The sequence below is a fragment of the Capra hircus genome, chromosome 15, assembly GCF_001704415.2.
Source record: "Capra hircus breed San Clemente chromosome 15, ASM170441v1, whole genome shotgun sequence".
In the NCBI taxonomy this organism is placed as follows: domain Eukaryota; kingdom Metazoa; phylum Chordata; class Mammalia; order Artiodactyla; family Bovidae; genus Capra; species Capra hircus.
In genome coordinates this window covers 81,750,797-81,822,885 of record NC_030822.1, presented here as the reverse complement: position 1 = coordinate 81,822,885, position 72,089 = coordinate 81,750,797, and the positions used below count along the sequence as shown (strand labels likewise).

The 72,089-nt window shown below is 37.2% G+C and overlaps 1 protein-coding gene and 2 pseudogenes across 1 annotated transcript; all 3 read left to right on the top strand.

Annotated features, from left to right (window-relative positions):
- The window catches only part of LOC102186783, a 15,328-nt pseudogene extending 13,955 nt beyond the window's left edge, over positions 1 to 1,373 (top strand).
- On the top strand, positions 24,908 to 36,574 carry LOC102187063 (annotated as a pseudogene).
- Positions 53,358 to 54,278, top strand: LOC102187333 (olfactory receptor 4A15-like). The gene has a single exon (XM_005689342.2). It carries the CDS (start codon positions 53,361 to 53,363, stop codon positions 54,276 to 54,278), a length of 918 nt encoding a protein of 305 aa, XP_005689399.1. The 5' UTR covers positions 53,358 to 53,360.

The following is a 72,089-nucleotide window of genomic DNA, read 5'->3' as shown; positions in this document are numbered from 1 at the left end:
AGTTTCACGTGTACAGCAATGTGATATATTTAGTCATGCATTTATTCTTTTTCAAATTATTTTCCCATTTAGGTTGTTACATAATATCAAGCAGAGTTCCCTGTGCTATACAGTGGGTCCATAAACAATTTTGACTGAATGTACAAAGACAATATCAAGCTTTGTACTTGTTGCTTAGTTGCTAAGTCATGTCCAACTCTTTTGTGATCCCATGGACTGCAGCTCTCAGGGGTTCTCTGCATGGGATTTCCCAGGCAACAATACTGGAGTGGATTGCCATTTCCTTCTCCAGGGCATCTTCCTGGGCAAGGGATTTAACCTGCATCTCTGCTTTGGCTGGCAAATTCATTACCACTGAACCACATGGAAAGCCATATTTAGCTTATAATACTTTAAAATATTTTCCTTATTTTATAGCTAAACTATTCTAATTTGTGAAATCCATAACTAAAAAAGAATAGATGTGACTAACTTTGTCCTTTTGAGCCTCACACTGAAGCCAAAAGAGAAGAAAGTACTTTATATTATGTTCTTGCTCTTCTACATTTTGACCATGTTGGGCAACCTACTCATTATTGTGACCATCACTGTCAGTGAGACTCTAAACTCACCCATATACTTTTTCTTGCTAGCTTACCATTCATGGATGCCATTTATTCTTCAGCCATTACCCAAAAATTGATTTCTGATATGTTCTTTGGGGAAAATATCATATCTTTCCAATTTTGTATGGCTCAGCTCTTTACAGAGCACCTTTTCAGTGGATCCAAAGTCTTCATCTGCTGATGATGGCCTATGACCACTATGTGGCCATCTGTAAGCTCTTGCATTATTTGGTGATCATGAGGCAGAAAGTGTGTGTTGAGCTGCTGGTGGTGTCCTGGGTTGAAGGTTTTCTGCACTCAATTATTCAACTTAGCACTATTTATTGGCTCCCATTCTGTGGCCCCAATGTCATTGATCATTTTATGTGTGACATGTTCCCTTTACTGAAACTCGTCTGTACTGACACCTATGTCATTGGCATCTTAGTTATGGCCAATGAAGGACTGGTCTGCACTATAGTGCTTCTGCTCTTACTCGTCTCGTATGGAGTTATCCTGCACTTTCTGAAGAATCTGAGTCAGGAAGGAAGGCGGAAAGCCCTCCAGACCTGTGGTTCCCAAATCACTGTGGTTGTCTCTTTCTTCGTCCCCTGTATTTTCATGTATGTGAGACCTATTAAGAGCTTTCCCATTGATAAAACATTGAGCATGTTTTACACAGTCATAACCCCCATGCTGAACTCATTAATCTACACTCTCAGAAACTCAGAGATGACAAATGCTATGAGGGAACTCTGGAGAAGAAACATCATATCTTGCAGCAAATAATTTTGACATTCACCATGAAGAGGTTCATACAACTTTAGGGCCCATCTCCTTAGAAACCAAAAGTCTCTTAAAATGGATTCACGTATCCCATTCAATTAAGGCATTTTTATAATTATAATAATTAACTGTATAATTGGGTTACTAATATGCTTCTCTGGTAAAATGTCAGCTCTGTATATAGCATTTGCTTATCACTTTGCCTAGTAAGGTGTAATATGTATAAGGAGGAAGTTGATAAAACTATATAATAAATTAAATATTTACAATTTCAATTATTTTAATCAATTTATTCAGTTATATTTAAAATTATTTTCTGAGACTTAGTTTTATTTTTTATGTTATTCTTCATTTTTGTCCATTCATTTTATTTTATTAGTGAAAATATTTAATTATATACATTGTCCTCTGTATTCAATTTCAGTTGCATTACATGTGAAATTCTCTGTGACATTTTTTAATGTAAAAGGAAAGCATAATAATAGATAAAATTTGAAACCATATGACATAGTAAAAGTGGAAAATACCTTCTTTCAAAATAGTTCAAAACAAGGTAAGAAGGAGAGAATGATAAATTTGAATGTATTGAGATTCTGTTCAATAAAAACACCTGCAAGAAAGCAAAAAGGCAAGTTACAAACTGAATTGATATTCACAGGAAGTATTCATACAGAATTGGAATGATTTGTTCCTTGAAAGCTTAGTAAAATGACCTGTAAAACCAAATCAAACCTCCTATCCATCCCTTTCAGTGTTTCGTAGTGTTCTTCCCCAGAGTAGTCACAAGTCTATTTCTTAAGATTATTCAAGTATTAATTTGTTCAAATACAAGCATATTTATCTATGTTTTTGTGTATAAAATGTCTGAATATTTACATTTTATTATTAAACACAGTGAGGATCTTTCCATAACAGTCTGTATAGATCTAACTCATTCTCAGTTATTCTTATAATATGTGATTTTCCTCATAATATTCCTAAATTAGTGTATCCAGTACTTTTCATGTCATTTCAAATCTTTTCCTATGATGTGTAATTCTGCAATAAATATGTAAATTCTTGATTGTGTATTCTTAGAAATGTTAGTTTCCAGAAGTAGAGATTTTGGATCACAGGGAATATGGGTTTAAAATCTTGATATTCATAGTTATTTTCAAAATGAATCATGAGGTCATACCTAAACTTCTGCCCACAGTCTATCTCCTGTTTAACTTCTTAATAACCAGTGATCAGTTTTGGGGATATGACAATATGGTTCATTAAAGAATTTTTGTTTGTTTGTTTGTTTTTATTTTTTTATTTTATTTTTTTTTTAGTTTTTTATTTTTTAAATTTTAAAATCTTTAATTCTTCCATGCGTTCCCAAACATGAATCCCCCTCCCACCTCCCTCCCCACAACATCTCTCTGGGTCATCCCCATGCACCAGCCCCAAGCATGCTGCACCCTGCATCAGACATAGACTGGCAATTCAATTCTTACATGATAGTATACATGTTAGAATGCCATTCTCCCAAATCATCCCACCCTCTCCCTCTCCCTCTGAGTCCAAAAGTCCGTTATATACATCTGTGTCTTTTTTCCTGTCTTGCATACAGGGTCGTCATTGCCATCTTCCTAAATTCCATATATATGTGTTAGTATACTGTATTGGTGTTTTTCTTTCTGGCTTACTTCACTCTGTATAATTGGCTCCAGTTTCATCCATCTCATCAGAACTGATTCAAATGAATTCTTTTTAACGGCTGAGTAATACTCCATTGTGTATATGTACCACTGCTTTCTTATCCATTCATCTGCTGATGGACATCTAGGTTGTTTCCATGTCCTGGCTATTATAAACAGTGCTGCGATGAACATTGGGGTACATGTGTCTCTTTCAATTCTAGTTTCCTCGGTGTGTATGCCCAGCAGTGGGATTGCTGGGTCATAAGGTAGTTCTATTTGCAATTTTTTAAGGAATCTCCACACTGTTCTCCATAGTGGCTGTACTAGTTTGCATTCCCACCAACAGTGTAGGAGGGTTCCCTTTTCTCCACACCCTCTCCAGCATTTATTGCTTGCAGATTTTTGGATCGCAGCCATTCTGACTGGTGTGAAGTGGTACCTCATTGTGGTTTTGATTTGCATTTCTCTAATAATGAGTGATGTTGAGCATCTTTTCATGTATTTGTTAGCCATCTGTATGTCTTCCTTGGAGAAATGTCTATTTAGTTCTTTGGCCCATTTTTTGATTGGGTCTTTTATTTTTCTGGAATTGAGCTGCATAAGCAGCTTGTATATTTTTGAGATTAGTTGTTTGTCAGTTGCTTCATTTGCTATTATTTTCTCCCATTCAGAAGGCTGTCTTTTCACCTTGCTTATATTTTCCTTTGTTTTGCAGAAGCTTTTAATTTTAATTAGTTCCCATTGGTTTATTTTGCTTTTATTTCCAGAATTCTGGGAGGTGGATCATAGAGGATCCTGCTGTGATTTATGTCGGAGAGTGTTTTGCCTATGTTCTCCTCTAGGAGTTTTATAGTTTCTGATCTTACATTTAGATCTTTAATCCATTTTGAGTTTATTTTTGTGTGCGGTGTTAGAAAGTGATCTAGTTTCATTCTTTTACAAGTGGTTGACCAGTTTTCCCAGCACCACTTGTTAAAGAGATTGTCTTTACTCCATTGTATATTCTTGCCTCCTTTGTCAAAGATAAGGTGTCCATATGTGTGTGGATTTATATCTGGGCTTTCTATTTTGTTCCATTGATCTATATCTCTGTCTTTGTGCCAGTACCATACTGTCTTGATGACTGTGGTTTTGTAGTAGAGCCTGAAGTCAGGCAAGTTGATTCCTCCAGTTCCATTCTTCTTTCTCAAGATTGCTTTGGCTATTCAAGGTTTTTTGTATTTCCATACAAATCTTGAAATTATTTGTTCTAGTTCTGTGAAAAATGTGTCTGGTAGCTTGATAGGGATTGCATTGAATTTGTAAATTGCTTTGGGTAGTATCCTCATTTTCACTATATTGATTATTCCAATCCATGAACATGGTATATTTCTCCATCTATTAGTGTCCTCTTTGATTTCTTTCATCAGTGTTTTATAGTTTTCTATATATAGGTCTTTAGTTTCTTTAGGTAGATATATTCCTAAGTATTTTATTCTTTTCGTTGCAATGGTGAATGGAATTGTTTCCTTAATTTCTTTTTCTACTTTCTCATTATTCGTGTATAGGAATGCAAGGGATTTCTGTGTGTTGATTTTATATCCTGCAACTTTACTATATTCATTGATGAGCTCTAGTAATTTTCTGGTGGAGTCTTTAGGGTTTTCCATGTAGAGGATCATGTCATCTGCAAACAGTGAGAGTTTTACTTCTTCTTTTCCAATTTGGATTCCTTTTATTTCTTTTTCTGCTCTGATTGCTGTGGCTAAAACTTCCAGAACTATGTTGAAATGATAAAAACTCTCCGGAAAGCAGGAATAGAAGGAACATACCTCAACATAATAAAAGCTATATATGACAAACCCACAGCAAACATTATCCTCAATGGTGAAAAATTGAAAGCATTTCCCCTAAAGTCAGGAACAAGACAAGGGTGTCCACTTTCACCGCTACTATTCAACATTAAAGAATTTTTAATTCATTTTTGTACTTTAATTGAAATTCTTTAAATAGGATTAATTTGGGCATCTTTATAAGTTGTATGTATTTATCTTTGAATTATCTATTAATATTTTTGATTGTTTTCTTTTTCATACTTACGTGTATGAGCAATTATATACTAAGGAAATAATCTTTTAAAAAAAACCATTATCTATGTACTTAATTTTCTGGACTGTTATTTGATTTTGGATTTCTTTTGCTATACAGAATTCTTTCTTGGCTATGTAGATTTTTTTGAGGGGGGTATTTACTTGGTCAGGTTTATGAATATTTTATATGCTTTTTGTTTCATCAATGAAAGTTTTGCACATTTCTCCCTAAACATAATAATACTCCATATTTTTTAGACATTCATACTTTAGCACTTTTGTGGTTTTATATTTTATATGAAATGTTTTATCCATCAGGCATTTATTTTGATAAATAAGGAGTTAAATAAGAATTGTATTTTATTGTTTTCTAAATGAATTTTTTTGGTAGCTGCATGATTATCTTTCACCACTGATTTGAAATCCTAACTTTACTGTATTCCAAAATCCCACATCTATGTGGATGCAACTCTTGATTTTATTTTGTTCCACTGATTTCTTCAGTCATGAAGTACTTAATGCATGGTATAATTGTAATTCACCTATAGAGTATTTTGAAATCCAATAAGCCCAGAACTTCTTCATTACTCTTCTTTTTCATAATTATGTCTCTTTTGCACATGTATGTTGTCAAATTAATTTCATAATAAAGGCCCAGTCACAAAAATTCCATTTCGACATTTGACTTACAAATAATAGTTTAGGAAAATTTTATATTTTTAGAGATTTGAGAACTCCTGTCCATGAAGAGGATAGGTGTTTTCATTGTCTTTTTCTTATCCATTTTATAAGTGCTTTTCAAATTCTATGTTTTTAAATCCTTTATAGATAGCTACTGTTCTTACTCCCTGATCTTTTATGTGTTAGCTGACATTATTGCTGTAAGAAAAAATATCTCTTTTAGGAAGTCCATGACTTAAAACTTTGTTGACCTTCAGTTGATGTGGCTGAGAGCATTATACTGATGAGTCTAGCCTATGAATACTTTCCGTCCATCTGCCCTACCTCACCATCATGTTTATATAGGTGTGGCCATATCTGGGAGTTACCCGGGTTAGAAGATGTATTCATGTAACACTGTGGATCCTTTTTACAATCTGGCTGCTTTTTTTGGTCCCAGTGACATAGAATTCATGTGTAACATGACCCTGTTGAAAGTTGTTTACATGAATGCTTATACATTTCATTGCTGCCAACTACCTTTTAGAACAAACGCTTAAAAAAGATGTCCTTTTCATTATAGGGGACTGGAATGCAAAAGTAGGAAGTCAAGAAACACCTGGAGTAACAGGCAAACTTGGCCTTAAAATGTGGAATGAAGCAGGGCAAAGAATAATAGAGTATTGTCAAGAAAATGCACTGGTCATAGAAACACCTTCTTCCAACAACACAAGAGAAGACTCTACACATGGACATCACCAGATGGTGAAGGGTTAATAGGGTAGCAGAGATGTGCGTGCAAATGGGTCTCTCTGCTCTGGCTGAGCATCCTTGCATACGAGGTGTTCTGCCAAAGAGTCTGGACACAACCTTGAGTTTAATGGTCCCTTGCAAATGAGGGAGCATTCCCTTCTTGAGATAAGAAGGACATGAGGGCTTTGGGCAGACTCTTCAGGAGACAGAGATTTCACTCCCTTTTGCTATACGATAACATGTATGCATCTGCACTGCACTGAAAAGGCTTATTCTTACAGTCTGGAATTCTGCCTAGGAGGCCTTTATAATAATAAACGGCAATTAGTTTGCCCAGTTGTTCCTCTGGCCAGAGTGGTGTCCTGTCTGTCTTTTGTATGTCTTGTATATTTTATGTCATTTCACTTGTAATCTCCGGAAATCTCCTACAGATGGTCAACAACGAAATCAGATTGATTATATTCTTTTTTTTTAATCAGAATTTATTTATTTATGTCTTTCTTTTTTTTTTCTTATTTTTTAAATTTTAAAACCTTTAATTCTTACATGCATTCCCAGACATGAACCCCACTCCCACCTACCTCCCCACAACATCTCTCTGGGTCATCCCCCTGCACCAGCCCCAAGCATGCTGCACCCTGCATCAGACATAGACTGGCGATTCAATTCTTACATGATAGTATACATGTTAGAATGCCATTCTCCCAAATCATCCCACCCTCTCCCTCTCCCTCTGAGTCCAAAAGTCCGTTATACACATCTGTGTCCTTTATCCTGTTTTGCATACAGGGTCGTCATTGCCATCTTCCTAAATTCCATATATATGTGTTAGTATACTGTATTGGTGTTTTTCTTTCTGGCTTACTTCACTCTGTATAATTGGCTCCAGTTTCATCCATCTCATCAGAACTGATTCAAATGAATTCTTTTTAACGGCTGAGTAATACTCCATTGTGTATATGTACCACTGCTTTCTTATCCATTCATCTGCTGATGGACATCTAGGTTGTTTCCATGTCCTGGCAATTATAAACAGTGCTGCGATGAACATTGGGGTACATGTGTCTCTTTCAATTATGGTTTCCTCGGTGTGTATGCCCAGCAGTGGGATTGCTGGGTCATAAGGTAGTTCTATTTGCAATTTTTTAAGGAATCTCCACACTGTTCTCCATAATGGCTGTACTAGTTTGCATTCCCACCAACATTGTAGGAGGGTTCCTATTTCTCCACACCCTCTCCAGCATTTATTGCTTGCAGATTTTTGGATCACAGCCATTCTGACTGGTGTGTAGTGGTACCTCATTGTGGTTTTGGTTTGCATTTCTCTAATAATGAGTGATGTTGAGCATCTTTTCATGTGTTTGTTAGCCATCCGTATGTCTTCTTTGGAGAAATGTCTATTTAGTTCTTTGGCCCATTTTTTGATTGGGTCTTTTATTTTTCTGGAATTGAGCTGCATAAGTTGCTTGTATATTTTTGAGATTAGTTGTTTGTCAGTTGCTTCATTTGCTATTATTTTCTCCCATTCAGAAGGCTGTCTTTTCACCTTGCTTATATTTTCCTTTGTTTTGCAGAAGCTTTTAATTTTAATTAGTTCCCATTGGTTTATTTTTGCTTTTATTTCCAGAATTCTGGGAGGTGGATCATAGAGGATCCTGCTGTGATGTATGTTGGAGAGTGTTTTGCCTATGTTCTCCTCTAGGAGTTTTATAGTTTCTGATCTTACATTAAGATCTTTAATCCATTTTGAGTTTAATTTTGTGTACGGTGTTAGAAAGTGATCTAGTTTCATTCTTTTACAAGTGGTTGACCAGTTTTCCCAGCACCACTTGTTAAAGAGATTGTCTTTACTCCATTGTATATTCTTGCCTCCTTTGTCAAAGATAAGGTGTTCATATGTGTGTGGATTTATCTCTGGGCTTTCTATTTTGTTCCATTGATCTATATGTTTGTCTTTGTGCCAGTACCATACTGTCTTGATGACTGTGGCTTTGTAGTAGAGTCTGAAGTCAGGCAAGTTGATTCCTCCAGTTCCATTCTTCTTTCTCAAGATTGCTTTGGCTATTCGAGGTTTTTTGTATTTCCATACAAATCTTGAAATTATTTGTTCTAGTTCTGTGAAAAATGTGTCTGGTAGCTTGATAGGGATTGCATTGAATTTGTAAATTGCTTTGGGTAGTATCCTCATTTTCACTATATTGATTCTTCCAATCCATGAACATGGTATATTTCTCCATCTATTAGTGTCCTCCTTGATTTCCTTCATCAGTATTTTATAGTTTTCTATATATAGGTCTTTAGTTTCTTTAGGTAGATATATTCCTAAGTATTTTATTCTTTTCGTTGCAATGGTGAATGGAATTGTTTCCTTAATTTCTTTTTCTACTTTCTCATTATTCGTGTATAGGAATGCAAGGGATTTCTGTGTGTTGATTTTATATCCTGCAACTTTACTATATTCATTGATGAGCTCTAGTAATTTTCTGGTGGAGTCTTTAGGGTTTTCCATGTAGAGGATCATGTCATCTGCAAACAGTGAGAGTTTTACTTCTTCTTTTCCAATTTGGATTCCTTTTATTTCTTTTTCTGCTCTGATTGCTGTGGCCAAAACTTCCAGAACTATGTTGAATAGTAGTGGTGAAAGTGGACACGCTTGTCTTGTTCCTGACTTTAGGGGAAATGCTTTCAGTTTTTCACCATTGAGGATAATGTTTGCTGTGGGTTTGTCATATATAGCTTTTATTATGTTGAGGTATGTTCCTTCTATTCCTGCTTTCTGGAGAGTTTTTATCATAAATGGATGTTGAATTTTGTCAAAGGCCTTCTCCGCATCTATTGAGATAATCATATGGTTTTTATTTTTCAATTTGTTAATGTGGTGAATTACATTGATTGATTTGCGGATATTGAAGAATCCTTGCATCCCTGGAATAAAGCCCAGTTGGTCATGGTGTATGATCTTTTTAATGTGTTGTTGGATTCTGATTGCTAGAATTTTGTTGAGGATTTTTGCATCTATGTTCGTCAGTGATATTGGCCTCTAGTTTTCTTTTTTGTGACATCTTTATCAGGTTTTGGTATTAGGGTGATGGTGGCCTCATAGAAGGAGTTTGGAAGTTTACCTTCCTCTGCAATTTTCTGGAAGAGTTTGAGTAGGATAGGTGTTAGCTGTTGTCTAAATTTTTGGTAGAATTCAGCTGTGAAGCCCTCTGGACCTGGGCTTTTGTTTGCTGGAAGATTTCTTATTACAGTTTCAATTTCCGTGCTTGTGATGGGTCTGTTAAGATTTTCTATTTCTTCCTGGTTCAGTTTTGGAAAGTTGGACTTTTCTAAGAATTTGTCCATTTCTTCCACGTTGTCCATTTTATTGGCATACAACTACTGATAGTAGTCTCTTATGACCCTTTGTATTTCTGTGTTGTCTGTTGTGATCTCCCCATTTTCATTTCTAATTTTATTGATTTGATTTTTCTCTCTTTGCTTCTTGATGAGTCTGGCTAATGGTTTGTCAATTTTATTTATCCTTTCAAAGAACCAGCTTTTGGCTTTGTTGATTTTTGCTATGGTCTCTTTTGTTTCTTTGGCATTTATTTCTGCCCTAATGTTTAAGATTTCTTTCCTTCTACTAACTCTGGGGTTCTCCAATTCTTCCTTTTCTAGTTGCTTTAGTTGTAGAGTTAGGTTATTTATTTGACTTTTTTCTTGTTTCTTGAGGTATGCCTGTATTGCTATGAACTTTCCTCTTAGCACTGCTTTTATAGTGTCCCACAGGTTTTGGGTTGTTGTGTTTTCATTTTCATTAGTTTCTATGCATATTTTGATTTCTTTTTGTTTTTTTTCTGTGATTTGCTGGTTATTCAGAAGTGTGTTGTTCAACCTCCATATGTTCGAATTTTTAATAGTTTTTCTCCTGTAATTGAGGTCTAATCTTAGTGCATTATGGTCAGAAAAGATGCTTGGAATGATTTTGATTTTTTTGAATTTATCAAGTTTAGATTTATGGCCCAGGATGTGATCTATCCTGGAGAAGGTTCCATGAGCACTTGAAAAAAAGGTGAAATTCATTGTTTTGGGGTGAAATGTCCTATAGATATCAATTAGGTCTAACTGATCTAATGTGTCATTTAAAGTTTGCGTTTCTGTGTTAATTTTCTGTTTAGTTGATCTGTCCATAGGTGTGAGTGGGGTATTAAAGTCTCCCACTATTATTGTGTTATTGTTGATTTCCCCTCTCATACTTGTTAGCATTTGTCTTACATATTGCGGTGCTCCTATATTGGGTGCATATATATTTATAATTGTTATATCTTCTTCTTGGATTGTTCCTTTGATCATTATGTAGTGGCCTTCTTTGTCTCTTTCCACAGCCTTTGTTTTAAAGTCTATTTTATCGGATATGAGTATTGCCACTCCTGCTTTCTTTTGGTCTCTATTTGCGTGGTAAATCTTTTTTCAGCCCTTCACTTTCAGTCAGTATGTGTCCCTTGTTTTGAGGTGGGTCTCTTGTAAGCAGCATATAGAGGGGTCTTGTTTTTGTATCCGTTCGGCCAGTCTTTGTCTTTTGGTTGGGGCGTTCAACCCATTTATATTTAAGGTAATTATTGATAAGTATGATCTCGTTACCATTTACTTTATTGTTTTGGGTTCGGGTTTATACACCCTTTTCGTGTTTCCTGTCTAGTGAATATCCTTTAGAATTTGTTGGAGAGCTGGTTTGGTGGTGCTGAATTCTCTCAGCTTTTGCTTGTCTGTAAAGCTTTTGATTTCTCCTTCGTATTTGAATGAGATCCTTGCTGGGTACAGTAATCTGGGCTGTAGGTTATTTTCTTTCTGCACTTTAAGTATGTCTTGCCATTCCCTCCTGGCCTGAAGAGTTTCTATTGAAAGATCAGCTGTCATCCTAATGGGAATCCCCTTGTGTGTTATTTGTTGTTTTTCCCTTGCTGCTTTTAATATTTGTTCTTTGTGTTTGATCTTTGTTAATTTGATTAATATGTGTCTTGGGGTGTTTCACCTTGGGTTTATCCTCTTTGGAACTCTCTGTGTTTCTTGGACTTGGGTGATTATTTCCTTCCCCATTTTAGGGAAGTTTTCAACTATTATCTCCTCAAGGATTTTCTCATGATCTTTCTTTCTGTCTTCTTCTTCTGGGACTCCTATAATTCGAATGTTGGAGCGTTTCATATTGTCCTGGAGGTCTCTGAGATTGTCCTCATTTCTTTTAATTCGTTTTTTTTGTTTCCTCTCTGATTCATTTATTTCTACCATTCTATCTTCTATTTCACTAATCCTATCTTCTGCCTCCGTTATTCTACTATTTGTTGCCTCCAGAGTGTTTCTGATCTCATTTATTGCATTATTCATTATATTTTGACTCTTTTTTATTTCTTCTAGGTCCTTGTTAAACCTTTCTTGCATCTTCTCAATCCTTGTCTCTAGGCTATTTATCTGTGATTCCATTTTGATTTCAAGATTTTGGATCATTTTCACTATCAATATTCGGAATTCCTTCGCTGGTAGATTCCCTACTTCTTCCTTTTTTGTTTTGTTTGGTGGGCAACTCTCCTGTTCCTTTACCTGCTGAGTATTCCTCTGTCTCTTCATCTTGGTTATATTGCTGCATTTTGGGGTGGCCTTTTTATATTCTGGAAATTTGTGGAGTTCTCTTTATTATGGAGCTTCCTCACTTTGGGTGGGGTTCTATCAGTGGCTTGTCAAGGTTTCCTGGTTAGGGAGGCTTGTGTTGGAGTTTTGGTGGGTGGAGCTGTGTTTCTTCTCTGTGGAGTGCAGTGGAGTGACCCGTAATGGGTTATGAGACATCAAAGGTTTGGGGATAATTTTGAGCTGCCTGTATATTGAAGCTCAGGGGAGTGTTCCTGTGTTGCTGGAGAATTTGTGTGGTATGTCTTGTTTTGGAACTTGTTGGCCCTTGGGTGGAGCTTGGTTTCGGTGTAGGTATGAAGGCATTTGATGAGCTCCTATTGTTTAATGTTCCCTGTATTCAAGAGTTCTCTAATGTTTTCAGGCTTTGGATTTAAGCCTCCTGCTTCTGGTTTTCAGTTTTATTTTTACAGTAGCCTCTAGACTTCTCCAACTATACAGCACCAATAATAAAACATCTAGGTTAAAGATGAAAAGTTTCTCCACCTTGAGAGACACTCAGAGAGGTTCACTGAGTTACAAGGAGAAGAGAAGATGGAGGGGGTAGTTAGAGGTGACTGGAATGAGATGCGGTGAGATCAAAAGAGGAGAGAGCAAGCTAGCCAGTAGTCACTTCCTTATGTGCGCTCTATAGTCTGGACCACTCAGAGGTATTTACAGAGTTACATGGGAAAGAGGAGAGGGAGGAAGTAGACAGAGGTGACCAGGAGGATAAGAGAGAGGAATGAGTAGGAGGGAGACAAATCCTGCCAGTAACCAGTTCCTTAGGTGTTCTCCACCGTCTGGAACACACAGAGATTCACAGAGTTGGATAGAGAAGAGATGGGGAAGAAAAGAGACAGAGGCCACCTGGTGGAGAAAAAGGAGAGTCCAGAGCAGGAGAGAGTGGTCAAGCCAGTAATCTCGCTCTCAGATAAACTTGGGTAGTGAAGTTTGGGTTTTTAAATGTACAAAATTGACAACAAAAACCTAAGAACAAAGATTAAAAATCTAAAGTAGAGGTTGGATTTTCAAAGATACAATATTAAAGAAAAGCAGAAGGAAAAAGGAAGAAAGAAAAAAAAGAATTATTAAAAAACAAACAAACAAACAAACAACAAAAAAAAAACCAACAGCCATCCAAAGACTATATATGGTGTTTGCCTTAAAAAAAAAGTCTTTTTTTTTAAATAGTAATAATAGGTTATAGAAATAAAAATTAGAGGAGAAATAGAAGACTTAACAGTTAAAAAAAAAAAGAAGACTTAACAGTTAAAAAAAAGTTAGAAAAAAAAGAAAAAAGAAAAATAAAGCAAAAAAAAAAAAGCAAAAAAAAAAGCAAAAAAAAAAAAAAAGGAATGATTTTAAAAATAGTGAAAATATCTAGCCCTTCTCTGGTGTTATGGGCCATGTGGGATCACTTCCAAGGTGGTTCCCTCTGTTTAACTTCTTCTGTTTGCTGGTTTTTTAGGCTCACTAGTTCAGTCGCGCTGTGGGGAGGGGGGATGCTGCAAACAAATAGCACTGTCGTGTGCACACAGTATCTCTGCCCCACTTGACCTGTCCTTTCTCGCGGCGCACAAACTGCTCTGGCTCTACGATGCTCAGCTGGAAACCGTCTGGGGCCGGCCCTAGGCTGCGTGCACTTCCCCGGTCCAAGCCGCTCAGGTTCGGCGCTCAGGCAGCCCTCAGAGGCACAAATTCGGCTGGGACTGCGCTCTGTGCCCTTCCCAGGTCCAAGTAGCTCAGGAGTTTGGCGAGCACGATCGCCGTGGCTTGTCACCTTTTCTGCCGCTGCTGCTCAGCTTTCTGGGTGGACTGCTGGCGCACCCGTGAGGCAGATTGTGACTGTCCAGCACCCCCAGAAGTCTTAGCAAAGGAGCCAGCTTGCAGTTAGGTAAGTAAAGTCTCTCTGGGTCTGCAATTGCCCCTTTCCAGTCCTTGCGGCTCTGGCTACCTGTCCCCAGCAGGGGATGGTCTGCAGCCGGCGTTTTCCGTTCTGTCCTTTGTTCTGTGTGCGGTCCTGGTGGTGTCTTATGTTCGAGCTTTTCGCGTGGTAGCTATCCCACAGTCTGGTTTGCTAGCCCAAGTTAGATCGTTCTGGTTGCCCGTGGGGTGTTCCTGCCCGATTCTTACAAAGCACTGCAGCCCGCGCCTCCCGCGCGTCCCTGCCCTGCCCCCACTTCCCAATGGCGGATGCAGGCGTCTGTGCTGTTTTTCTGCTGGGGGAGTTACTGTTGGGCTTGTAATCTGTTGGTTTTAATTATTTATCTAGTTTTCCTTCCTGTTGTGTTGCCCTCTGTGTTTCCAAGGCTCTCCACTGACTCGGCAGGGAGAGTGTTTCCTGGGGTTTGGAAACCTCTCTTCTTAAAATTCCCTTCCCGGGACAGGCTTCCCTTCCCGGGACGGAGCTCCCTCCCCACCTCCTTTGTCTCCTTTTTTGTCTTTTATATTTTTTCCTACCTGTTTTTGAAGACAATGGTCTGCTTTTCTGGTTGCCTGATGTCCTCTGCCAGCCTACAGAAGTTGTTTTGTGGAGTTTGCTCTGCATTGAAATGTTCTTTTGAGGAATTTGTGAGGGAGAAAGTGGTCTTCCCGTCCTATTCCTCCGCCATCTTTCCCTCTCCCTCTGATTATATTCTTTGCAGCCAAAGATGGAGAAGCTTTATACAGTCAATAAAAACAAGACCAGGAGCTGACTGTGGCTCAGATCATGAAATCCTTACTACCAAATTCAGACTCAAATTGAAGAAAATAGGGAAAACTGCCAAATCAGTCAGGTATGATCTAAATGAAATCCCTTATGATTTTACAGTGGAAGTGAGAAATAGATTTAAGGGCCTAGATCTGATAGATAGAGTGCCTGATGAACTATGGAATGAGGTTCGTGACATTGTACAGGAGACAGGGATTAAGACCATCCCCCTGGAAAAGAAATGCAAAAAAGCAAAATGACTGTCTGGGGAGGCCTTACAAATAGCTGTGAAAAGAAGAGACACGAAAAGCAAAGGAGCAAAGGAAAATTATAAGCATCTGAATGCAGAGTTCCAAAGAATGGCAAGAAAAGATAAGAAAGACTTCTTCAGCGATCAATGCAAAAAAATAGAGGAAAAGAACAGAACGGGAAAGACTAAAGATCTCTTCAAGAACATTAGAGATACCAAGGGAACATTTCATGCAAAGATAGGCTCGATAAAATACAGAAATGGTCTGGACCTAACAGAAGCAAAAGATATTAAGAAGAGGTGGCAAGAACACACAGAAGAACTGTACAAAAAAGATCTTCATGACCCAGATAATCATGATGGTGTGATCACTCATCTAGAGCCAGACATCTTGGGATGTGAAGTCAAGTGGGCCTTAGAAAGCATCACTATGAACAAAGCTAGTGGAGGTGATGGAATTCCAGTTGAGCTATTTCAAATTCTGAAAGATGATTCTGTGAAAGTGCTGCATTCAATAGGCCTGCAAATTTGGAAAACTCAGCAGTGGCCAGAGGACTAGAAAAGGACAGTTTTCATTCCAATCCAAAAGAAAGGCAATGCCAAAGAATGCTCAAACTACCGCACAATTGCACTCATCTCACATGCTAGTAAAGTAATGCTCTAAATTCTCTAAGCCAGGCTTCAGCAATACATGAACCGTGAACTTCCAGATGATCAAGCTGGTTTTAGAAAAGGCAGAGGAACCAGAGATCAAATTGCCAACATCCGCTGGATCATGGACAAAGCAAGAGAATGTCAGAAAAACATCTATTACTGCTTTATTGACTATGCCAAAGCCTTTGACTGTGTGGATAAAATAAACTGTGGAAAATTCTGAGAGAGATGGGAATACCAGACCACCTGACCTGCCTCTTGAGAAATCTGTATGCAGGTCAGGAAGCAACAGTTAGAACCGGACATGAAACAACAGACGGGTTCCAACTAGGAAAAGGAGTACTTCAAGGCTGTTTATTGTCACCCTGCTCATTTAACTTATATGCAGAATACATCATGAGAAATGCTGGACTGGGCAAAACACAAGCTAGAATCAAGATTGCCAGGAGAAATATCAATCACCTCAGATATCCAGATGACACCACCCTTAAGGCAGAAAGTGAAGAGGAACTAAAAAGCCTCTTGAGGAAAGTGAAAGAGGAGAGAGAAAAAGTTGACTTAAAGCTCAACATTCAGAAAACGAAGATCATGGCATCCAGTCCCATTACTCCATGGGAAATAGACGAGGAAACAGTGGAAACATTTTCAGACTTTATCTTCTTGGGCTCCAAAATCAATGCTGATGGTGACTGCAGCCATGAAATTAAAAGACGTTTACTCCTTGGAAGAAAAGTTATGAGCAACCTAGATAGCATATTCAAAAGCACAGACATTACTTTGCCGACTAAGGTCCGTCTAGTCAAGGCTATGGTTTTTCCTGTGGTCATGTATGGATGTGAGAATTGGACTGTGAAGAAAGCTGAGCACCAAAGAATTGTTGCTTTTGAACTGTGGTGTTGTAGAAGACTCTTGAGAGTCCCTTGGACTGCAAGGAAATCCAACCAGTCGATTCTGAAGGAGATCAGCCCTGGGATTTCTTTGGAATGAATGATGCTGAAGCTGAAACTCCAGTACTTTGGCCACCTTATGCAAAGAGTTGACTCATTGGAAAAGACTTTGATGTTGGGAGGGATTGGGGGCTGGAGGAGAAGGGGACGACAGAGGATGAGATGGCTGGATGGCATCACTGACTCGATGAACTTGAATCTGTGTGAACTCCGGGAGTTGGTGATGGGCAGGGAGGCCTGGCGTGCTGAGATTCATGGAGTCACAAAGAGTCGGACACAACTGAGCGACTGAACTGATCTGAAGAATGTATCTGCCTGTTAAACATAATTCCTTTTGATGGACTTCTATGTTGTGATACTAAACACTTTTAAATATCACAGCTTGAATGGTAATTGCAACACCTCTCCGTCAGAGTCTCTCACATCTCTCTGATTATTTTATACTTTGTGCCCTGCATATTTTTGTATCTACCTCAGATTATGACCTTTTCTATCAATGTCTATATTTTATACTATGCTAATTTTTACCTTATATTCTTTATCCTACATCTTCAGAAATACTGAATTAAAAATTCCTGTGAAGTTCTGAGTCAAAAGATGACTTTAGAGGGTAAGTAATGAAAACAGAGAATAATTTTAACTGTTTATCATATAAGAAATAATGTTATTTTGTGCTGCTTTCATAATTTCCCCTCTGAAATCATCTTTTGATTCAGAATTTCTTCACAACACGGTTTACCTTTGCATTTCTGAAGGTGTAGAATAAAGAGCTGGATTTCCCTGATGATCCAGTGGCTAAGACTTGCACTCCCAATGCAAGGTGCCAGGTTCAATTCCTGGTCAGGAAGCTAAATCCCACATATAGCAACTAATGGTTCCCATGCTGCAACTAAAGACCCCACATGCCACAACTAACACCTGGTGCAGTCAAATAAATAAATATATTTTTACACTTTTTATTTTATATTGGAGTATAGCTAATTAACAGCATTGGACAGCAAAGGGACTCAGCCATGCATATACATGTATCCATTCTCTCCCAAACTCCCCTTCCATCCAGATCACCACATAACACTGAGCAGAATTCCCTGAGCTCTACAGTAAAATAAATAAACTATATATTTAAAAATTTGTGAAGTATTAAAGATAATTTCTGTTTTTAGGACCAAGAGAACACTGTTTGTCAGAGGAATACTGATGCTGGCATTCAGAAATCTGAAGAGAGCCATAATAGTAATTCATCATTACAAAAATATTGATTTTGGATGTATTTATCACCTATTTGTTGGTCAAATGTAGGAATACTGTCAGAACAAGTCTGATTTCTTGTTAAAATGCAGTTGTCCACCGCCCATGAAATTTCAAAACAAAATAAAGTATTTGGGGAAAAAAGGAATCCTAGAGTATTCATTTCCTAGTTTCTCTTTTCACAACTTTCTAATATTCTGGCTCATCTTTTCTGAGTCTCTCTCTCTCTCTTTTTTTTTTTTCCTCTTCCTGCAAAAGATAAGGTTTACTATCTATTTTTGCTATATTATTTATATTAAAATTCACAGTTATTATAATCTTAACTTTATTGTGTTTTTTTTTTTTTTTCGGTCCCTAAGTTGTGTCTGACTTTTGCAACCCCGTGGACTGTAGCATGCCAGGCTTCTCTGTTCTTCACTATCTTCTGGAGTTTGCTCAAACTCATGTCCATTGAGTCTGTGATACAATTCAACTATCTCATCCTCTGTTGTCCCCTTCTCTTCCTGCCCTGAATGTTTCCCAGCATCAGGGTCTTTTCCAAAGAGTTGGCTCTTTGCCAGAGAATTGGCTCCTTGCATCAGGTGACCAAAGTATTGGAGCTTCAGCTTTAGCATCAGTCCTTCCAATGAAAGTTCAAGGTTGATTTCCTTTGGGATTGACTGGTTTGATCTCCTCACAGTCGAAGAGACTCTCAAGAGTCTTCTCCAGCACCAGCATATATATATATATTCAGGAAAGCACTGAACCACCTAGGAAGCCTATATATATATATGCATGATTATAATATATATATATGTGTGTGTGTGTGCATGATATATATATATTAAAATCATGCACATATATATATATATATATATATATATATATATATATAGGCTTCCTAGGTGGTTCAGTGCTTTCCTGGTGGCTCAGATGGTAAAGAATCTGCCTGCAATCTGGATACCTGGACTCAATCCTTGGGAAGATCCATGGGAGAAGGGAATGACAACCCAATGCAATATTCTTGCCTGGAGAATCCCATGGACAGAAGAGCTTGGTAGGCTACAGTCCATGGGGCCGCAAAGAGTTGGACATGACTGAGTGATTAACACAAGTGGCTCAGTAGTAAAGAATCTGCCTGCCAATGCAGGAGAAATGGGTTTGATCCCTGAGTCTGGAAAATCCCCGGAGAAGGAGGAGGAAATGGAAACCCACTTCAGTGTTCTTGCCTGGAAAATCTCATGGACAGAGGAGGCCGGTGTGTTACAGTCCATGGGGTTGCAAAAGAGTTGGACATGACTTAACAGCTAAAACAAAACAAGTATACTTTTACTTGTAAAAATATACTTTTAGTATATGCAAATAAATGGCTTAAAGATCTCTGGAAGGACTTGGACCATAGATTCTAATCTGAGTTAAAATTAATAACTCTCAGAAGCACACCTGGACAGGACAGGGATGCATAGGGAGATGCCATCTTATTGATGCCAACATGCTATCACTGGTTAAACTGCAAAAGTGCCACCACTTTCTTGACAACAGAATCAATATGACTCTCAGAATTGCTTAGTCTCAGGTAACGGATATCCACCCAAAGTCTTACAATAATGCTCCTGTTTGTCAGACTCTAATCAAATATTTTCATCTAGTTTGCAGGAGGACAGGGGAATGTACCTCTTTGGATTTTAGGTAGAGAAACTGGGTTTACACTTTCGAAACTAACAACTTATGCATGTTTCACTGAAGAGAATTTTGGGTAATCACACACTCCCAGAGTTCACTACAGTTGAGGATGTAGTCTCATAAAATGGGTTTCATTATCTCATAGACAGTTGCTCATTCCTAGAAAAATTCAAGAGTTTATGTCTGCTTAAAGGCAGAAAGAAAAGCAGAGACAGAAGATCACAGGAATCTAGAGTAAAAAAAGAAATTGACTTCTATAGAGTTATTCCTATAATGCCTGTTGTTGTTGTTGTTGTTGTTTTTCTCCTACTGAATTCCTGCTTTGTTGTTGTTGTTCAGCCGCTCACTTGAGTCTGACTCTTTGCAACCCCCATGGACTGCAGCATGGTAGGCTTCCTCGTCTTTCACCATTTCCTGGAGCTTGCTCAAACTCATGTCCATTTTAGTAACTGTGTTTGGGCTTCCCAGGTGGCACTAGTGGTAAAGAACCCACCTGCCAATGCAAGAGATATAAGAGAAGCAGTTTTGATCCATGGGTGGGCAATATCTCCTGGAGAAGGGAATGGCCACCCACTCCAGTATTCTTGCCTACAGAATCCCATAGACAGAAAAGCCTGGTGGGCTCCAGTCCATGGGGTTTCAAAGAGTCAGACACCACTTAATGACTAACACTTTTATTTCCACTTCAGAAGCACAGATGGATAGAATAGTTCTTTATATTTATATCCTGGCATTATCGTACTGTAGCATAGGATTTATTAGCACTTCTCAAAATGTTCTGCCACCTTAATTTTTCAGATACTTATGAGGTGGATTCTTCCCTTAACTAAAAACCTGCTTGTCTTACTTTGCATGTAAGTGAATGCTTAGTCACTCAGTCATGTCTTTTTGAGTCCTGTGGACTGGAACCCACCAGACTTATCTGTCCATGGAATTCTCCAGGCAATAATACTAGAGTGAGTAGCCAGTCTCTTTCCTAGGGAGTCTTCCTGACACAGGGATCGAACCCAGGTCTTCTGCATTTCAGGCAGATTCTTTTCTGTCTGAGCCACTAGAGAAGCACACTGTAATTTTAAAGAAACATAAGCAAAATCCAAATTCCTAACCAAGATCTGTGCTGCCCTTCAGGGTTCTTGTCTTGTCTACCTCTTCAACCTCAGTTTGTTTTGCCCTCTCCTTTTCCTACTCCACTTCAGGCACAATAATATTTCAGCATCCTCAACTCTCTAGGTTATTTCCAACATTGGAGCTTAGGACATGTAACACTGTTCTCATTATAGTTGCTTTTCATCTGTTGTTTCTCAGCTAGAATATTGTTAACCTTTATAAAGACCTTTAATTATTGTTCACTATATACTCTCCCTCTTATATTCTGTCACAGTTCCCTGTGCTTATTTTTTATTAGCATGGATCACAGATTATTATTACCTTATTGTGTGTGTGCAAAGTCAATTCAGTCATGTCCGACTGTTTGTGACCCTCTGGACATAGCCCGTCAGGCTCCTCTAGCCATTGGATTCTCCAGGCAAGACTACTGGAGTTAGTTGCCATTTCCTTCTCCAGGGGATCTTCCTTACCTGGGGATTGAATCCAGGCCTCTTAAGAATCCTGCATTGGCAGGTGGGAATTTTACCACTAGCACCACCTGGGAAGTTGTTCAATTTTTAAATGACTGGCTGTATAATATAGAACGTGAATGCAGCAGCACTTTTATACTAATTTCTTTTTCCCTTTACTGATGCTTTATTCTCTGGCTCACAGTATAGAGCCTGCCACAAAGTAGGCCCTCGATAAAGATGGATTGGATAAAAAGAGTTATTGCAACTAAAAACTTTTTAGTTTATTAATAACTAATTATTTATTAGTTATTAATTAATAGTACACTAAATAAATAAAGTATTTATGTTTATTAATAACTTTATTGCAATTAATACATTTATTGGATAAATTTACCCAATATATTAAAAAATAGATTGGATAAATAGTTATTACAACTAAACTGGAGATACAATTTTATCATCCCCAGCCCCACACTTACAGGCAGAAAACATTAAGTATTAAATAAAAAGAAAGAAAATTTTCCTATGGATAATTGGGGAAATAAGTGATAAATTCATTTGTCTTGCAGCAAAATGACAGGGCTAATATTTTATTATTCTTTATTGGCAAAAGTTCCATAATGGTTCTGAAGCTATGTTTATTCTCCTTGTTACATCTTCCTGACCCCAAATATTTCATTGGTCTAACAGTATCTTTACACAGAAATGTTCTGTTAAGATTTGGTGGAACATCACAGGGAATATAATTAAGCAAGAGTCAGTCTTGGACACACTCCAAATTCATGACTTAGTTTATCTGATTAGAAAGTATAAGATCCCATGATCTTTGCCTCTGTCAGGGAGATGATGCTATCATCTTTAAAACTTATTATACCATTTTTAGGAGTTGCAATAACTATTTCAATAATGAGCTCTTAAAATATCAGTACATTTATTTTGCTATACTAACACAATAGAAAAAGGTAGGGGAAAAAGCTGTGCAGTATATATTCTTTATTGAAGTTACAGGAAAACTGTTTAGTTACTAGAGCAATTTCCTTTTCAAAAAAGTTTTTAACTTAATGACATAGATTTGTGTGCTGTTTTAATTATCTTAAGCTCAGAAAAGTATTATTCCTGTTTGTAATATGAAATTTTGGGGGAATTCTTTTAAAATATTTCTACAACGTGAGTAATAACAATTTTCTGAAATATTTAGAAGATTCTGTGAAGAAAATGGGCTGACGTAGTCATGTGAAATCAAATATATTTTTAGGAATAATGCAGATTTTTGTCGTTGGTGGTCACACTGGATTGAAGACATTTCTACGTCTTTATGAGATAGTTGAAAAGGCTCCTTGCTGATTGTGAACAAGAATATGAAAGGTAAATTTATAACAGTTAATAGTAGATGCCAGATTTTTCAGTTGTATAAATTAATTTACTATGTAGGAAATTGCAAACTGGATTTATAAGAATTGAGAAGTTGAAAACCTTTTTCTGGAATCACAAGATTTTTGAAGTGAACTAGTTAAAATTCAATTTCTCTCAATAAAAAATGTACAATTTTGAGAAAATTAAATATAATAAGCCTGTTTTTTAATTAAAGTAACAAAATATTTTATTTGTTTATTTTTAAATATAAATTTATTTATTTTAATTGGAGGTTAATTACTTTACAATAGCCTGTCTCTGTAAAAAAAAAAAAATGAAGTTACCAGTATTTCTTACTGTGAAGACTAAATTTTATACAATAAATGTGGTTTTATAAGTTCACAGAGTACATACAATTATACATATACATATGGAGATATACATCAGTGTAAACATGGAGATTTGTTTATCCCTAAGTCATATCCAAAGCTTTGCCACCCCATGGACTGTAGTCCATCAGGCTCCTCTGTGCATCAGATTTCCCAGGCAAGAATATTGAGGTGGGTTACCTTTTCCTTCTCCAGTGGATCTTCCCAACCCAGGAGTTAAACCCCTGTCTCCTTGCTTAGAGGGAGATTCTTTACCACTGAGCAATCTGAGAAGTCCAAGCACAGAGATAACATCTAACATATAGTTTGGCATAAAAATGATAGATATTCTTACAATGCTAATAAGTCCTTTTATTAAACTATTCTGTACCACATAATGAGATGAAGAACATTTAGGAAGGAATAGGTTAATTGTGGAATATTGAAAATGTATTTATTCAATAAATTTAGTAAATATGATTAAATTTTATTTTAATAAATAGTAAATTGATATCTGTTTGTATATGTCAATTAGATAGTTGCATACACATCAGTTCAGTTCAGTTCAGTTCAGTTCAGTCGCTCAGTCGTGTCCGACTCTTTGCGACCCCATGAATTGCAGCACGCCAGGCCTCCCTGTCGATCATCAACTAATGGAGTTCACTCAAGCTCATGTTCGTTGAGTCAGTGATGCCATCCAGCCATCTCATTCTCTATCGTCCCCTTCTCCCCCCGCCCCCATCCCTCCCAGCATCAGGGTCTTTTCCAATGAGTCAGCTCGTTGCATGAGGTGGCCAAACTATTGGAGATTCAGCTTTAGCGTCAGTCCTTCCAATGAACACTCAGGATTGATCTCCTTTAAAATGGACTGGTTGGACCTCCTTGCAGTCCAAGGGACTCTCAAGAGTCTTCTACAACAGCATACTTCAAAAGCATCAATTCTTCAGCATTCAGCTTTCTTCACAGTCCAACTTTTACATCCATACATGACCACTGGAAAAACCACAGCCTTGACTAGACCGACCTTTGATGGCAAAGTAATGTCTCTGTTTTTGAATATGCTATCTAGGTTGGTCATACTTTCCTTCCAAGGAGTAAGCGTCTTTTAATTTCATGACTGCAATCACCATCTGCAGTGATTTTGGAGCCCCCCAAAAATAAAGTCTGACACTGTTTCCCCATCTATTTCCCATGAAGTGAAGGGACTCGATGCCATGATCTTCGTTTTCTGAAAGCTGATCTTTAAGCCAACTTTTTGACTCTCCTCTTTCACTTTCATCAAGAGGCTCTTTAGTTCCTCTTCACTTTCTGCCATAAGGGTGGTGTCATTTGCCTATCTGAGGTTATTGCTATTTTTCCCGGCAATCTTGATTCCAGCTTGTGCTTCTTCCAGTCCAGCGTTTCTCATTATATACTCTGCATGTAAGTTAAATAAGCAGGGTGACAATATACAGCCTTGAAATACTCCTTTTCCTATTTGGAACCAGTCTGTTGTTCCATGTCCAGTTCTACACATATTTATTCCTAAATTTGTCCTTCCGACTTTGAATGTGTAAGTTACCTTCAGTGATTCTTTACTTAAATATTTCACTTTTATGATTTTATACCTGGTTCATTTTTTCATGGAATTCCCTATTTATCTACTCTTATTATCTCACTTTTCCTATGAAACTCAGCTGAAGTATTGTTTTCTTTGAGAAACCTTCCCAGATCCTGAGTTGATTTAGATATTCTGGAAATGTGAACCATTATCCATATGAATATATTTATAGTAGCACTTATAAAATTGGTTGGTATGGTTTGATCCCTCATCATACATCTAATCACTGAGAATAGTGAAACATTCTTATCTGATTTTGTAATCCTAATGTAAGGTTTAACACATTGAATGAATAAAATACGTTAAGCCTATTATCATGTAAAGGTGTTTTTAACTTTTTGCTTTGATTTACAGGTAAACTGTTCCTCATATCTGAAGTCAGCACCTATAAGCAATAGATGGAACCAAGGAAATGGAATCAAGAAGCAATGTGACTCACTTAATCTTCCTGAGCCTCACACAGAATCCAAAGGAGCAGAAAGTCCTTTTTGTTATATTCTTGTTCTTGTATATTCTGACTGTGTTGGACAACATGCTTACTGTGGAGACAGAAACGTTTAGTAAGACCCTGAATTCACCGACGTACATTTTTCTTGCCAGCTTATCATTTATGGATGTCATTTATTCCTCATCTATTTCTCTCAAACTGATTTCAAGCTTGTTCACAGGGGAACGTACCATATTTTTCCAATCCTGTATGACTCAGCTCTTTTCAGAGCATTTTTTTCTTTTTTGGTGGATCAGAGGTCTTCCTTTTGCTGGTGATGACCTATGACCACTATGTGGCCATCTGTAAGCCCTTACATTATTTGGTGATCATGAGGCAGAGGGTGTGTGTTGTGCTGCTGGTGGTGTCCTGGGTTGGAGGTTTTCTGCACTCAATTATTCAACTTAGCACTATTTATGGGCTCCCTTTCTGTGGCCCCAATATCATCGATCACTTTATGTGTGACATGTACCACTTATTGAAACTCGTCTGTACTGACACCTATGTCATTGGCATCTTAGTTGTGGCCAGTGGAGGACTGATCTGCTCTATCAAATTTCTGCTCTTACTCGTCTCCTATGGAGTCATCCTGCACTCTCTGAAGAACCTGAGTCAGGAAGGTAGGCGGAAAGCCCTCCAGACCTGTGGTTGCCACATCACTGTGGTTGTCTGCTTCTCTGTTCCCTGCATTTTTCATGTATGGGAGACCTGCTAAGACCTTCCCTATTGACAAATCATTAAGTGTATTTTATACAGTCATAACCCCCATGCTGAATCCATGATTAATCTACACTCTGAGAAAGTCACAGATGACAAATGCCATGAATAAGCTTTGGAGAAGGAACATGGTATTTTATGGTAAAAAAAAAAAAAATGCATCATCCACCATGAAGGGGATCATTTGACACCAGAGACCACTTCCGTGGAATTCAGTAGCTTTCTCCTTCTGATGTTGATTTCTTTTTCTTTATTTATAATTATAATACAAAAAATCATAATACAACTATGCAACTGTGCTGTTAATAACATGGGTAGTTCTTTTCCATGGTAGAATGTAAGGTCTGTAATATTTTGCTTATCACTACCTAGAAAGATGTAAGGCTTATATTGAAGGAGTCAATATCATGTAACAGATTAGTGAAGAAAATTTTATATAGTTACACTGATTTTTAATCAATTTATGCATTTTTTCTTTTTTTAATTTTTCCAGACAGTATTCATTTCTAGTTAGATTTGTGTCTGTTAACTTATTCTGTTTATTATCTTATTTAAAATATTTAATGCTATATATTGTGTTCTTTATAAAATTTCAGTTTCATCATACACAAAACTTTTCATTTAACCCTAATTTTTTTAAGCAATTGAAGTGAAATAGATAATAATAAATACTAAAAATGCAAATCATACAAAATGGGAAAAAATGTAGAATACATTTCCTATTTATCTCTTGGTATATTTTCTAGTCCATTTCTGCAAGAGCACTCTATTTCTTGATATCCATCTGGTAATAATCTATGTTAAAACAATTGTATTTAAATATATGTTTTTGGTTTTGTTTTTGTTTTTCTGTTTAGGTAACACACAGTTATCTGTTGCTTTTTTAGTAACATCTATTAAGTAGTTTCCTAGCAGTTCATTTAGATCCAATTCTTAATTTTTCTCATACTACATCATATTCCTTTATAGAGACATGCTGAAGTTAATGCTTCCATTCTTTTTCATGTTGTTCCTAAGCTTTTTATATGAAAAGTAATTTTGCAATAAATGTATATTTATGAATATGTGCAATTATGAGCTCCTAGAAGTGAAATTGTTGATTTATGTGTTGTGTTTGAATCAATGCTCAGGTAATACATGCATTTAAAATATCGATGGTCATAGCTATTGCCATTTTTGAAGCTGTAAAAACAACTACACTCCTGTCCACAGTATGTGAGAATATTTTTGTCCACATTTTGAAAATCAGTCTTGGTAAATACTGATGGCATATGATAATCAGATTAAATTTATTTTAAATTTGGTTTTATAATTTATCACAAATCCTTTTGATATAATTGTGTTTGGACATCTTTTCACGTGTTTGATATAATTGTATATTTTTTCTAGAATTTTCTGTTGATCTCTTTTATCTATTCATTCAATTGTTGATCCTTTCCATGCTGATTTTTATGAAATAATTGTCTAATAAAGAAACAACACTTTTTAATATCATACACATTATTGATACCTTTCTGGCTAGTCCTCAAACAAGGTGTCCTAGAACTGGTGTCATTTTGCTGGTTGGTAGAATGGTCAGGCCAGGGTGTCCTGGGTGGTGCTGGCCTTCTGCTGAGTGGGCTAGGTTTGACTGGGCTGGCATCAGGGCCACGGTCTGTTGGGTCAGGCTTTGGCCCAGTGGGTCCTGGGGCTGATGCTTGCGCACTGGTGGGTGAGACCAGGACCTGGGTCTAGGGCCAGCCCACTGGTGGTGGAGCCAAGTCCCAGGGTCCTGGGCTGTGGGGCCAGGGGCCCCAGAACTTGTGTTGTTTGAGTGGTTTCAGGTCCCAGAGGGTTCTGAGCTGGTGTCCTTGTTTCTACACAGGGTTGTTGACCTCTTTGCGGCTGCTGCTGCTGCTAAGTCGCTTCAGTCGTGTCTGACTCTGTGTGACCCCATAGATGGCACCCCACCAGGCTCCGCCATCCCTGGGATTCTCAAGGCAAGAACACTGGAGTGGGTTTCCATTTCCTTCTCCAAAGCATAAAAGTGAAAACTGAAAGTGAAGTCACTGAGTCCTGTCTAATTCTCAGTGACCCCATGGACTGCAGCCCACTAGGCTCCTCCATCCATGGGTTTTTCCAGGAAAGAGTCCTGGAGTGGGGTGCCATTGCCTTCTCCGCTTGACCTCTTTAATCAATAGAAATTGATTAGAGACCAGACAAGAAATTCAGGCAAGGCTTTATTGGGGTTCCCACTACAGCAGGGGGTAGGAAGAACAAACAATTCTTTAGGTGGTATTGTGTGTAGGGGGCATGCAGAGTACTCTAGTTTTCTCCAGACTCTCAGGTTTTTTCTCCAATCTCTTCAAAAGTGGTGTGTGTTCATGCCAAGTCTCTTCAGTCTACTCCGACTCTTTGCCACCCTGCGGACAGTTGCCCACCAGACTTTTCTGTCCATGGGATTCTCCAGAGAAGAATACTGGAGAGGGTTGCCATGCCCTCCTCCACGGGATTTTCCCAACCCAGAAAGTGAACTCATGTTTCCTGAGTCTCCTGCATTGAAGGCAGATTCTTTACCACTGAGCCACCAGGAAAGCTCCTATTACCTTAGTTCTTAAATTTATTTTAAAATTTGTGGTCAAATATATGTAACAATTTTTTTTAATTTTTTTTTTTATTTGCAGATGTTGGTTTATTTTGTTCGGAAATTTTCCAGATATCTTCCCTTATAGTTTTCTAATTTAATCTCATGTTTGTTATACAGTATACTTTGCAAGATCTGAATGCTTTTTGATTTGCTGAGATATGCATATAATCATGATACAGTTTATCCTGGTAAAAGTTATATGTGCAATTAAGAGGAATGAATATTTTGCTACTACTGAGTAAAAGGTTCTAAAACTATTTATTAGATAAAATTTGTTTATATTTTTGTTCAAGTCTTCTCAATTCTTATTTATTTATTTTTGTTTATAAGTATAAAATCTTTCCCTGTAGTTGAGAATCTGTCCATTTCTCCTTTCAATTCCATTAATTAAAATAAAAATATCTATAATCTTTGGTAATAGGAACATAAACATTTAGGGCTATTATTATATGCTTTTTTTAATTAGAAATAACCCACTTTATTGATGGCATTATTCTTTGCTTCAAATTTATTTCATCCTATATTATTATAGCCACCATAGCTTTCTTTATATTAGTTAATACTATATATATTTTCTCATTATTTGACTTTGATCCATTTATGTCTCTATGCTTGAAAGGAGCTTACTGTATACCATGTGTATTTGCATCTTGCTTTTTATGCAATCTGACTTATCTGACATTCAATAGGATATTATGACCATTTATATATTTAATGTGATTTATTAATATTTTAAGGTTTAGTTCTACCACCTTACTTATCATTTTTATTTATCCTATCTGATCTTTGTATCCTTTTTCCTCTTCACTCCTGTCTTCTGGAATTAGGGGTTATTTTTTTTTCAGTCCATTGTATCTTTATTGACTTATTAACTGTTCATCTCTTTAAATGATTACTTTATCATTAGCTACTACTGACATATAATTAACTTTTCACAATTGTATTACTTAAGAGGATAGTAGAAAAATATTGTGACATTATTTCCTCTTCCTGCTACTGGACTTTGTCCTATTATTTTCATACATTTGCTTTTCCAAATGGTATAAATATCACAATGTTAAACAGGTGATATTTTACTGGGAGTGGACAGCAAATGTTTTAAACATTGCCAGTCATGTGAGATCTGTTGCACATAATTGGTATTAGTTTTTACTTATGTTTAATTATTGTTAAATATGTAAAAATTACTCAGCTCACAAAGCATACATTGGCAATGGCAAATATGTGGGTAAATATAAAGGCTTTTTTTCTTAATTTTGATTTTCTGTGAAAAGTTGGACTATTTAAGACAGTAGTTAGCAAAATAAGGTTTATGGACCTTATCCGTTTCCTACAAAATTTTTAATTTAAAATGACATTAATTCACCCTGTTATGCAAACAATACCACTGTCCATTTGCAGAACATTTCCAGCTTCCCAAACTGAAATTCCACAGCCATTGAATAATATTTCCCATTTCCACTCAGTGAGCCCCAGGCAATCACCATTCTACTTTCTGTCTGAAATTGACTACTTTAAGTGCCTCATGTAAAGTGGAATCAATTTTTTTTGATTGCTTTTTTTCACTCAGTGTAATATCCTTTCCCCATTAAATGCTGTTGGCACCCTTGTTGAAAGTTATCTAAACACATATAAAAGGTTTATTTCTAGACTCTCTTAATTACATTAATTTATTGCCTCTCTTTATTCCAAAACTGTTGCTGTGACAACCATTGTTTTGTGTAATGTTGTAGAATCAGGAAGTATTAGACCAACCACTTTTTCCTTTTCAAGTTTGTCTTGGCAAAAATTTGGAGTCCTTGAGATTCCGTATTAATTTTTCTATTTCTTCCAAAAACTTTTTTTTTCTTTTTGTTTTTGATAACTACTGCACTGAATCTCTAGGTCACTTATGGTCATATTAACATTTTAATACTATTAAATAACCCAGTTCATAAATTTCTTTCCATATATGTGTGTGTTCCATAATATCTCTGAGTAACATTTTGTAGTTTTCAGTTTACAAGATTTTTGTCTCTTTGGTTATGTTATCTCATAACGATTTTATTCTTTATGATGTGCTTGTAGGTGGAATTATTTTCTTTATTTCTCTTGGGTTGTTCATGATGGTATAGAAATTCAACTCCATTTCATAAAAATCTCAACAACTTGGAGATAGAAGGAAGATGTAATAAGAATATATTATGGCCATATTATATATACGATTATGTAATATATATAATGTCAATATATTCACATAATAAATTCCATATATTTACAGATCACAGCTAACAACATACTCAAATTTGTTTTTTTTTATTTTTTAATTTATTTATTTTAATTGGAGGCTAATTATTTTACAGTATTGTAGTGGTTTTTGCCATACATACATTTTGAAAGATTGAAAACTTCCCCATTAAAATATGGACGAAGAGGGCACACTCTCACAAGCCTTTTTTAACACAGTATTGCCATAAAAATTCTTGTGAATTTTTTTTCTAAGTATAACTCCTGTCAACTCTTAAAGTGAGATGATTTTATTAATTATCTCACTTTTTAAATTTAATTTTACTTTCTGTAATAGTGCTTCTTTATTTAAAAACTTTTATTTTATATTGGAGTATATCCAATTAATGAGTGTCACTAGTGGCTCAGTGGTAAAGAATCCACCTGTAATTCAAGAGGTTCAAGAGACAAGGGTTCAATTCCTAGGTTGGGAAGATTCCCTGAGGACATGGCACCCATTCTAGTATTCTGGCCTGGATAATGCCCTGGACAGAGGAGCCTGGTGGGCTATAGTCCATGATTCTCAAAGAACTGGACGTGATGGAAGTGACTGAAAATGAAGGCAGTCATTAACAATGTTGTGATAATTTCAGGTGGACAGCAAAGGGAGCCAGTCACAGATACACGTATCCATTCTCCCCAAACTCCCTTCCCATTCAGGCTGCCACATAACACTGCACAGAGCTTCCGTACTGTACAGTGGGAACTTCTTGGTTATCCACTTTAAATGGAGTGGTTTGAACACATAGATCTCAGTCTTCCTAACTATCTCTCCCACATTGTTCTCTGCTGACAACCATAAGTTTGTTCTCTGAGTCTCTGAATCTATTCTGCTTTGTCTATTGGTATCATTTCTGTAACAGTGATTCTGATGGTTTTCATTTTCTATTCTTTCAGTCTCATGTTAAACATATCCTTTTAAGAAAAATCATCTCTGGTTACATTATATATAGTGGAATTTCCCTGTTATTTCCTGTCACAGTATCTTATATCTTAACTTATAAGTAATGAAAATAATAAAACTACTTTATTAAACTGTCTCTTTCTTTATTGTCTGAATCATAAATAAACAACATCCATGCAGGAGAAAAATTTTGCATGATTTTCCAAACAATTTGAGAAATTGCTGGGCTGTCACTCAACGTACAATTCCTGGCATAACATAGGTGTCCTAACCTTTTAAAAATTAATAATTGGATAAATAATTAGATGTTATCTCTAAAATGTTAACACATTCAGTTGTGTTTTCTGATAAAATTGTATATCTCTAACAAAATTTTAAGCTGAGAATAAGTTCAGTTCAGTCATTCAGTCATGTCCAACTCATTGCCATCCCATGGACTGTAGCAATCCAGCCTTCCTTGCCCATCACCATATCCCAAAACTCGCTCAAATTCATGTCCATCAAGTCAGTAATGCCATTGAACCATCTCATCCTCTGTTGTCCCCTTTTCCTCCTGCCTTCAATATTTCCCAGCATCAGGGTCATTTCAAATGAGTCAGTTCTTCATATCAGATGGCTGAAGTATTGGAGCCTCAGTATCAGTCTTTCCAATGAATATTCAGGACTCATTTCCTTTAGGATGAACTGGTTGGATCTCCATGTAGTCCAAGAGACTCTCAAGTCTTTTCCAACACTGCAGTTCAAAAGCATCAATTATTCTGCACTCAGATTTCTTCATAGTCCAACTCTCACATCTATACATGACCACTGGAAAAACCATAGCTTTAACTAGGTGGACCTTTGTCTGCAAAGTTATGCCTTTGCTTTTAAATATGTTGTATAGGTTTGTCATAGCTTTTCTTCCAAGGAGCAAGTGTCTTTTAATTTCATGGCTGCAATCACCATCTGCAGTGATTTTGGAGCCCCCCAAAATAAAGTCTGACATTGTTTCCACTGTTTCCCCATCTATTTCCCATGAAGTGATAGGACCAGCTGCCATGATCTTCATTTTCTGAATGTTGAGCTTTAAGCCAACTTTTTCACTTTCCTCTTTCACTTTCCTCAAGAGGCTTTTTAGTTCCCCTTCGGTTTCTGCCATAAGGGTGATGTCATCTGCATATCTGACGTTATTGATATTTCTCCCAGCAATCTTAATTCCAGCTTCTGTTTCATCCAGCCCAGCATTTCACATAATGTACTCTGCGTTTAAGTTAGATAAGCAGGATGACAATAAACAGCCTTGACGCACTCATTTTGCAATTTGACCCAGTTCATTGTTACATGTCCAATTCCAACTGTTGCTTCTTGATCTGCATACAGATTTCTCAGGAGACCCATAAGGTGGTCTGGTATTCCCATCTGTTAAAAATTTTCCATAGTTTGTTGTGATCCACACAGTCAAAAGCTTTGGCGTGATCCATAAAGCAAAGTAGATGTTTGTTGTTTTTTTTTTTTTTTCTGGAACTCTCTTGCTTTTTTGATGATTCATCCCATGTTGGCAATTTGATCTCTTTTTCCTCCCCATTTCTTAAATCTAGTTTGAACATCTGGAAGTTCTCAGTTCACATACTGTTGAAGCCTGGCCTGGAGAATTTTGAGCATGACTTTGCTAGGTTGTCAGATGAGTGCAATTGAGTGGTAGTTTGAATATTCTTTGTCATTGCCTGCTTTTGGGATTGGAATGGAAATTGACATTTTCCAGTCCTGTGGTGACTGCTGAGTTGTCCAAATAGCTGGCATATGAGTGCAGCACTTTAACAGAGTCATCTTTTTAGATTTGAAATAGCTCACACGGAATTCCATCACCTCCTCTAGCTTTGTTCATAGCGATGCTTCCTAAGGCCTACTTGACTTTTCATTCCAGGAAGTCTGGCTCTAGGTGAGTGATCACACCATCATGGTTATCTGGGTCTTGAAGATAGTTTGTGTATAGTTCTTCTGTGTATTCTTGCCCCCTCTTCTTAATGTTGAGCTTTAAGCCAACTTTTTCACTCTCCTCTTTCACTTTCATCAAGAGGCTTTTTAGTTCCTCTTCAATTTCTGCCATAAGGGTGGTATCATCTGCATATCTGAGCTTACTGATATTTCTCCCAACAATCTTGAATCTAGCTTGTGTTTCTTCCAGCCCAGCATTTCTCATGATGTACTTTGCATATAAGTTAATTGAGCAGGGTGACAATATACAGCCTTGAAGTACTCCTTTTCCTAGTTGGAACCAGTCTGTTGTTCCATGTCCAGTTCTAACTGTTGCTTCCTGACTCGCATACAGATTTCTAAAGAGGCAGAGCAGGTGGTCTGGTATTCCCATCTTTCTCAGAATTTTCCACCATTTATTGTGATCCACACAGTCAAAGGCTTTGGCATAGTCAATAAAGCAGAAATAGATGTTTTTTTTCTGGAATTCTCTTGCTTTTTCCATGATCCAGTGGATATTGGCAATTTGATCTCTGGTTCCTCTGCTTTTTCTAAAACCAGCTTGAACATCAGTATGTTCACGGTTCAGGTATTGCTGAAGCCTGGCTTGGAGAATTTTGAGCATTACTTTACTAGCATGTGAGATGAGTGCAATTGTGTGGTAGTTTGAGTATTATTTGGCATTTCCTTTCTCTGGGATTGAAATGAAAACTGACCTTTTCCAGTCCTGTGGCCACTGCTGAGTTTTCCATGTTTCCTGGCATATTGAGTGCAGCACTTTCACAGCATCATCTTTCAGGATTTGAAATAGCTCAACCGGAATTCCATCACCTCCACTAGCTTTGTTGATAGTGATGCTTTCTAAGGCCCACTTGACTTCACATTCCAGGATGTCTCGCTGTAGATGAGTGATCACACCATCGTGATTATCTGGGTCGTGAAGATATTTTTTGTACAATTCTTCTGTGTATTCTTGCCACCTCTTCTTAATATCTTCTGCTTCTATAAAGTCCATACCATTTCTGTCCTTTATCGAGCCCGTCTTTGCATGAAATGTTCCCTTGGTATCCCTAATGTTCTTGAAGAGATCTCTAGTCTTTCCCATTCTGTTCTTTTCCTCTATTTCTTTGCATTGATCGCTGAAGGAGACTTTCTTATCTATTCATGCTATTCTCTGAAACTCTGCATTCAGATGCTTATATTTTTCCTTTTCTCCTTTGCTTTTCGCCTCTCTTCTTTTCACAGCTATTTTTAAGGCCTCCTCAGATAGCTATTTTGCTTTTTTGCATTTCTTTTCCATGGGGATGGTCTTTATCCCTATCTCCTGTACAATGTCATGAACCTCAGTCCATAGTTCATCTGGCACTCTATCTATCAGATCTAGGCCCTTACATCTATTTCTCACTTCCACTGTATAATCATAAGGGATTTGATTTAGGTCATGCCTGACTGTTCTAGCGGTTTTCCCTACTTTCTTCAGTTTAAGTCTGAATTTGGTAGTAAGGAGTTCACGAACTGAGCCACAGTCAGCTCCTGGTCTTGTTTTTGTTGACTGTAATGAGCTTCTTCATCTTTGGCTGCAAAGAATATAATCAGTCTGATTTCAGTGTTGACCATCTGGTGATGTCCATGTGTAGAGTCCTCTTGTTTTGTAGGAAGATGGTGTTTGCTATGACCAGTGCATTTTCTTGGCAAAACTCTATTAGTCTTTGCCCTGCTTCATTCCTCATTCCAAGGCCAAATTTGCCTGTTACTCGAGGTGTTTCTTGACTTCCTACTTTTTCATTCCAGTCCCCTATAATGAAAAGGACATCTTTTCTGGGTGTTAGTTCTAAAAGGTCTTGTAGGTCTTCATAGAACCGTTCAACTTCAGAATCTTCAATGTTACTGGTTGGGGCATAAACTTGGTTTACCATAATATTGAATGATTTGCCTTGGAGATGAACAGAGATCATTCTGTCGTTTTTGAGATTGCATCCAAGTAGTGCATTTTGGACTCTTTTTTTGACCATGATAGGGACAGCTTATGTTTTTCATGAAAAATTTAAAAGCTAGTTTTATAAATACTAGATTACCAATCAACTTGATGTTAAAAACTAGAGATGTTGCATACATAAATTTGAAAATTAAGTGGAAGAAGTGGGCTGAAGACACAAAATTAGACTGCTGTAGCATTTATCAGTCAGGAAAAGGGAAATATCCACCTAAAGACCTAAGACGTATCAATGAGGTCTGAGACAATTCAAGACAGGGATCTTCTATTTATAGTTCAGTCTACTCACATTGATTACATAAATTACCTTAAGAGAGTCATAGGTATTACGTATTTGTGACTTTATAAATGGTGCTCCTTTTCATGGAATTTTCTTCCCATGTTTTTTATTTTCTCATTAAAAAAAAAAAGCTGAAGCATTGCTTCCTTTGGGAAGTTTTCTCTGATTCCAGTTTGATATACACCTGTGATGTGATTTTTAGCACTGTGTAAATATTCAGTTAATGGCTGGAATTGCCTGATTCTTCATTATGTGTCATAGCATTGACAATAGTGTTCTATGACTTATTCAAGCTGGTAATGTCATAATTCACTTTTCTTTCTTAGTAGCTGTTTTACTTTGTTGTTTTTAACCTTTCACTCTGGACATGCCCAACTCAGGAATTGGTAAATGCCTTTTGAGTGATTGTATACAGAAGACCCGAATCAACTTTGATCCTTCCATTTATCTGTCATCCTCTCCTCTTAATTCCTGTGGTCTCCGTAAACTTCAATATCCACTGCACCAGCTCAGTGGAAACAACACAAGTTCCAGATCTTATTCTCTGATCAGGCTCTACAAGCTAAATATAATAAAGGCAAATAGCTTTTCAGGAAGACGGCTACCTTGAATTCAGTCTTGGTGAACCTCTATGCATACCTTAGTTGCATTCTGGTGCTTTCAATCAATATTTTTTATCCATTTACCAGGACCACGACCGCAGGCGAGACTGGGAGAGGTCCCGCGGCAGGGACCACGACCGTGACAAGGCCCATGAGCGGGATCACCAGAGGGACCGCAGCCAGAGCCCAGAGCGGCCCTGGGACCCCAAGACCAAAACCCTTCGGGCTGCTGCACCCACTGCCCAGACCTAGGGCCCTGCAGGAGCCGCATTCCCTGCTGAGCAGATGGTCTTGCAAAGAACTGGGGGCTCATGTGCAAAGAGAACCTTATGGACTTGAAGTGTTACTGTAATTTTGTGTATAATGGTTTCTTACAAAATTTCACACCTTTACAATTCCGATGCTCTTTTAGAAACAAAAAACTAAGAACTCTTAACATTTCCATTTAAATGTCCTGAAATGGGAACATACCTACAAAAGCATATTGCTTTTTCAGATTATAAAGTTATCTTTTCTAATAATTTGACTGTTGTAAATTCTGAGGGAGTTTAGTGGCTGTTAGAGCCATACCTTTCCTGACATCTCACCTGTGTGTCTGTTTCCAGAGTCTGTTTTCACAGGGTTCGGACCTGGTGGCCATGGGTTTCTGTGCATGGCTGTCAGCTAACCTCGGCTGGTTGAGAAATGCCAAACTTAACAGATGCATCTTTCTCTCATCACAAAGAAATTTGAATTACAAATTTCAACCAGGAAACAAAACATTTCTTAGTTTTGCTCAGTTTTTATGTATTGTCTTACACTTTTTCTTTCCGAAAAAAACATGATTAAAAGCAACATTTGAATAGAAACTGTTGAATTTTATATAACATTTAGTTTAAAAGATTTAAATTTTACCAGTCTAAAGAAAGTAAATAAATCAATTAAGTGTAATTTAAAAGGTGGGGTGGGGGGTGTTTTTTTACTTGAATAATCAGGAACAGAGTTTGGTTGGACTTTACCACCTGAGCAGCTCTTTCTTGTCCCAGGAAAAGTGCACTAGCTCCACACTGCTGTCCTTGTCAGGTGATAAATCTCAGCATTTGTCTTTGAAATGGAAAAATATTTGTATAAAGCCTGAGGTGAAAAATATTTGTAAAAAGCCTGCAATTAGCTCAAAAACTGCAAATTAGAATGCTTTTCACCGTAAAGCACAGTAAGCTGCTTCTCGTCGTGCGTTTTCCAAGTATTTCTGAAGTGGAAAGTAGAGAAAAACTTGCTAATTTATTTGACTGTATAAATATACTTTGATTTTTTTTATATTTTCATAAACAATTTTGCAAACGTAAAGTTAGAGAATTTCCTTTGTTCTTTGGAGTCTATTCCATTGTACATCACTATAGATTCTTCCTTTTCTAGTACAAACGTTTAAGCTGTGAGAACATTGAGAACTTGGCAGTTTGGGTAATTTATGGGTGTTATAGACCCTATCAGTAGGTTAAGTTACATTAAAGTGGTGATGAGTTCCAACATCTAATGTGATGTGAAGGTTTTTTTTTTTTTTTTTTTTACATGTAAACCAAAAATTTTCTAATTTAAATACAACAAATGTAAAAAGTCAAATGTGTTTCTTCATGTTTACTTGATAGAAATTTCTGTAAATTGTATTTTATATTGCAAAGTATTATATCACTGTACATTTAAACATGGAACTTCATAGCTTTGTTACATGAAGTAGAATAAACATAAACAGAAAGTTAAAAAAAAAAGAAAATGTGTTAGGATACAGTTTTAGAGATTTTTTTTTCCTGAAATGCGAACATGTTTATTTTATTATGACTTATTACAACCCCAGGTGGCACTAGTGGTAAGGAATCCACCTGCCAGTGCAAGAGATGCAAGATGTTTGGGTTTGCTCCCTGGATTGGGAAGATTCCTTGAAGCAGACAGTGGCAACCCACTCTAGTATTCTTGCCTGAAAAATTCGATGGACAGAGGAGCCTGGCAGGCTGCTCAAGTTGATTACATAATAGTTGGATATTGACAATACAAACTAGTATATTTAAAATAGGTAATCAACAAGGGCCTACTCTATAACACAGGGAACTATTCTCAATATTTTGTAATAATCTAAATGGAAAAAGAATTTTATACAATAGATACATATATATGTATAAACTCAGTCCCTTTGCCTTACACCTGACACTAACATATTGTTGATCAGCTGTACTCTAATATAAAATAAAAATAAACAATAGAAAATTTAACTTAGTGGTTTTGCCACTGGATTGATATATTTACCTCTTAAACAAGTTACTCAAGTTTATCTAAAGCCAGTGATATTTGCACTTTCTTTGAGTTATTTAGCTATGGTTTATGTTCCCATCATAAACCAATTAGTGAAGTCACCTTAGGTTTTTTTTTTTTTTCCTTTTAAGAAACTGACTTCTTCTTGTTTTTTTTTTTTTTTTTTTTTTTTTTTTTACATGGAACACAGCCCACTCCAGTATTCTGGCCTGGGGAATCCCATGGACAGAGGAGCCTGGTGGGCTACAGTCCATGGGGTTGCAAAGAGTTGGACATGACTGAGCAACTAACACATACACTGTTTTATTTAGTTATTGGTTGCACTGGGTCTTCGTTGATGCACGCAGGATTTCTATAGTTGTGGAGAGTTGGGGCTGCTTTCTAGTTGTGGTGTGCGGGCTTCTCATTTCTGTGGCTTCTCTTTCTGAAGACCGCAGGCTCTAGGTGCACGGGCTTCAATAGTTGCAGCCTGAGGGCTCTGTAGTTGTGACTTGCTGTCTCTAGGGTGCCTCGGCTTCAGTAATTGCAGCACTGGGGCTCATTAGTTGTGGCTAGAGGACCCTGGAGTATGCAGACTTTGGTAGTTGTGACATGCAGCTTTCAAGTCGTGCCTCTCAGGCTCTAGAGCCTGCGCTCAGTGGTTGTGAAGCATGGGCTTAATCGCTCTGCAGCATGTGGAATTTTCTTAGACCAGGAATTGAACCTATGTCCCCTGCACTGGCAGGCGGATTCCCATTCACTGCACCACCAGGGAAGTCCCTTTGTTCTTACATTTATTTTGAAAATTGTGGCCATATGTACATAAAGAAAATTGAGTGTCAAAGTATTGATACTTTTGAAATGTGATGCTGGAGAAGACTCTTGGGATTCCCTTGGGCAATAAAGAGATCAAACCAGCCAACCCTAAAGGAAATCAACCCCGACTGTTTATGGAAGGACTGATGCTGAACCTGAAGCTCCAATATTTTGGCCACCTAATACAAAGAGCCAACTCATTGGAAAATACCCTGATTCTGGGAAAGATTGAAGGCAGGGGGAGAAGGGGATGACAGAGGATAAGATGGTTAGATAGGATGACAAACTCGATGAGCATGACTTTGAGCAAACTCCAGGAGATCAAAAAAGGACAGGGAAGGCTGACCTGCTGCAGCCCATGGGATCAGCAGAGATGGACATGACTTAGTAAAACATACATAACAAAATTTACAATTTTAATCATTTTAAAGTGACACATACTTGTTATGCAAACATTACCACTATCCATCTCCTAAACTTTTTCAACTTCCCAAACTGAAATTTCAGTCATTAAACAAAATTCTCCATTTAAGCTCATGGAGTCCCATTATGAATCTGACTGCTTTAAGTGTTTCATGTAAGTGAAATCATATGATAATTGTTTCTTTGTGATTGCCTTTTTATAACTTGTTATATCTTTTCCCCACTAAATACTCTTGGCACCCCTTTTGAAAATTATCTAAAGACATATACGAAGGTTTATTTCTAGACTTTCTATTTTATTTCATTTGTCCACTGTCCATCTTTATTAGAATACTGGTGCCATGATTACCATTGCTTTGTATAGTATGTTTTAGAGTCAGGAATTATGAGACCCCCAGCTTTCTTATTTTTAAGATTGTTTTGGCAATTTCAAATCCTTGAGATTACATATGAATTTTAGCATGGGTTTTTCTGCTTCTGCAAAATCAATTTTGATATTTTGATCTGTAGATCACTTGAGATAATATTAACAGCTTAATAATTTTAAATGCCCCAGATCATTAATGTCTTTTCATATTTGTGTTTGTTCCATAATATCTCTTCATAAACTTTTGTAGTTTTCAGTTTACAAGATTTGCTTATTTTGTTAAGTTTACTTAAATATATTATTTTTTGATTCTTTTTATGTGGAATAATTTTCTTAATTTTTCCTTGAGTTGTTAATTATCACATAGAAATTCAACATCATTTTGTAAAAAAATCTTTCAACAAATTGGAAAAAGAAGGCATGTACCTTGACATAAGAAAATCCACATATAACACATCTATAGCTAGCATCATCCTCAACATTATTAGTAACTATTTCCCTACTAGAATGTAAACTCTAGAACGTTTGTTTCAACACCGCACCATAGAATGCATTTACAATAGAAACTCACTAAATAGGATGCAATGGACTAATCAATTAATTTTTTATACAGTTCCACTAAAATTTACTTAATTTCTACATTTACTTTTTATTATTTTTCCATTTTTAGTTTTTTTCTTAGAGTCTTAATTTATCTTTATTTTTTAATTGCACCAGGTAGAATATTTCATATTATATAGACCATTCTCTTTATTCAATTTCATTTGTGTTACACGGGACATTTTAATGTAGTCTTTTACCCTTTAAGTAGAAAACAAAAAATATAATGGAAAACAGTAAATATGAAAAATAGAATCCATGCAAAATGAAATAAGTAAGATAAACTTTCCCATCCCAATCCAGATTCTCCCAGTTGTTTCAGATGCAGTTACTCTATTCCTATCTTTATTCAAGTAAAAATCATTGCACAAACAAGTATATTTTCATGTATGTGTTTGTGATTATGTCTCTGTGTATACATGTGTATTTTACTACTATGTCTATTCAAGACCTTTGTATACCATTCTATACATTAAAATTAATGTATCCAATTATCTTCATGTTTTCCTCTGACAAGTAATTCTGCAATAAAATCTTAATGAAATTTTCTAAATATGAGTTCGTAGAAGTGGAATTGTTGAGTCAATAAATATGTGTATTTAAACTATTGATGTTTATATTTATTGATAAAATGCCATCCATGACTTCAATCACACTCCCTACTTCCCTCATTCTGGCAAATATATATTTGACAACATTGTCAACCACCAGTACAGGCTAAACATTTATAGTTATGAGAGTCTGGTTAATGATATTGTGTTTCATTCATATAGTTTAATTACAAATTAAGATTCAAATTTGGGTACCTCTTCATATTTTAGTCTCATGTATTTCTTTTCATGGCTTGTCAGTGAATGCACCTTATGCACTTTATTTGACTGCTGGTCTTGTTTGATACTGATTTTCATGATTTAATTGGATAGCAAGGAAGTTATCCCATTTACCATGCATGTTGATTATGATTTTTTTCCAATTTACCATTGCTTGATTTGATTTTTTTGTTTCTATATGGTGCAAAATATTTTTGGTCATGTAGAATTATTTTTACATTTATATTATGAAATCTGTCAATTTTTATGTCTTGCTAAAGGAGCTTTCCTATTAAAATGTTATCAACATACTCGCATATTTTTCAACATTTTAAAGTCTTTTGTTGTACTTTAATGTTTACGTTTTTGAGCCATATACTTTTATGTAAGGAATTAAGTAGGCACTGCATTTTAATCATTTTTGATGATAGCCAGTTGTATACATGCATAATTATTTTCCTTCACAATTTGATATTCCAACTTTGTATTCTACAGTATGACATATTTGAATTAAAAAAAAAATAGGGTGCTATTAATTACCAGTGATCTCCTTACTCATATACCATTTAATATGTAACATGACTGCATTTGATTTAAAATACACTGTGATGCCTCATAAGCCTAGGAGTCATTCATTACTATTCCTTATCAGAACTATGTTTATTCTTCTGTGTGTGTTGTGTGTGTTTGTCGCTCAGCCCTGTCCAACTCTTTGTGACCCTATGGACTATAACCTGCCAGGCTCCCCTCTCCATGGAATTCTTCAGCAAGAAAACTTGAGTGGGTAGCTATTCGCTTCTCAAGGAGACCTTTCCAGCCTGGGGATCGAACTCGAGTCTCCAGTATTTCAGGCAGATTCTTTACCATCTGAGCTGCCAGGGTAGTTCTTATTTTTCCATACTTACAGTTTTAAGCTAAAATTCAACTAGGTAGGCTGGTAAAAGCTACATTTAGATAGCATTTTCAGTAAGATTTGATTCAAAAAAACATACCTTATTGAAGAGAATTCTTATCTGTAAACTGGGTAGATATTTCCACTTAACAAGTCTTCTTCTATGATCTTTGTAGATTTAGTCTTTTTGAATTTTGCTACTATTTTTTTGAATTAAATTTTTTTGCACTATTGTTATTAAGATTTTGTCTTCTGTTACATCTTCCAGTTGTCTGATGTTTCAGTGTAAGAATTATTTTTGCTCCCACTTTTACATAAGATATAATCTTCATCACAGAAGGCAATGGCACCCCACTCCAGTACTCTTGCCTGGAAAATTCCATGGACGGAGGAGACTGGTAGCCTGCAGTCCACGGGGTCGCTGGGTCAGACATGATTGACCGACTTCCCTTTCACTTTTCACTTTCATGCATTGGAGAAGGAAATGGCAACCCACTGCAGTGTTCTTGCCTGGAGAATCCCAGGGACAGGGGAGCCTAGTGGGCTGCCGTATATGGGGTCGCACAGAGTCAGACACAACTGACGCAACTTAGCAGCAACATAAACTTCATAGTATATCTTTCATTCTTTTTAGTTAAAATTATCCAAGTATTGACAAATACATACAGTTGGGTAGCCACCATATCAATAAATATGCAGAATGTCTTACAAATTATCATTTTAAATCAATAAAAATTAACCCATTCCCCTTTGTATCACCTCCTTCTTTCACTCCAGGTCTTGGAAAACTCTGATCTATTTCCATTCTTTGTCTTTTCTAAGATGTGAGAGTTGGACCCTAAAAGCTGAGCACTGAAGAATTGATGCTTTTGAACTGTAGTGCTGGAAAAGACTCTTTAAAGTTCCTTGCACTGCAAGGAGATCAAACCAGTCGATCCTAAAGGAAATCAGTCTTGAATATTCAGTAGAAGGACTGATGCTGGAGCTGGAACTCCAATACTTTGGCCACCCAAGGCGAAGAACTGACTCACTGGAAATTGTGTGGCATCACTGACTTGATGGTCATGAGTTTAAGCAAGCTCTGAGAGTTGATGATGGACAAGGAAGCCTAGAATGTTGTAGTCAATGGGGTCACAGAGTCGAACATGACTGAGCAACTGAACTGAACTGAGAATGTCCTAGCCTCCCCCCCCCCACTTTATTGAGGTATGATTGATAAATTAGAGTTGTATGTAAAGCTGTATAATTTCATAATTTTTGTTGTTGTTATTCAGTCTCTAAGTCATGTCTGACTATTAGTGATCCCATGATCTACAGCACTCCAAGCTTCCCTGTCCCTCACTACCACCAGGAATCTGCTCAAATCCATGTCCATTGAGTCACTGATGCCATCCAAACATCTCACCCTCTGTCACCCCTTTCTCTTCTTGCCCTCAATCTTTCCCAACATCAGAGTCTTTTACAATGAGTTTCTCTTCAGATCAGGTGGCCAAAGTATTGGAGCTTCCTCTTCAGCATCAGTCCTTCAATAAATAATCACGGTTGATTTCCTTTCAGTTCAGTTCAGTGGCTCAGTCGTGTCCGACTCTTTGCGATCCCATGAATCGTGGCATGCCAGGCCTCCCTGTCCATCACCGACTCACGGAGTGCATCCAAACTCATGTCCATCAAGTCAGTGATGCCATCCAGCCATCTCATCCTCTTCATCCCCTTCTCTTCCTGTTTCCAATCCCTCCCCGCATCAGGGTCTTTTCCAATGAGTCAACTTTTCGCATGAGGTGGCCAAGTGTAAGAGTTTCAGCTTCAGCATCACTCCTTTCAATGATTGCCTTTAGGATTGATTTTATCTTCTTAATGTCCAAGGGACATTCAAATGTTTTCTCTAGCACTACAATTTGGCAGCATCAATTCTTTGGCTCTCCACCTTCTTTATGGTCCAACTGCCACATCCATACATGACTACTAGAAAAAAACATAACATTGACTCTAAGGACTTTTGTTCAGAATGTAAAGTCTTTGCTTTTTAATACAGTGCCTGGGTTTGTCATAGCTTTTCTTCCAAGGAGCAAGTGTCTTTTAATTTCATACCTGCAGTCACTATCCACAATGATTTTGAGCTCACAAACATAAAATCTGTCACTGTTTCAACTTTTTCTCCCATCTATTTGTCAAAAAGTGATGGAAGTGGATGTCATGATCTAAGATTTATGGGTGCTAAGTTTTAAGTCAGTTTTTTATATACAAATATACTGTGACATGATTACAAAAATCAAGTTGATTTATGTATCCATCACTTCACATGAATACCTAAGTATTTTATTCTTTCTTCAGCATTACTGGTTGGGGCATAGACTTGGATTACTGTGATATTGAATGGTTTGCCTTGGAGATGAACAGAGATCATTCTGTCATTTTTGAGATTGCATCCAAGTACTGCATTTCGGACTCTTGTTGACCATTATGGCTACTCCATTTCTTCTGAGGGATTCCTGCCCGCAGTAGTAGATATAATGGTCATCTGAATTAAATTCACCCATTCAAGTCCATTTTATTTCGCTGATTCCTAGAATGTCGATGTTCACCCTTGCCATCTCTTGTTTGACCACTTCCAATTTGCCTTGATTCATGGACCTGACATTCCAGGTTGCTATGCAATATTGCTCTTTACAGCACTGGATCTTGCTTCTATCACCAGTCACATCCACAACTGGGTATTGTTTTTGCTTTGGTTCCATCCCTTCATTCTTTCTGTATTTATTTCTCCTCTGATCTCCAGTAGCATATTGGGCACCTAATGACCTGGGGAGTTCCTCTTTTGGTATCCTATCATATTGCCTTTTCATACTGTCCATGGGGTTCTCAAGGCAAGAATACTGAAGTGGCTTGCCATTCCCTTCTCCAGCGGACCACATTCTGTCAGACCTCTCCACCATGACCCACCCATCTTGGGTTGCCCCGCAGGCACTGCTTGGTTTCATTGAGTTAGACAAGGCTGCTTGGTCCTAGTGTGATTAGATTGACTAGTTTTCTGTGAGTATGGTTTCAGTGTGTCTGCCTTCTGATGCCCTCTTGCAACACCTACCATCTTCCTTGGGTTTCTCTTACCTTGGACGTAGGGGTATCTCTTCACAGCTGCTCCAGCGAAGCACAGCCACTGCTCCTTACCTTGGATGAGAGGTATCTCCTTACCGTCACCATTCCTGACCTTCAACGTGGGATAGCTCCTCTAGGCCCTCCTGCGCCTGCGCAACCAATGCTCCTTGGGTTGCTCCTCCTGGCTGTGGGCCCTGGGCTCGGAAGTGGGGGTAGCTCCTCCCGGTCTCCACTGACCTCGGACCCAGGGTAGCTCCTCTCGGCCACTGCCCTTGACCTCGAACAAAAGGTAGATCCTCTCGGCCACGCTTAGTGAGCTGGCTCTCACAGCCCCAACCAGTAATGCTGAAGAAGGTGAATTTGAACAGTTCTATGAAGACCTACAAGACCTTTTAGAACTAACACCCAGAAAAGATGTCCTTTTCATTATAGGGGAATGGAATGCAAAAGTAGGAAGTCAAGAAACACCTGGAGTAACAGGCAAATTTGGCCTTGGAATGCAAAATGAAGCAGGGCAAAGACTAATAGAGTTTTGCCAAGAAAATGCACTGGTCATAGCAAACACCGTCTTCCTACAGCACAAGAGAAGACTCTACACATGAACATCACCAGATGGTCAACACCAAAATCAGATTGATTATATTCTCTGCAGCAAAAGATGGAGAAGCTCATTACATTCAACAAAAACAAGACCAAGAGCTGACTGTAGCTCACATCATAAACTCCTTATTACCAAATACAGTCTCAAATTGAAGAAAGTAGGGAAAACCGCTAGACCATTCAGGTATGACCTAAATCAAATCCCTTATGATTATACAGTGGAAGTGAGAAATAGACTTAAGGGCCTAGATCTGATAGAGAGTGCCTGATGAACTATGGAATGAGGTTCGTGACATTGTGCAGGAGACAGGGATCAAGACCATCCCCATGGAAAAGAAATGCAAAAAAAGCAAAATGACTGTCTGAGGAGGCCTTACAAATAGCTGTGAAGAGGAGAGAGGTGAAAAGCAAAGGAGAAAAGGAAAGATATAGGCGTCTAAATGCAGAGTTCCAAAGAATAGCAAGAAGAGATAAGAAAGCCTTCTTCAGCTATTAATGCAAACAAATAGAGGAAAACAACAGAATGGGAAAGACTGGAGATCTGTTCAAGAAAATTAGAGATACCAAGGGAACATTTCATACACACATGGGCTCGATAAAGGACAGAGATGGAATGGACCTAACATAAGCAGAAGATATTAAGAAGAGGTGGCAAGAATACACAGAAGAACTGTACAAAAACGATCTTCACGACCCAGTCATGATGATGTGATCATTAATCTAGAGCCAGACATCTTGGAATGTGAAGTCAAGTGGGCCTTAGAAAGCATCACTATGAACAAAGCTAGTGGGAGGTGATGGAATTCCAGTTGAGCTATTTCAAATTCTGAAAGATGATGTTGCCAAAGTGCTGCACTCAATATGCCAGCAAATTTGGAAAACTCAGCAGTGGCCACAGGACTGGAAAAGGTCAGTTTTCATTCCAATTCCAAAGAAAGTAAATGCCAAAGAATGCTCAAACTATCACACAATTACATTCATCTCACATGCTAGTAAAGTAATGCTCAAAATTCTCCAAGCCAGGCTTCCGCAATACGTGAACCATGAACTCCCTGATGTTCAAGCTGGTTTTAGAAAAGGCAGAGGAATCAGAGATCAAATTGTCAACATCCGCTGGATCATGGAAAAAGTAAGAGAGTTCCAGAAAAATACCTATTTCTGCTTTATTGACTATGCCAAAGCCTTTGACTGTGTGGATCACAATAAACTGGAAAATTCTGAAAGAGATGGAAATACCAGACCACCTGACCTGCCTCTTGAGAAATCTGTATGCAGGTCAGGAAGCAACAGTTAGAACTGGACATGGAACAACAGACTGGTTCCACATAGGAAAAGGAGTACATCAAGGCTGTATATTGTCACCCTGCTTATTTAACTTATATGCAAAGAACATCATGAGGAACGCTGGACTGGAAGAAACACAAGCTGGAATCAAGATTGACGGGAGAAATATCAGTAAGCTCAGATATGCAGATGACACCACCCTTATGGCAGAAAGTGAAGAGGAACTAAAAAGCCTCTTGATGAAAGTGAAAGAGGAGAGCGAAAAAGTTGGCCTAAAGCTCAATATTCAGAAAATGATGATCATGGCATCTGGTCCCATCACTTCATGGGAAATAGATGGGGAAACAGTGGAAACAGTGTCAGACTTTATTTTGGGGGGCTCCAAAATCACTGCAGATGGTGATTGCAGCTATGAAATTAAAAGATGCTTACTCCTTGGAAGAAAAGTTATGACCAACCTAGATAGCGTATTCAAAAGCAGAAACATTACTTTGCCGACTAAGGTCCATCTAATCAAGGCTATGGTTTTTTCCAGGGGTCATGTATGGATGTGAGATTTGGACTGTGTAGAAGGCTGAGCACCAAAGAATTGTTGCTTTTGAACTGTGGTGTTGGAGAAGACTCTTGAGAATCCCTTGGACAGCAAGGAGACCCAACCAGTCCATTCTGAAGGAGATCAACCCTGGGATTTCTTTGGAAGGAATGATGCTAAAGCTGAAACTTCAGTACTTTGGCCACCTCATGCGAAGCGTTGACTCATTGGAAAAATCTCTGATGCTGGGAGGGATTGAGGGCAGGAGGAGAAGGGGACGACAGAGGATGAGATGGCTGGATGGCATCATGGACTCAATGAACGTGAGTCTAAGTGAACTCCGGGAGATGGTGATGGACAGGGAAGCCTGGCGTGCTGTAATTCATGTGGTCGCAAAGAGTCAGACATGACTGAGCGACTGAACTGAACTGAACTGAACTTATTCTTTCTAATGCTAATGTATATGGGATTATATACAAAATTAAAATTATTTCCAATAATCATTGTTAGTATATGCAAACGTAGCTTATTTTTGTTGATTTTGTATCCTGCAATCTTCTTAAATTTATCTATTAATTCTAATAATTTTTGATGCAATTTTTGGATTTTCCATATGTGAGATCATATATTGTTTTAAATATCTCTTCTTGTGCCCAGTAGAATGTATTTCAAATTTATACAGATTACTTTTTGTCAGTAGTTCATTTCATTACTGAGTAGCATTCCAAACTTATCACAGTCAGGGCCTCCCTGATGGCTCATATGGTAAAGAATCAGCTTGCAATGCAGGACACTGGGTTTCAATGCCTGGGTCAGGCAGATTCCCCTGTGAAGTGGAATGGTTCCCCTGAGTGTACAAAATGAGGTTGAGGCTCTGAGGAGACAAAGGTGGCTAGAACAGTGATGATAGAATATTGCAAATGATAGCCTGATAGACCTGGGATACAGTGATAGAGATTCAGAGAGACTGAGGGAGGAAATGCTGGAGATCTGGATAGCATTCCCTAAATTATTCATGCAGTTGAGGAGACTACACCAGGCTGGGGAAAGACTTATCCAGATGGATTAGAGAGAAGATAGCTTGGTGCTCACACAGAACCAGAGAGAGCACTTATTTTCACCAGCTGGAAAACCTCATAATGCACACGGCCTGTGCAGTGGGTTGAACATGATGGAGGCTGTGCATCATGATTATGATCCTTTATGAATATGAATGAAGTAGTAGGACATAATTAGCTCAAGACTGAGCACTCCTTTGCAGTTGCCTCATAAACTATAACAGCAAGGAAAATAATCCAAAAAGAAAACATTCAAAAGAATCAAACTTATTATGATGTTCAGAATTCTGTCTGTGTTAATGTATGATATTGATCTCACTATTTTCCTTGAGATGCCCTTGTTTCATTCTGGTGTAACAGCAATGCTGCCTGCATGAAATGACTTGGGAAGTATAATTTCTGGTCATCTCTGAAAGTAATAATATAGGATTGTTTCTATTTCTTGATTAATTTTAATATATAATTTATTTGCAAAGCTTTATGAAAATAGAATTTCATTTTGGGAAGGGAAGGATTGTAAGAGTTAATTTTCTGGAAACAAAGTGAAGTCGCTCAGTCGTGTCTGACTCTGTGACCATATGAACTGGTGGCCTACCAGGCTCCTTTTTCCATGGGATTTTCCAGGCAAAAATACTGGAGTGCGTTGCCATTTCCCTCTCCATAAGATCTTCCCAACCTAGGGATTGAATCCAGGTCTCCTGCATTCTATCAGATGCTTCACCATCTGAGTCACCAGGGAAGTCTCATTTTTCTGGAGTATTAGATTATTCCTGTTTTTCATTATTTTTCTCACTGTTTTGAGAAAGTTGTGTTTTTCATAGCAGTAGCCCATTTTCTTTTAATTCACAAGTATATTGTCATAAGTACATTTATCATATTTTCTCTCATCTTTCTAAGATTAGTAAAATCTTCAGTGAAGACAGTCTTTACATTTTAAATTCAATTGATTGAATTTCAATTCAATTTCAAACAACTGACATTTTGTTTTTCCTATTATTTTCCTCTTAACTCATTTTACTAGGAGCTTATCAGTTTTATCAAACTTTCAAAGAAGCAATTTCTGCATTCACAGATTTTCCCTATTTTTCAATTAATATTTATTTCAATAATTTCTGTCTAATGTTTACTATTTCCATTTTACCATATTATCCATGCATATTTTGCTTTTCTTTTTCTAATTTCCTGACAATGAAGCTTAGTTCAGCTTTTAATATATCTTGTCTTCTAATGTTTGCCTTTAAAGCCATAAATGTCTAACCACTTCTTTAGCTGCCTCAAGTTAATTCATATGTATATATATATAATACAGCATATAGTTTATATATTCTTCATAAATATCTTACATATATCTTTTATACATATATGCCATTATATTCCTATTGAAATTATATTTGTTAAAATTATACACTAGCAATTTAGATATGTTGTTTAATTCATAAGTATCTGGAAAATATTACATTTCAATTATAAACTTCCAATTGAATTGTATATATGTATACTTTCTGTGGCTTCCCAGGTGACACTAATGGTAAGGAACCTGTCTGCCAATGCAGGAGACATAAGAGAAGTAGGTTCAATCCCTGGAATAGGAAGATCCCCTGGAGAAAGACATGGCAACCCACTCCAGTATTCTTGCCTGGAGAATCCCATGTACAGAGGAGCCTGATGGGCTATGGTCCAAAGGGTGGCAAAGAGTCACACACAACTGAATGACTAAGCACTCATGTGCTGTTTATATTGCTGAATTGAGTCTCCATGAGCAGCATTTTGAGATAAATAGAAGAGTCCCACATTTTTTTTTCTTTATTCACTCTCACACAAGTACAGATTCTATTGACAATTTCATCTGCAATAGAAATAAGTTTTAAATGACTTGTTCTGAAGTTGCCATTCATCATTTCTGGAAATCAGATCAGATGTCGTGTGCAAAGACAAAGAATGAACTTCAGCAGTTTGCTGACTTTGAAGGTCATGATTTAAAAGAGAAGTTTCTACATATTTCATTTCTATTTAGATTGAACTTTTCCCTTTTGGTGGCTTGACCTCAATTTTATGTTTTATACTTTTTCCCCAAAAGAGTTCTCTAAGTCTAGATCTGCTTGGTGATCTGGTGGCACCTCTGGAGGTAGAGTCTATTGTCAAAATTGTGATTAAGGTCCCAGTGAATATAATTAGAAAAGAATCACTCTTGGAGATGCACCAATTGAATGCCTCAATTGTATGTGGTGTAGCTTAAAGGTAGATAAAGTGTTTACAGACAATTGCCCTTAGCTCTGAAAGTATTAGCCTATACCAGTGCTTACATGACTGACTTCTTCATGAATTAAAATGATGGACTCAAAATCATAATAAATACATACATATAAAGTATGTGTATGAAATTATTCTCCATCTTTCAGAAAACACAAAATCCAGAAACGCTGAATGAAGACAGAATAGTATAACTGGTCGAGAATGAAAATGCGGTAAATGCTATTGCTCTGTTTCACTTTTATTGTTATAAAACAAAAAAAGCAATATTTATTTGAAAATTTACACAGAACTTACAATTTTCTCTCTACTCAAAATGTTGATTTAACATTTGTTTTTTAAAAGGAGAAATTCTGCTGGAAATAAATATTTTAAATCTCTGCTTACAATCAAGAATCAAATTTATTTGGGCAACAGGACATTTAGATTCATTCTGAAAATTCCAGCAATTTGAAGAATAATATTTTTCTGAAAGACTGAAAATAAATCTGATTTTCTACAAACATGAAAAATGTTCAGTTCAAGGTCCAGTGATGCTGCATGTATATTGCTCTCTGTGTTCCCAGAGATGGCATCAGTGCCTCAAGGACAAAGAAGAAGCCACCAGAGCCCAGAACATCAATTGAAAGTCTTTATCCTTATGCAGGTAACTTAAGAAGTATATTGAGAAACAAGATTCTGAACCAGGTTTTCCATTTTGCAGCAGTACACTGGTGGGGTGAGAATTCAGTCCTTTAAAAGTTCTACTATCTAATTCTCTTGATCAGCCAAATCAGGAGTCCTTTGCTGTTACTAAAATATTTTGGAATCAGTTTTATTATGTAATATTCTTTTAGAATACTTTCAAATTTTGAAGATCCAGAACAGATTTATCTTCTCTAACATCAAATGTACCTAGAAACTAACTTCAAGTGTATCTATCTGGGGCTATTTTAAAGGACACATACTTCTAAATCTCATGATAAGTTCAACTGATAATGTTCTCTAAGCATTGCTTAATATTTTAAAAATTAGAAGATGATATAGCATCTGTAGAACTTGACCAGGTGGCTTTAAAGAACCCAAAATAATACTGTTGTAAGCAAGCTATTACTTCAATTCCTATTTTTCTCTTCACAGATGAGCTTTAGCATCCAACCATATGTGTGTTTGCCATTTAGATGTGTTCTTTTTTAATTGCTTGTTTTTAATTCATTTATTTTATATTTAATTTATATTTTATTAGTTGAGTCTTTAAATATCTTTGTCTATTTTAGATATTATTTCCAATTATACCTTATAAAATGTAAATGATTTACAGTAACTACCTATGTCTACTGATGTTGTGGTATCTCTTCCTAAATCCTTAAAAATAATGGAAAAATTCAAAGACATCTATTTGGAATTTCAGTGATTTGTTAAGAAGATTCTTCCACCATTAGAATGGAGAAAATCATCTTCTTTACTAGCTGTAATGTAAATATGAAGTAAATCTTGCTTTACCTTTTTATTGAGTCTTTAATCAATTTTTATTTTTGTGTAAGGTATTAGCTATATGTAAAGTTTAATTAGCTTCCAAACTGAAAGCTAGTTCTAGCTGTGGAAACTCATGTATTTTGTAATGCGTCCTTTTCCACATAGTTTAAAGTTATAAAGATCCAGAATAGACTTACTTTCTCTAATATCAAGTGTTCCTGGAAACCAACTTCAAATATTTCTATCTGGGGATATTTTAAAGGGCAGGTATTTCTAAATATCTAAATTAATAGGTTTAATTGATAAAGTTCTCTAAGCATTGTTTGGTAATACATTAAACATTAGAAGATGATGTATTATCTGTAGAACTTCACTGGCTTATCTAATCACTTGCCTCCTCCTTATAATATTGTTGAAGTTAGGATATTTTAATCAGGCTGGTATTATAATCTCTGAAAGTATTAGAACATAATAACCATACTACCTGTTGGTTCAATAAGTAAATGCATTATCTCAATTTTTCAGGCAGCCATGTGTAAGAATTATATTTACAGCTAATGTGTGCTGAGCTCTGAAATATGAAATATAGAAAAATCTATGGAACAAAGGAGAAATGTAACTGAGTTTGTCCTCTTGGGACTCACTCAGAGTGTCCAGGGTCAGAAAATATTATTTTTTGTGTTCTTGCTCATCTACACTGTGACCATGGTGGGCAACCTACTCATTGTCCTGACTGTGGTGTTCAGTCCAACCCTGGACGCCCCTATGTACTTCTTTCTTGGCTACTTATCATTTATGGATGCTGTTTATTCTACTACAGTCACCCCAAATATGATCATAGATTTACTCTATGAAAAGAAAACCATTTCCTTCCAAGCTTGCATGACACAACTTTTTATAGGACACTTATTTGGTGGTGCTGAGATTTTACTCCTGGTGGTCATGGCCTATGACCGCTATGTGGCCATCTGCAAACCCTTGCATTATTTGACCATCATGAGTCAGCGAGTGTGTGTTATGCTTCTTCTCCTGGCCTGGGTTGGCGGGTTTTTACATGCTGTAGTTCAACTTCTCTTTGTTTACAGCCTTCCTTTCTGTGGCCCCAATGTCATTGACCACTTCATCTGTGACATGTACCCCTTGTTGAAACTTGCTTGCACTGACACCTACATTATTGGCCTCACAGTGGTTGCCAATGATGGGGCGATCTGTGTGGTCATTTTCATGCTCTTACTCCTCTCCTATGGGGTCATCCTGCACTCTCTGAAGAATCTTAATCAGGAAGCGAGGCACAAAGCCTTGTCCACCTGTGGTTCCCACATCATTGTGGTGGTCCTCTTTTTTGTGCCCTGCATTTTTATGTATGTGAGACCTCCTTCCACCTTACCAATTGATAAATCCTTGACTGTGTTTTACACAATTATCACTCCTATGTTGAACCCTCTAATCTATACTCTGAGAAATGCTGAAATGAAAAATGCCATGAAAAAGCTCTGGACTAATAAAAGAAAATGAGGCAAAAGGAAAGTGTATCACCTATTTTCAATGAAAAATTGCTCTTTCCATGAAAGCCTTGTATAATTTTTTAACTGTGGTAAATTTTTCTTAGGTTTACTAGCTAGCAATAATAAAAAAATAAGACATAACAAATTGATTCACATCTCTCCACTCAAAGACAGCCCACATAAATATTTGAAATAGATATTTTATGTTTGTTTTTGTCAGATAATTTCATATATTATTTTTTATATAGCTTAACATCTTAACATTGAAGAACAGTGATGTTTCAGACAGTATACTACTAAGCATAAAGAGGCTAAGTATACAAGAATAATCTGAATGAAAAAGGTATATATGCAGAAAATAATCAGATCATAGTTATTTTGCCAATTGGGCAAGTGTACTATTGCCTTAAGTGGAGAAGCTTTGTTTTGTAGTTAATGTGATCAAAGACAGAAATTTAATCTTTTAATTTGTAGAGATATTTTAAATGATGAGTTAAAAATATTTGTTAATTACCTTTGTTCATAGTTTGTTTAGTTCAGTTCAGTTGCTCAGTCATGTCCGACTCTTTGTGACCCCATGAACTGCAGCATGCCAGGCCTCCCTGTCCATCACCAAGTCCTGGAGCCTACCCAAACTCATGACCATTGAGTCAGTAGTGCCATCCAACCATCTCATCCTCTGTCATCCCCTTCTCCTCTTGCCTTCAACCTTTCCCAGCATCTGGGTCTTTTCCAATGAGTCAGCTCTTTGCATCAGGTGGACAAAATATTGGAGTTTCAGCTTCAACATCAGACCTTCCAATGAACACCCAGGACTGATCTCTTTCAGGATGGACTGGTTGGATCTCCTTGCAGTCCAAGGGAATCTCAAGAGTCTCCTCCAACACCACAGTTCAAAAGCATCAGTTCTTTGGCCCTCAGCTTTCTTTTTTTTTTTAATTTAAATTTATTTATTTTAATTGGGGGCTAATTACTTTACAATATTGTATTGGACTTGCCACACATCAACATGAATCCACTATGGGTGTACACATATTCCCCATCCTGAACCCCCCTCCCACCTTCCTCCCCATACCCATACCATCCCTCTGGGTCATCCCAGTACACCAGCCCCAAGCATCCTGTATCTTGCATCAAACCTGGACTGGAGATTAGTTTCTTATATGATATTATACATGTTTCAATGCCATTCTCCCAAATCATCCCACCCTCTCCTGCCAGGGACCAGCCTTGGTTGGATCCAGGGTAATTTGAAGCAGGGACAGTGTGGTGAGAGAGAGATTCAGATTTAGAGATAGATAAGGAAAGAGTTTGCAGTTAAAAGAATAGAGGAGAGAAAGAGGCTGTATTCCTTGGTTTACATAGAAAGCCAATAAAGCCTCAGACAAGAGACTTACACCATCTACATAAGGCCACAGGCGCCCGCTTGAATAACAGAGGGTGTCCCACCTTGGGCTCCCTCTCGTGTGGGTCTTAGATTCTGGTTTTGGGGTAGATGCTCAAGAAGGCTCAGGGGGGTTTCCTTGAGGCCTGATATCGCCTATCAGGCCTCTTCCTCATAACCTTTGCCACAGGCGGGATTCCCCATGCTGGCTCCCAGCACTCTCCCTCTCCCACAGAGTCCAAAAGACTGTTCTATACATCTGTGTCTCTTTTGCTGTCTTACATACAGGGTTATCATTATCATCTTACTAAACTCCATATATATGTGTTCATATGCTGTATGGGTGCTTTTCTTTCTGGCTTACTTCACTCTGTAAAATGTCCATCAGCAGATGAATGGATAAGAAAGCTGTGGTACATATACACAATGGAGTATTACTCAGCCATTAAAAAGAATGCATTTGAATCAGTTCTAATGAGGTGGATGAAACTGGAGCCTATTATTCAGCTTTCTTTATAGTTCAACACTTACATCCATACATGACCACTGGAAAAACCATAACCTGATTAGAGGGACCTTTGCTGACAAAGTGATGTCTCTGTTTTATAATATGCTGTCTAGGTTGGTCATAACTTTCCTTCCAAGGGGTAAGCGTCTTTTAATTTCATGGCTGCAATCACCATGTTCACCAAGGCAGAAAAAGTTATTTAACTGTCTTTGTGTTCCCTGTTCCTTATACAATATATGGGAATAGAATCCACTTCATAAAGTGTGACAATTCCTTGAATTATGAATCTATTGGAGTGAGAATTTTTATTGATAAATTTGATTTGATTAACTCTTCTTATATTAAATGCATATATTTGCTACAACTAATTTCTGTACTTTGACATTTGATATATTTATTTATCATGTTATTAGTGCCATAGTAATGGATGTTTTTAATATAATTATGCTATTTATATATAATTTCACTTTTTTTTTCCATCACATTACACTTGGAAAACTCCATTTCCTTCCATTGAATTTATAAATTTTAACCTATTGCTTTTCTTTAAATAACTTTTCAAAATATTTTATTGTTAAACCCATCAATAATTTATTTTTGCTTGTGATGAAGAAATATCTAAGCCTTGTTTCCCCAAACAGGTGAAAATATCTGTCACCATAATTATTAAATCCTCCTCTTTGTCCTCCTACCTTACTCCCCCCTTCTCTTCTAAAATTTATGACCATTTACAAAGATGGAATATATCCCATAAAGACTTATTTAGAATACTATGACTGCATTTTTATTTTGAGGAAAATTACATGCTTTAATATTTTGTTTTCCCGTCTACAAAAAGACACATATTGTGAAAAACTGATTGACATTTTAATAAAAATTTACAATCATCTCCATGGAGTATATAAAATTTTGCCTTTTGCTTTTCTTACTTATATTTGATTCACATTTTCAGTAAGCTGAGTAGAAAGGACTTAATGTCTTATTCTGGCATGAATTACAGCACAACCACAAATCTACAGGTGTATGTCTGTATTCAAAGATTAATAGGCCCGAATCCAAAAATGCATAATGAGTCCCATCATGGCTTCAGATCTGTATCCATCTCCTGTGAATTTGTAGGACCATAATGTATCTACATCATCAATGATTTGTAGATCTGTAACTATATGCATGTATGTCTGTATACATGAAGGAGCTTTCCAGGTGGCTCAACAGTAAAGGATGCATTTTCAATGCAGGAGATGCAGAGAAAAAGGTTTGATCCCTGAGTCAGGAAGATCCACTGAGGAAGGAAATGGCAACCCAATCCAGTATTCTTGCTTGAGGAATCCCGTGGACAGAGGAGCCTGGCAGGCCATGGTCCACAGAGTCGCAAAATGTTGGACATGACTAAACAACAATTGTATGTGAACATACACCAGTCTGCATCTGAAAACCCATGGATGAGTATCTGAATACAGACCTAAATGTACTTGCATATTTATATGCACATATGTTTGATGTGATCACACACAGACTTGATTTGTCTGCACATACTGGGCTCTATCTTGCCATTCACAGGTCTGTATTTAATCACACACAGGGCTGTATATTTCCACAGTTCAGATCAGTCACTCAGTCATATCGGACTTTTTGCGACCGGATGAATCACAGCACACCAGGCCTTCCTGTCCATCACCAACTCCCGGAGTTCACGCAGACTCGCGTCCATCGAGTCAGTGATCCCATCCAGCCATCTCATCCACTGTCATCCCCTTCTCCTCCTGTCCCCAATCCCTCCCAGCATCAAAGTCTTTTCCAATGAGTCAACTCCTCACATGAGGTGGCCAAAGTACTGGAGTTTCAGCTTTAGCATCATTCCTTCCAAAGAAATCCCAGGGTTGATCTCCTTCAGAATGGACTGGTTGGATTTCCTTGCAGTCCAAGGGCTCTCAAGAGTCCTCTCCAACACCACAGTTCAAAAGCATCAATTCTTCAGCGCTCAGCCTTCTTCACAGTCCAACTCTCACATCCATACATGACTATTGGAAAAACCATAGGCTTGACTAGACAGACCTTAGTCGGCAAAGTAATGTCTCTGCTTTTGAACATTCTATCTAGGTTGCTCATAACTTTTCTTCCAAGGAATAAGCGTCTTTTAATTTCATAGCTGCAATCACCATCTGCAGTGATTCTGGAGCCCACAAAAATAAAGTTTGACACCGTTTCCACTGTTTCCCCATCTGTTTCCCATGGAGTGATGGGACCGGATACCATGATCTTCGTTTTCTGAATATTGAGCTTTAAGCCAACTTCTTCACTCTCCTCTTTCACTTTCATCAAAAGAATTTTTAGTTCCTCTTCACTTTCTGCCATAAGGGTGGTGTAATCTGCATATCTGAGGTTATTGATATTTCTCCCGTCAATCTTGATTCCAGCTTGTGTTTCTTCCAGTCCAGCGTTTCTCATGATGTACTCTGCATAGAAGTTAAATAAGCAGGGTGACAATATACAGCCTTGACATACTCCTTTTCCTATTTGGAACCAGTCTGTTGTTCCATGTCCAGTTCTAACTGTTGCTTTCTGACCTGCATACAGATTTCTCAAGAGGTAGGTCAGGTGGTCTGGTATTCCCATCTCTCTCAGAATTTTCCACAGTTTATTGTGATCCACACAGTCAAAGGCTCTGGCATAGTCAATAAAGCAGAAATAGATATTTTTTTCTATAACTCTCTTGCTTTCCCCATGATCCAGCGGATGTTGGCAATTTGATCTCTGTTTTCTCTACCTCTTCTAAAACCAGCTTGAACATCTGGAAGTTCATGGTTCACATATTGCTGAAGCCTGGCTTGGAGAATTTTGAGCATTACTTTACTAGCGTGTGAGATGAGTGCAATTGTGCTATAGTTTGAGCATTCTTTGGCATTTCATTTCTTTTGGATTGGAATGAAAAATGACTTTTTCCAGTCCTGTTGCCACTGCTAAGTTTCCCAAATTTGCTGCAATATTGAGTGCAGCACTTTGGCAACATTATCTTTCAGGATTTGAAATAGCTCAACTGGAATACCATCACCTCCACTAGCTTTGTTCATAGTGATGTTTTCTAAGGCCCACTTGACTTCACATTCTAGGATGTCTGGCTCTAGACTAGTGATCACACCATCATGATTATCTTAGTTGAAAATATTTTTTGTACAGTTCTTCTGTGTATTCTTGCCACCTCTTCTTAATATCTTCTGCTTATGTTCGGTCCATACCATTTCTGTCCTTTATCGAGCCCACCTTTGCATGAAATGTTCCCTTAGTATCTCTAATGTTCTTGAAGTGATCTCTAGTCTTTCCCATTCTGTTCTTTTCCTCAATTTCTTTGCATCGATCACTGAAGAAGGCTTTCTTATCTCTTCTTGCTATTCTCTGGAACTCTGCATTCAGATAATTATATTTTTCCTTTTCTCCTTTGCTTTTTGCCTCTCTTCTTTTCACCGTTATTTGTAAGGCCTCCCCAGAGAGCCATTTTGCTTTTTTGCATTTCTTTTCCATGGGGATGGTCTTGATCCCTGTCTCCTGTACAGTGTCACGAACCTCATTCCATAGTTCATCAGGCATTCTATCTATCAGATCTAGGCCCTTAAGTCTATTTCTCACTTCCACTGTATAAGCATAAGGGATTTGATTTAGGTCATATCTGACTGGTCTAGCCGTTTTCACTACTTTCTTCAATTTGAGTCTGAATTTGGTAATAAGGAGATCATGATCTGAGCCACAGTCAGCTCCTGATCTTGTTTTTTGTTGACTCTATGGAGCTTCTCCATCTTTTGCTGCAGAGAATATAATCAATCTGATTTCGGTGTTGACCATCTGGTGATGTCCATGTGTAGAGTCTTCTCTTTTGTTGTAGGAAGACGGTGTTTACTATGACCAGTGCATTTTCTTGGCAAAACTCTATTAGTCTTTGTCCTGCTTCATTCTGCATTCCAAGGCCAAATTTCCCTGTTACTCCAGGTGTTTCTTGACTTCCTACTTTTTCATTCCAGTCCCCTATAATGAAAAGCACATCTTTTTTGGGTGTTAGTTCTAAAAGGTCTTGTAGGTCTTCATAGAACTGTTCAACTTCAGCTTCTTCAGCATTACTGGTTGGGGCATAGACTTGGATAACTCTGATATTGAATGGTTTGCCTTGGAAATGAACAGAAATTATTCTCTCGTTTTTGAGATTGCATCCAAGTTCTACATTTTGGACTCTTTTGTTGACCATGATGACTACTCCATTTCTTTTGAGGGATTCCTGCCTGCAGTAGTGGATATAATGGGTGAGTTAAATTCACCCATTCCAGTCCATTTTAGTTCACTGATTCCTAGAATGTCAACGTTGACCTTTGCCATCTCCGGTTTGACCACTTCCAATTTGCCTTGATTCATGGACCTGACATTCCAGGTTCCTATGCAATATTGCTCTTTACAGCATCAGACTTTGCTTCTATTACCGTCACATACACAGCTGGATATTGTTTTTGCTTTGGCTCCATCCCTTCATTCTTTCTGGATTTATTTCTCCACTGACCTCCAGTAGCATATTGGGTACCTACTGACCTGCGGAGTACCTCTTTCAGTATCCTATCATTTTGCCTTTTCATACTGTTCATGGGCCTGTATGTGAATGTATACGGATTTAGATAGAACTTGATGAACAATTGTTGTATCCCATGTGGTATGAACTGAAGTCACTATGTTAGTTAAAGCCAAATTTCTGGACTTTAAGCAAGGTTGAAAATTTACTTATATGAATGATGCCTTGGTAAGGATGGCTGGAAAATCAGTTCTTCCAGGTATCTTTCCTGATCCATTTAGATACATAACTATTTTGAGTGTCTGCTCAATGATGTTGTCAACCTTGTGAAATGTCACCTCAGAGTTCCCAGAGGAAGGAGGAAAAGCTAGACAGTCATTTCAGTCTGATCTTAGCATGCCATCAGCCTAAAATCCAAGACCTAAGGTTCTTAATTCAGACTGATCTTCACATCAAAAAACAATCAACACAATGAAAAGGTAACTTATGAAATGGGAGAAGATATTTGCAAAGCTAATTTCTAAATTACGTAAGGAATTCTACAATTCATTAGCACACTTCCAAATAAGTCTATTTTAATTGGGGAACAAACTGGAGTAGATATTTGTCAAAAAAAAAACCATAGACATGGCCAACAGGTATATTAGAAGGTGTTTAAGTGCTCAACATCACTAATCATCAAGGAAATGTAAACTGTAACAAAATTAAGTTATTTGAGATATGTAGAAGTTAATAAATGTTTGTGGGGATGTAGAGAAAGGGGAACCCCACTACTGTTGGTGGGAATGTACATGTGTTAAGCCACTATGAAAAATATTATGAAGGTTCTCAAAAAATTAAAAATAAAACTGCCATATGATTCAGGAGTTTCATTTCTTTGATTATATCCAAGAAGCTGAAATCAGGAACCTGTTGAGATATTATTCAGAACACAGGAGATGTGTAAATAACCTAAATGACAGTTGATTCATGAAAGGATAAAAAATACCCCATAACACACACACACACACACACACACACACACACACACACACGGAATGGCACATTATATATATTAGAATAGTATAATCTAATGCAATATTACTCAACGATATAAAAGAAGGGAGTCCTATCATTTGTGATAATATAAAATGAAGGGACTTTAAGTGCATTATGCTAAGTGAAATAAGCAGAAATAGAAAGACGATACTATTTGATCTCATTAATATGTGAAATTTAAAAGAAAACTCGGAAGCAGAGAGTGGAATGTTGACTGCCAAGTGCTGATGGATGACAGAAATTGGAGGATGTTGTTCCAAGGGTAGATAATTCTCCTGATAAGATAAACAAGGTTTGGGCATCTGATGTACAGGATGGTGACAACAGTTAACAATGTTGTAATATATACTGAAAGTTTCCTAGAGAGTAGATGTTAAATGCTCTCACCTCATGCACACAAATTATAATTATGTGAGGAGATGGATGCATTGCATGCATGGGTGCTTATTTGCTTCAGTTGTGTCTGACTCTCTGCCAGGCTCCTCTGTCCGTGGGATTCTCCAGGCAAGAATACTGGAGTGGCTTGCCATTTCCTTCTCCAGATGGATGCATTAACTAACTTTATAATGGCAATTTCTTCATAGTACATATGTATATTGTATATGTGTATATATACTATTGTTATTGTGTTCAGTCATGTCTGATTCTTTGCGACCCCATGGACTGCAGACTGCCAGGCTTCTCTGTTCATGGAATTTTCCAGGCAAGAGTACTGGAGTGGGTTGCTATTTCCTTCTCCAGGGGATCGTCTCAACCCAGGGATCAAACCAGCATCTCTTGCATCTTCTGCATTGGCAGGCAGATACTTTTTCCACTGTGCCATCTGGTGATATATGCATGCATATATTTCACAATATGTATCTATATCAAATCATTATCAAGTTTGAAACAAACTAGGATGTGTGTGTTAATCGCTCAGTGGTGCCTGACTGTTTGCAATGCCATAGACTGTAGCCCACCAGGCTTCTATATCCGTGGAATTTTCCAAGCAAGAATATTGGAGGGAGCTGCCATTTCCTCCTCCAGGGTCCTTACACTTACACAATGTTACATGTCAATTGCATCTCAATAAAGCTGGAAATATATATTATGAATTAAAAAGTGAAGACTTATAAGCTGAAGACATTATATTTCTTCCACATAAACTATATATACCCCCCCCCATGGGAGCAGGATAAAATTATATTCTTGTTCACAAAGAAAGTCTATGGTGATTCTTTTAGTGTGAAAGTGAAGTCGATCAGTCATGTCGGACTCTTTGAGACCCCATGGACTGTAGCCTACCAGGCTCCTCAGTCCACGGAATTCTCCATGGACTGGAGTGGGCTGCCATTTCTTTCTCCAGGGGATCTTCCTAACCCAGGGATCAAACCCAGGTCTCCAGCACTGCAGGGAAGTGCTGAGCCACCATCTGAGCCACCAGGGAAGCCACTCTTTTAGTGTAGCCCTCTTAAAGATTTTGTAGACTTTTCAAAATTGGAGTTTACCTCAATTAACAAGGGCCACATCCACAAACATCTCATGAATAACCCTTCTCAGGTTTTGGTTAAAATTTGTCGGCAGTAGGATAATATCCTTAAGCCCTTTAGAAATAATTTTATGTAGCTAAACTGTTTATAAGACACATCTTAAGTCCTTCTGAAGTGAACTGAACTGAACTGAAATGAAGTCGCTCAATCATGTCTGATGCTTTGCAATCCCATGATTGTAAAGTCCATGGAATTTGCAAATTCCATGGCTACAGTCCATGGAATTCTCTAGGCAAGAATCCTGGAGTGGGTTATTTCCTTCTCCAAGGGATCTTCCCTACCCAGGGATCGAACCCAGGTCTGCTGCATTGCAGGCAGATGCTTTACCGTCTGAGCTACTAGGGAAGCCCCAGGTCCTTCTGAAGTCTTAACAAATAGTCTTATATTTACAATATTAAGACAACATTTATCTTGATGCTATTTTTCCTAAGAGATTTTGACTATTTTGAAGGACTGGGAATGGGAACCAGCTCCATTTTATGGAAAAATAAGTACAGACTCCTTTATTATTTTTTTTTCTGAATTCTGCTTGAAAATTTGAGTTACTTTAGTAACTCATCACTCTTTACTCATTATTTATCACAACTTACACTTCTAAAAGAAACAGCTGGCACTTTCAATATTATAATTGGAAATCTTAATCAAAGTACCTGTTTCTATTTTCCAGTTACTGTAGGTGATGGTATGGCCAAACCTTTCAGGAAAGATAACAGTTCCCTTGTAAAACTTTAATTACAGACTCTTCAAAACCCTTCCAGCTGCTATCAGTCTTCTGGTACCAAGCAAATGTCACATGCTTTAAATTTTTGTTATGGAAGCACCTTTCCCTTTTTTCCCTGATTATCTTTTGCTGCATGCATAAGACTACATTTTCTTGACTTAAAACTATCATTTTATTTATCTCAAAATTTTGTGGGCCAAGAATTCAGGCATAGATTGGCTGGATATCTCTTCTGCTTCAGATGTCATAGACTGAAGTTACTCTGTGCTATTCAGCTGATAACTGGATGGCCTGTAGGATCCAGGACAACTTAATCTACATGTGTGGAATCTTGGAAGTGCTGTCTGGAAGGGACCCAGGGGTTTTTCGCCCTATTCATTTAGATGAAAGTCAGCTAATTCTCTTCAGTAGAATAGTCAGACTTTTGACATGATGCTCAGAGATCCCAGTGGAAGGCAGTAGAAAGTGTCAGACCAGTTAAGAACTTATCCCCAAATTAGCTTACTCCTATTTTTACCATCTTCTGTTGTTCAAAGCAGTCAGATACCCTGCCCACGTTTGAGGCACTAGAGAAATAGATGACATCATGTGATTTGAAAGTGACAAAGTCACATTGTGTTAACAGCACATGGGATAGGTGATGCTCTATTCATTTTTTTTTATTTTATTTTTACTTTATTTTACTTTACAATACTGTATTGGTTTTACCATACATTGACATGAATCCACCACGAGTGTACATGAGTTTCCAATCCTAAACCCCCATCCCACCTCCCACCCCATATCATCTCTATGGATCATCCCCGTGCACCAGCCCCAAGTATCCTGTATCCTGTATCAAACATAGACTGGCGATTTGTTTCCTACATGATAGTATAAATGTTTCAGTGCCATTCTCCCAAATCATCCCACCCTCTCCCTCTCCTTCAGAGTCCAAAAGTCCATTCTATACATCTGTGTCTCTTTTGCTGTCTCGCATACAGGTTCATCATTACCATCTTTCTAAATTCCATATATATGTGTCAGTATACTGTATTGGTGTTTTTCTTTCTGGCTTATTTCACTCTGTATAATTGGCTCCAGTTTCATCCATCTAATTAGCACGGATTCAAATGTATTATTTTTAATGGCTAAGTAACACACCATTGTGTAGAGTAACACTCTATTGTGTATATGTACCACAGCTTTCTTATCCATTCATCTGCTGATGGACATCTAGGTTGTTTCCATGTTCTGGTTATTATAACCAGTGCTGCAATGAACATTGGGGTACATGTGTCTCTTTCAATTCTGGTTTCCTTGGAGTGTATGACCAGCAGTGGGATTTCTGGGTCATATGTCAGTTCTACTTGCAATTTTTTAAGGAATTTCCATACTGTTCTCCATAGTGGCTGTACTAGTTTGCATTCCCACCAACAGTGTAAGAGGGTTCCCATTTCTCCACACCCTCTCCAGCATTAATTGCTTGCAGACTTTTGGATCCAGCCATTCTGACTGGTGTGAAACGGAACCTCATTGTGGTCTTGATTTGCATTTCTCTGATAATGAGTGATGTTGAGCATCTTTTCTTGTTTTTGTTAGCCATCCGTATGTCTTCTTTGGAGAAATGTCTATTTAGTTCTTTGGCCCATTTTCTGATTGGGTCATTTATTTTTCTGGAATTGAGCTGCATTGTTGCTTGTATATTTCTGAGATTGGTTGGTTGTCAGTTATTTCATTTGCTATTGTTTTCTCCCATTCTGAAGGCTGTCTTTTCACCTTGCTTATAGTTTCCTTTGTTGTGCAGAAGCTTTTAATTTTAATTAGGTCCCATTTATTTATTTTTGCTTTTATTTCCAGAATTCTGGGGGGGGTGGATCATAGAGGAACCCCCTGTGATTTATGATGGAGAGTGTTTTGCCTATGTTCTCCTCTAGGAGTTTTATAGTTTCTGATCTTACATTTAGATCTTTAATCCATTTTGAGTTTATTTTTCTGTACGGTGTTCGAAAGTGTTCTAGTTTCACTCTTTTACAAGTGGTTGACCAGTTTTCCCAGCACCACTTGTAAAAGAGATTGTCTTTACTCCATTGTATATTCTTGCCTCCTTTCTCGAAGATAAGGTGTCCATATGTGTGTGGATTTATCTCTGGGCTTTCTATTTTGTTCCATGGATCTATATTTATGTCTTTGTGCCAGTACCGTACTGTCTTGATGACTGGGGCTTTGTAGTAGAGCCTCAAGTCAGGCAAGTTGTTTCTTCCAGTTCCATTCTTCTTTCTCAAGATTGCTTTGGCTATTCGAGGTTTTTTGTATTTCCATACAAATCTTGAAATTATTTGTTCTAGTTCTGTGAAAAATATGGCTGGTAGCTTGATAGGGATTGCACTGAATCTGTAGATTGCTTTAGCTAGTATACTCATTTTCACTATATTGATTCTTCTGATCCATGAACATGGTATATTTCTCCATCTATTAGTGTCCTCTTTGATTTCTTTCATCAGTGTTTTATAGTATTCTATACATGTCTTTAGTTTTTTCAGTAGATATATTCCTAAGTATTTCATTCTTTTCGTTGCAATGGTGAATGGAATTGTTTCCTTAATTTCTTTTTCTACTTTCTCATTATTAGTGTATAGGAGTGCAAGACATTTCTGTGTATTGATTTTACATCCTGTAACTTTACTATATTCATTGATGAGCTCTAGTAATTTTCTGGTGGAGTCTTTAGGGTTTTTCTATGTAGAGGATCATGTCATCTGCAAACAGTGAGAGTTTTACTTCTTCTTTTCCAATTTGGATTCCTTTTATTTCTTTTTCTGCTCTAATAGCTGTGGCCAAAATTTCCAGGACTATGTTTGATAGTAGAGGTGAAAGTGGGCACCCTTGTCTTGTTCCTGACGTTAGGGGAAATGCTTTCAGTTTTTCATCACTGAGGATAATGTTTGCTGTGGGTTTGTCATATATAGCTTTTATTGTGTTGAGGTTTGTTCCTTCTATTCCTGCTTTCTGGAGAGTTTTCAACAAATGGATGTTGAATTTTGCCAAAGGGCTTCTCTGCATCTATTGAGCTAATCATATGGCTTTTATTTTTCAATTTGTTAATGTGGTGAATTACATTGATAGATTTACGGATATTTAAGAATCCTTGCATTCCTGGGATAAAGCACACTTCATCATGGTGCATGATCTTTTTAATGTGTTGTTGGATTCTAATTGCTAGAATTTTGTTGAGGATTTTTGCATCTATGTTCATCAGTGATATTGGCTTGTAGTTTTCTTTTTTGTGGCATCTTTGTCAGGTTTTGGGATTAGGGTGATGGTGGCCTCATAGAATGAGTTTGGAAGTTTACCTTCCTCTTTTCTAGAAGAGTTTGAGTAGGATAGATGTCAGCTCTTCTCGAAATTTTTGGTAGAATTCAGCTGTGAAGACATCTGGACCTGGGCTTTTGTTTGCTGTAAATTTTCCGATTACAGTTTCAACTTCCGTGCTTGTGATGGGTCTGTTAAAATTTTATATTTCTTCCTGGTTCAGTTTTGGAAAGTTGGACTTTTCTAAGAATTTGTCCATTTCTTCCATGTTGTCCATTTTATTGGCATATAATTGCTGATAGTAGTCTCTTATGATCCTTTGTATTTCTGTGTTGTCTGTTGTGATCTCTCCATTTTCATTTCTAATTTTATTGATTTGATTTTTCTCTCTTTGTTTCTTGATGAGTCTGGCTAATGGTTTGTCAATTTTATTTATCCTTTCAAAGAACCAGCTTTTGGCTTTGTTGATTTTTGCTATGGTCTCTTTTGTTTCTTTTGCATTTATTTCTGCCCTAATGTTTAAGATTTCTTTCCTTCTACTAACTCTGGGGTTCTCAATTTCTTCCTTTTCTAGTTCCTTTAGGTGTAGAGTTAGGTCATTTATTTGACTTTTTTCTTGTTTCTTGAGTCATGCCTGTATTGCTATGAACTTTCCTCTTAGCACTACTTTTACAGTGTCCCACAGGTTTTGAGTTGTTGTGTTTTCATTTTCATTCATTTCTATGCATATTTTTATTTCTTTTTTGATTTCTTCTGTGATTTGTTGGTTATTCAGAAGCGTGTTGTTCAGCCTTCATGTGTTGGAGTTTTTAATAGTTTTTCTCCTGTAATTGAGATCTAATCTTAATGCATTATGGTCAGAAAAGATGCTTGGAACGATTTTGATTTTTTTTTTAATTTATCAAGTTTAGATTTATGGCCCAGGATGTGATCTATCCTTGAGAAGGTTCCGTGCGCATTGAGAAAAAGGTGAAATTCATTGTTTTGGGGTGAAATGTCCTATAGATATCAATTAGGTCTAACAGGCCTATTGCATCATTTAAAAATATGGAATGCTTCAAGAATTTGCATGTCATCCTTGCACAGCGGCCATGCTAATCTTCTCTGTATCATTCCAATTTTAGTATATGTGCTTCAGAAGTGAGCACTGTATTAATTTTTTTAAAAATACAATCACCCACATATCTAAAGGGCATGTTAAAAGATTTTGTGGGGTTTTTTTTTTTGCTTATATTTTTTTTCAAGTGTGTGCCATTTTCATTTTATGCAGATTACACTATCACAAGACAGTTCAATTGACATAGCTACAAGCCAGGATGACATCTGGAATCCTAAAGCTGAAGAATGAGCTCTGGAAGCATCAGTGAGTTAAAATATTTTGAGTAGACCTCAACAAAAGGCTAACATGATGGGGATACATGTAGTATCTAACTTAATCTTCACAAGAATACTCTAACAGTAAATGAACAATTTTCCATGAGACACTAAGTTTTTGTGAGGTGAAATAGTATGCCCAAAGTCCCATACCTGTTAAATGGGAGAAATAAGATGCTAACTCAGGTTTTTCTCACTCTAAATCTTTCTTCTTTCCCATCCACTGTTCTTCCTTCTGACACACTGCTGTTCACCCAAAGGGCATAGCATACATTTCACCTCCTGATACCATGTATAACACGGAGTAAGACATCTATTTGGTTAAATTTTATAGATTGGCCAGCTAGTGGATGGAACTGGGTCCTACGACTAAAAAGCTGGAGGGAGAATTTCAAAACAACGCTTGCCAGCACCAGTGTCCTCTTGTAGGATACCTCCCCAAAATAGCCACTATCAGCATCTATCTCCCCAAACTGAGTCCCAGTTGCTTCCTTCCTCTCTGCGAGGCTCTCTCTAAGATCAATAAGTGGGTTTGACTCAATCTCCTTTCAAGTTTCTGTCACTTTACTATTTGTAATGCACTGTCTTATAAGGAGTGACTATGATCTCACTTTATCAAAATGGTCAATCTTGTCAAAGCTATGGTTTTTCCAGTAGTCATGTATGGATGTGAGAATTGGATATAAAGAAAACTGAATGCTGAAGAATAGATAATTTTGAACCATGGTGTTGGAGAAGACTCTTGAGAGTCCCTTGGACTGCAAGGAGATCCAACCTGTCCTCAGAATGTTCAGAAAATCAATTCTGAACATTCATTGGAAGAACTGATGCTGAAACCAATACTCCAACACTTTGGCCACCTGATGAAAAGAACTGGCACATTGGAGAAGACCCTGATGCTGGGAAATGTTGAATGCAGGAGAAGAAGGGGAAGGCAGAGGATGAAATGCTTGGATGACATCACTGAGGCAATGGACATGTGTTTGAGTAGGCTCCGGGAGTTGGTGATGGACAGGAAATTCTGGCGTGCTGCAGTCCAGGGGGTCACAAAGAGTCAGACACGACTGAGAGACTGTACTGAAACTGAATGACCTCACTTACTTTATTAAAATTGTTTAACTTTATTATAAAAATAGGTGATCTCTGTAGGAAGGAACTTTTATATGATTTTCCCCCTGTTTTATTAATTATTGTATCCTCACTGATAGTATAGTTCCTGATATTAAACAGATATATTAAATTTTAAAAATAGATAAATAATCATTACATCTAAATTAATAAAATTGTTTATATATCTATCCAAACTCCAAGGCAGAATACATTTAATATTAAATAAAAGGAAAGAAAAGCTTGCTGTAGGTGGTTAGAAACTATGTTTCTAATACAATATTGTAAAGTAAAATAAAATAAATAAATAAATGTAAAAAGTCTAACTGGAGCAGAATAATTGGGCTAATATTTTATTCTAATTTGCAATAACTTCCAAATGATTCTAAAACTATTTTTTCCTTAATATTATGCTTTTTGATCCTATCTACATGATTTAACCCCCCAGTATCTTTACAAGTACATGTACTTTTAAAACTTTGTGGAAAATCCCAGTGAATTTAATTAAGCATAAGTCAGTCTTGGATACATTCCAATTCTAAGACTCAATATGAGAAAAAAAAAAAAAAAAGAAAGAAAGACTCAAGCGTAAATGTGGTTACAAAAGATAAAATGTCCTGATCTTTGCCCATGTCAGGAAAAAGATCTTATCCTTGTAAGAACTGATATAAAAATTTTAGGATGTCCTTGGCTAGGCCTTTAGGCATTTAGGCCTTTAGGCATTGCATAAAAAAAGGACAAGAATATTTTTCATGTCTCAAGTCAGATATTCTGGATGATATAATGAAAATGGCTGAATAATTGGATGACATTTTTCTATCTTGAGATTAGTAGGAACAGAAGTAACTAGAGACATTTTTCCTGAAAACGATTAGTTGTTCTTCCTGTGTCAAAAGAGCATTTGTTTGTCTTTGATAAATTATCCAAACCTGGCATATTGTGTACATAGTTTGTGCATGTGTATGTGTGTGTTCATGCAGCATGGAATTTCATTTAAAATTTTACACTGCAAATAAAAACAATCTTCTGAATAATAAGAGAATTCCATGAATAAAATGGACAGACAGTGGAATGAAATAGAAATCAACCTCAAATAATAATGTAGTATTTTGCCATCTAGCATTTAACTTGATAAAAGAAGGTATTTCAGGTCCTATGAGTAAGTTAAAAATTCTTCCTTCAGATTGTAAATAAGGATCCAGAAGGTAAAACTAAAGAACCAGGGGGAAGTGGGCTTCCCCATTGTGTGGCTTTATTATGTAAGAAACTAAATTACTCTAAAATAAATCTAACAGATTTAATTCTAGCTTTATTACTTTAAAAAGTGCAACCTTTGGAAAACTTTATGTTCTGAGCCTTAGTTTCTTTAACTGTAATGGGGACTATATATCTTGTTACCATAGATTTTCACGTGACATATTGAATTGTGAGGGCATGTTTGCAGTCCCCTTTAAGAGTTTTAAGAAGTGGCTGATTTAATCAGAACAAGATCTAAAGAGAATTATATGAGCTTCTTCAAGAAAACAGTTTTCTTGAGGTCAGAATAAAAGTGGAAAGACGTGGGCAGGAGGCTGTTTCAGTGATCCAGGAAGAAAACCTGTGGGGGAGTAAGTCTCATAGGGAAAGATCAAATTTGTGACATATTTTGGAAGTGAGACAACAGGATTAAAATCATCAATAAACAATCTGAGAGTAAAAAATCAGTGAAGAACACTCTGAGATTTTTCTGTTTTCCCTCGGTAATTACTAGGAAGGTTGCTATTGCTGCTGCTGCTAAGTTACTTCAGTCGTCTCTGACTCTGTGCAACCCCATAGACGGCTGCCCACCAGGCTCCCCCGTCCCTGGGATTCTCCAGGAAAGAACACTGGAGTGGGTTGCCATTTCCTTCTCCAATGCATGAAAGTGAAAAGTGAAAGGGAAGATGCTCAGTCGTATCCGACTCTTAGCGACCCCATGGACTGCAGCTTACCAGGCTCCATCCATGGGATTTTCCAGGCAAGAGTAATGGAGTGGGTTGCCATTGCCTTCTCCACAAGGAAGGTAGCACCATTTAATTTCTTATATCGTGGAAATTTTAAAATTTATTTTTTATACTAGGTTGATATCCAATAGTAGATATCCTAAACTGGAGAGGCTGCCTACACAAAGTGGGAAATAAGTGGGCAGATAGGTGCTAGAGATACAACGTTAATTTGTTTAGCATGTATTGGTCAGGAAAAGAAGGAATATCTAACTAAAGACCCTAAAGAGTCTCAATGTGGTTTGAGAAAATTCAGGATGGTAATGTTCTATTTATTTGAGCTACTCACAGTGAATTTATAA

Bases quoted from the DNA above. Each gene is read 5' to 3' on its own strand.
- LOC102187333 (XM_005689342.2), top strand. From the start codon at position 53,361: ATGGAACAAAGGAGAAATGTAACTGAGTTTGTCCTCTTGGGACTCACT.